This window comes from Xiphophorus couchianus, chromosome 10 (genome assembly GCF_001444195.1).
Source record: "Xiphophorus couchianus chromosome 10, X_couchianus-1.0, whole genome shotgun sequence".
Taxonomy (NCBI): domain Eukaryota; kingdom Metazoa; phylum Chordata; class Actinopteri; order Cyprinodontiformes; family Poeciliidae; genus Xiphophorus; species Xiphophorus couchianus.
Genome location: NC_040237.1, coordinates 2609457 through 2666238, shown reverse-complemented (window position 1 = coordinate 2666238; position 56782 = coordinate 2609457). Strand labels below are relative to the sequence as shown.

General features: G+C 38.1%; 1 protein-coding gene and 1 long non-coding RNA gene across 2 annotated transcripts; one reads left to right on the top strand and one right to left on the bottom strand.

The window, feature by feature from the left end:
* The first annotated feature begins 1655 nt into the window (after window positions 1-1655).
* Window positions 1656-56402, top strand: LOC114152198 (potassium voltage-gated channel subfamily H member 4-like). The gene is made up of 16 exons (XM_028030006.1): window positions 1656-2234; window positions 14823-15056; window positions 18135-18266; window positions 18488-18615; window positions 29723-29963; window positions 33303-33460; window positions 33578-33779; window positions 34426-34620; window positions 36518-36717; window positions 36886-37135; window positions 37223-37437; window positions 44068-44106; window positions 46067-46461; window positions 48272-48363; window positions 50426-50502; window positions 52805-56402. Exons 1-16 carry the CDS (start codon window positions 2159-2161, stop codon window positions 53732-53734), a joined length of 3564 nt encoding a protein of 1187 aa, XP_027885807.1. The 5' UTR covers window positions 1656-2158; the 3' UTR covers window positions 53735-56402.
* LOC114152200 (uncharacterized) lies at window positions 28762-40717 on the bottom strand. Its single transcript, XR_003597077.1, has 3 exons — window positions 40616-40717; window positions 31368-31372; window positions 28762-28772 (listed from the first exon to the last, which is right to left on the bottom strand). It is a non-coding gene; the product is annotated as an uncharacterized LOC114152200 (long non-coding RNA).
* Window positions 56403-56782: the final 380 nt, after the last annotated feature.

Here is a 56782-nt window from a genome sequence, read left to right as displayed (position 1 = left end):
TTCTAGTTGGATGAGTTTTTTTGGGGAGTTTTTCTTTATTAAAATTTTAAGATCGTTTGTAAAGCAACACTTTTTCATTCTGTGAAGATATGTGACTGTAAGTAACTTGATAGTCTAGCATTTCCTGCCACGACACTTGATACTGCAGCATATGTTGTGAATTCTCCAGCAAAATAAGACAAAATAAAAAGCTTCACAACTTTGAGAAACCATTTATTTGCACCACAGCGATGAACTGGTGATAATAATACTTACTCAGATGCTACTGTATGCAGACACTCATAAAGATTCACTCACTTCGGCATGCTGAAAGCGTAAAGTGACTCCAAAAGGAAATAATCAGCTTTTTTTTCTGTTTAGTTCAACTGGCCATCATTTGACCACTCATACCGGTGTTTTTTAATCCTCAGGACTCTATATCTCAAGCCGTTAGAGCTGCCAGTCAGCAATTTTTATATACATACCTTCTCCAACACACCTGAATCCAATGAATGGCTCAGTATGACGACAGCTGAAAACTGAAAACTTTGTGGTTTTTCCACAAAATATTGATGTTTGAGTTAAAACATTGGCATTGTTGTTTCTAAATGAATATGAACTTGTTTTCTTTGCATTATTTGAGGTCTGAAAGCACTGCATCTTTTTTATTATTTTTACCATTTCTTATTTTCTGCAAATAAATGCAAAATCTTTGCTTAGAATAAAAGGACAATGTTAATTTCATTTAAACATGTATAAATTTAAACATCTATAAAGAGTAAAATTAGAGAAACTGATCATTTTAAGTGATCTCTTATTTTTTTCCAGAGCTGTATTTTTTTAAATCAAATCTCCATTTATATCGCTTTATGAGTTTTTGAGACATGGCCGTCTCATTTTCTACCACATACAAACTTTTTGGTGAAATAAAAATATTTTTAAAGGTGAATAATTTTTAGCTGAACCGTTCTGTTTGCACTTTTGCAGCCATCTTGTTTTTTCCTTACGTAACATTTTCCTTCCAAAGCATTTTTCACTTTTTCCCCCTCCTTCTGTTGTTGCATTTTTGCACAGTTGCTACATTTTGCCGCTCAGTGTCATTGTAAACGACCCTCATTCATCGGGTTTCCTGATGCCACTCACAAAATTTAATATTTAATGACAATTACATTAATTGACCTAATCCTTAGGGGTCATCTTTCTCTGCTGAGCGCCACTTTAATGAGCACCAAACTCTCTGAAAGTGAAGTCTATTCTTAGAACAATCCTCTTCAGGGGTGTTTATTTTGCTGTTTAGATGTGTGAAGAAAGTAATGCACTGCTTTATGAGTTGAGTCCTCTTAAAAACATTTCAAGGCTTATCTTTTAAATCCACTCTTAGCACAGTTTATCCCATGCTTTAATTCTCCCGTAGGAACGCTGATAGAGCATTTGTCATCTTCACCAACACGTAGGAAAATAAATCTAAAGTAACGTTCCCACACATAACTAAAACGACCAAAGCAGCACACGGTCCAGCTTGGTACAATAGCCTCCACTGACAGACACGCAGGTAATCCATCTTTCCCAACACACAAAAGCCATGTGCTGATAGTAGCACTGTGGGGTGTAATGGTGCTGTCAGATGCTCCCAAAAAAAGGATCCTCCCTCCCTCCCTGCCTGGTTTCCCTCCCTCGTCTCGCTCCCTGATCCGATGAGAACAGGTCCCCACAGACGGAGGGCTGCGTCTCATTGGCTGCTGCTGCACAGGAGTGGATGGGGGGAAGAGACGGAGTGGCAAGAGCTCAAGAAGATGCAACTACTCTGCCACAGCACCCCTACAGATCCTCGAGCTGAAGGATGGCAGAGGTGTAGAGGCACATTTATGGGGCTCGAATGAATGGAAAATGGTTACAGGGTAACTTCAGCCACAAAGTACTTTAGGTCTGGACTTTTTGTGACTGAACAGATCTCTGCATTGTCAGACTGAGCTATCGCAGTCTATTTCAGGATGTACTGCTGTCTCCCGGGGAGGAAAGTCGTCGCATTTACAGTAAAAATGGATCCCTGCGTCCGCCGTTGGATTGTCCTCTTCAGTACCTCTTGCACCTGCTGAGACGTCGCTGATAGCCGCCCTGCCGCACTTCTGGGATGGTGTGACGTCCAGCCACCTGCTGGCTGCCCCACATCTGGGTCGAGATGCCTGTGATGAAGGGGCTCCTGGCCCCACAGAACACCTTTCTGGACGCCATCGCCACACGCTTCGATGGCACCCGTAAGTACAATTGAAGGTGGTTTAAGTTGGAAATGAAAGTCCACCTGCAGCCTTGAAAATGCAGTTTTAAGTCAACAAGACATTTATTTTGGTTTTAACTCAGAAATGTTAATTTAACAAGTGACGGGTTGTCTAAACATTGGGTTTTTTTTTTACAATGTTTGCTGCGATTTAAACCAAATGAAAATTTCACAATATGAAAGAAAAAAACGCACATTTCTCTATTGTTTTTTGTATTATTTTTCACATTATCAACTTATTTTACTTTAAGGTTTAAAGTAATTAAAATTCTTGTATCAAATTGCATGAACAAAATTTCGGATCTGATAATGAATTTTATTAAACATCACAATGAATTCTGCTGAAAAACATTTAGTGTGAACAGGACATTATGCTCACGCTTTGCAAACTTAAAATAAACATTTGCCTTAAATGTAACACACTTCCATCTCAAGATGCAAAACATGCCGCTAAGCATTCTGGGAAATAGTTCCCACTCCTATCTTTTTCTTCTCAGTGTTGACCTAAAAACTGTTTGACAAAATTAATCAAAAATAGTTAACACAACTTATTATTGTAAGTTTATCTTTCACAAACTCACACATTTAGGTACAAAATCTAAAACTCGCTAAATTTCTTTGACTTAAAGAGAAAATGACAGTAGACACAACTAAATGCGGCTCAAATGTTTTACAGTGCAGCTTCTTCACAAACAGTAAATACAAACTTGATTAAATAATACTGATAATAATATAATTATTAACCATTTTCCATCAAAATGCCATCAAACCACTTCTTACATCCACAACCACAAACTTGAATGTACTTTATTGTAATTTTATCTAAACCCCCCAGAGAAATAATTTCAAATATTTTCAGATATCAGGTTTTCAGAGCAAGAGACTGAAATTTATTTTAAATTTAGTTTTATCTGAGCTTTATTTAAAGTTTTTCTGACTGAGATCCAGGGTCTTATTTAAAAGAGAAACCTGTTTGGATAAAACAAAACAAAAAAAAAAGACAAACACAGCAACAAAACAAGTAATTAAGAACTTAATTACTTGTTTTTAATTAAGTAATTAATTAAAAACATGAGCTAAAAACAAAAGCAAGTTTCATAAGATTATTTTTTCTTAAAAGAAGTGGTTAGTGGATTTTTTCCCAAATCACAGACTGATTATTCTTTTTTTTAAAAAATAGTTCAAGCTCAGTCTGATTGGATGTGAATTTCAATTCGTTCAAAAGATTCTCAATTAGATTTAAGGCTGGACTTTGAATAGGCCATTTGAACACAAGAAATATGGTCTGACTGTATATTTAGTTTACTGGTGAAACATTTCCCCAGCCTTGAGTAGGCCTGTCACAATAATCAATAAATCAATTAAACGCATAATAAATTAAAACAAACTCAATCATTTCCATTGGCGTGATTTATCGTTTATGTCTTTCTAAAAAAAACAACAAAAAGAACTGGATGATAAAAGTCTTCAGTTTGGTGCTTTGGTCTCAACTAGCCCTTTTTTAAAGAATAATTTTGTTTACAAAGACTTCAAAATTAATTTTATTTGTTGTTTTATTTGTTTATTTTGGGATAATTCAAATGTCTTTCAGTTCCAGTCTTAAAAGTTTACTTAACTTTGAGATTGTGTTCTTCCATTATTATGCCGTTATTATCATTATCTTACTTAAAAATTGTTTCAAAACAACAATATTATCATTTATCGCAGTAACTCCTGGAACCATTTATCGTCCAGCAGAATTCGTGATCGTGACCGGCCTAGCTTTGAGTCTTCTGGAGCTTGTAACAGGTTTCCCCCTGAGGATTACTTTGTATTTAATGACGTTCACTTTTAAATCAGCTCACTTCAGATTTTCTGTAATTGCTCAAGAAAAGCAGCTGCCACCACCATGTTCGACAGTAGGGATTTGATCTGCTTACTACCGTATTTTCCAGACTATAGAGCGCACCTCACTATAAGCCGCACCCACAAAGTTGTTTTTTTTTTAGAAACGTACATACAGTGATAGGTATTTTCCTTTCGAACCTAAATAAAAGAAAGAACCACAGACAACGTATATGAGTTTTACGTGGAGCTTTTGCAAAAGGGAAGGCTCTACCAAACCTCTCCTCCGAGCAATTTGCAGAGCGTTCTGATCTGCTTCTACATGAGCTCCTGTTTTTATTGTCAAAGAAGGACAGGCAAGGGGGCAGTCAGGAAAAACAACAGAGGTCGTAAAGCTTCTAAGCCAAACATCTAACAACCCAGTTCCAGATGTGATATCTGATCAAAGGTCTGAGCCTGGTTCAAATCTCGGTCAGTACTGTCAATAAAACAAAATACGACTGCTCACAAATAGTTACTAAATTAGGAGGTGTTCTTGCAAAAGGATTTAAGGTCTGAGAAACTCAGTGTTAACTATTTCTCGTAAAGTTGAACAGACAGTAGTGACCTCCATAAGAGAACACTTTAAACAGAAAATCACAATGATCTATAGGCTGAATGTGAACTAAAGTAAGAATAAAATGATAATACCAAAAAATCTCTAACATACAGTATATAAGCCGCACCGGGCTATAAGCCGCTGGTATCTCCGCCGCTCTCGGTTTTTCCACCAGAAAATAAATCTATTAAGGACGCAGCCCTGCGTCTCCAACACAGAACCATGGATTTGTTACGTGCAACAGCTAATTATCTGTACTGCCAGATCGATCGCCTTTAACTTAAAAGCTGCATCCTATGAACTTCTTCGTGTGGTTTCCATAATGAGGGGGTATGAGTTTGAAGAAATTTCTCCATCTGCCTGCTGCTAGCATGTGCTTATTAAATGAAAATCAGCACGTTCTTCTTTGATTTCCAATTTTGACTTCCAATGATTCACTTCCTGCTAAAGAGCCCCCTGGTGGTTGAAGAAAAATCCACAGAAAAGCCGCACCGGGCTACAAGCCGCATGGTTCAAAACTTGGGAAAGAAATAGCGGCTTATAGTCCGAAAAATACGGTAATTAAGACACTTCTGAGGGTAGCTGACTGACTTTTATGCACATTTGTTAAAAAAAAACAAAAAAAAACTTACAACCGTCCACTTCGTTTGTTTTCACAAATGTTTATCACTTTGTTTTGTTCTATTACAATTAATAACGTTGAAATTTGTGGTTGTAAGGAGACAAAATACAAAAAAGTTTGAAATGCAAAAACATACTTTGAAAAAGCAAATTGCAACTGAATTAGATTGGCTTTTCTTTAAGCTGTTGTTAATTTGGGTGAGTTTCTTTAACAGTTTGGGTGAGTGCAAAGAGTTCCTGAACTTAAGAGCCCTTTGCACTTTACCCCATTGAAAACCTGTTTATTCCACCAAATATTAATTTCTGAACTCTTCCTGAGTTAAAACATTAGTATTATTGTTTCTAAATGAGTATGAACTTGTTTGAGCTCTGAAAGCGCTGCATCTCTTTTGTTTTTTGGACCATTTCTCATTTTCAGCAAATTAATACAAGATTTTTGCTTGTGATTTCGGAGACATGTTGTCAGCAGTTCATAGAGCAAAAGATCAATGTTCATTTTACTCAAACATATATCTATAAAAAGTAAAGTCATAGAAACGGATCATTTTAAGACGTCTTCATTTTTTCCAGAGCTGTATCTGCCGATTAAGGCCACAAAAGTTTTTGTTCTGTTGTACTTTTACAGTCAGACCAAAGCATAAAATCGCCCTTTCCGACCTTTTACCCATCAGTTTCACACATTTAGCTCCAGAAAAGTTTCTGCAGCCATTAGGCAGCGTTGTCATTTCTGCTCGGCTTGCGTCTCTTGTTTTGTACCTTTTGCGCGCCCTCGGGGAGGTTGCTGCTCATTGTAAACAGACGCCGTTGGCATGTCTGTGTTTGTTCGTGTGACGTGTCAGCCTGACCTCCCTCAGCTGGTTGCAGCAGCCTGAATGAAAGTGTGACTCGGAGCCAGAGCTGTTTTTTTTTTTTTTGTCTACTTCTACTTAGGGACACAAATCCTTCTGACATACCGGCAATTAAAGCTGAGCTGCACACATGAGGTGTTTCGTGCTGCGTACTGACTAAAATTAAAAGAAGGGGTTCAGTAGTTTGTGTTTAAAAGGCCGCAGAGATTAGTTGGAAGATGAGGGGGTCGTGCCCTCATGTTTCATGTTCTCCGCTAAAGAGTCCTTGAGCTTCACATGGACTCCCTGCCAACTCTAGAGGCTCTTTGTATGAATCTCCTCTCTGACCTCTGAACACAAAACAGTAAAAAGCAAAAAAAAAAACAACACCTTTACCTCTTTGGTTCAGTGTTTTTCCCAATGTGTTGTGTTTCTTCTTATGTATTTCTGGCTAAAACTGTGAGATTAATTTAGCAAAATGTTGCTTGTACTGCCTTTGAAGCGTTGTTGACATTAATGTCTTGAAACATGTTGTGCTGTTTGGGGTACTGACGTGTCAAAGGGCTCGTCCCCATTCACATGTTGTGGCATTTCAATCCCGAGGCTTTTGGATGGCCGAGCCCACGCCGCTAAAAGCTACAGGACACAAACTGCATTTATATTTCAACTTTCTGACCACTTATTATCAGGGAGTTCACTTTTTCTTCCCCCTGCATGTTTGCTGCTAAATAATTTAACACTTTAAATTTCAAGGGGTTGATGGTAAACGTCAGAAATGAGGCTGCTGTCCTCAAACTTGCCCAAAGCTGCAGCTCCTCAAGGGGTGGCATGGAGCCCGCTGCTCAAAATAGCTTCTTCCTTGTTGCCTGGGTTACAAGGTCCTGCCACTTGACATGAAGGATGCTTCAACAATTTGGTGTTTTAGAAAAAACAATGGTCAGCCCAACAAGAAAGCACTTGAACTTGCTTTGTAATCAAGGACTTGCATGCAGCAGCTGGTCTCTTGTCTCAGACCGTTCGAATCGTAAAACAAGCGCCGTTGTGCACAGAGCAGCTGCAGTCCCTCTTCAAATCGCCGCCTGCAGCTTGCAGCAGGTGGAGGTGGCTGGATGCAGTGCGTCCTCACAGAAATATCCACAACACTTGAGCTTTTTTTAATGTAAACTTTTCTGATGTTGCACCTCAAACTTCAATGCATTTTTTTACTGGTATTTTATCAGACATAGTTGCACATCACTAAGTAGTCATATTTAGGAATGATGACCTTTGCACCTACTTTTGGAACCTCTTGCAGCAGGAGTGTAAATCCAAAGTTTTTGCCACATGGATCAAAATTATCAAGTCAAAAGGGGGCAAAAAATGTGACTTTAATCCTTTTCAACTTTAAACTAAGCTGCAGTCCTTAAATTAAACAAATAAAGTAGCCTGATGTTCTGCTGGAAAGCAGGGGTGGAAATTAAAAATGTTTTCCACCAGCACAGTGGCTATTATTAATATATGTATGTTTCAGTTTGTTGTGTCTGGATCTCAAAGGGAGTTCAGTTCAGTTGAGGAGTCAAAGGTCATTTTTAGGATGCCCAGCTGTCGATATATTTTTCACCAGGGTTCATAAGCTGAAATCCTCTTCTGTTTCTCCTGCACAAACTGTGTGATGTGTGCTACATGCCTTTTTTCTGTAAACCCATTCCCACCTCCCCAAACTCCTTTGCACGACCTACCCGGCAGTGTTTTCACGCTGACAGCCGTTCTCATGCTGCGGAGCGGCCTGACCACACTGCAGCTGCAGGCAAAGATAAGAAGCTGGTTTATTTTCTCCTAAATTCTCCTCCTAAAAGGCGACCAAAGAGGGAGACAGAGAAGACTGAACCTTTCTGAGGCTCATTGTTAAACAGCTGATGAACGGGTTCTAATGAGACCAAAGCCCAGCAGGCAGACAGCAGAGAACAGTCCAACCTGTCTGTTGCTGCTGGAAAAAACGAATTCGTTGCAAAGTTTGAAGCATTTAAAGTGGGCATAGAGAGCTAAGACATGAAGGTTGAGTCCCCAGGTGGTCATTGGTGTACGTTTCTTTTGAGCAAGAATCAGAAATAAACTGTTTCTAATGTTCAGGTCTCCACCTGGGACGGCAGCTTCGCCTCCATCGGAGTGTGAATTTAGGTGTGAGTGGGTGTGAAGCAGTTTGCTGCGTTCTTGGGATAAAACTGCCACATAGCTGCAGGTTGTCCAGATTTTAGAGCTCAAATCCAAACGACACCATTATATTTGCGTAAGAACACATGCTCTAGCATTGAATTTGCATATGTACAGCTCCAAATTCTGTGAATTGGCTTCGTAATCAGTAATTATTGGTGACCTTTTCCCCATGCGTCATTGTGTTCTCCCTGATCTGACCCAGTAGCTGATTACATGCTACTGGGTGGTAATTAGCTGCTGGCCAAAGCTTCACAGGCTTTCATCTGGCTTTTATACACAGAGGAACTTGCAACCTCCGTCCGTGCGCTCCAGGCTGCGTGTTAGCATGTAGCATCATCATGTCAGATTAAAGTTGTTGCGAGTCAGCACAGATGTGTAATTAAGGAAGCTGGTGCAGCTGAGCGGACACTCGAAGCAATATCCCTGAGAGGATTACGGATCCAGAAGTGAAGAGTTGTCACAAGGAGACGCACACGCTGAAACAGTTCATCAAGTGGTTCATGTGAGGACTGGATTGGTTGTTCAAGTTGAGCTACAAGAGGAGAAATAAGTATGCTGCTGTAGACAATATACATACATAAACATCTGCTAACAATGGGATTGTTCTGCATATCTTTCTTTCTTTGCTATGATGAACCTTTATCTCAAAACACATGTCTGCAAATTAGCAATTTTATATAACAGGAGGACCTGTCCAGGGTGTACCCGCCTCTCACCCGAAACGTTCTCTGGAGAGAGGCACCAGAAACCCCTCCCGACCCCAATAGAAACAAGGGTGTACAGAAAATGGATGGATGGACATAACAGCAGGTTGTTTTTTTTTTAAAAAAGGAGACATATTATGTGTTTTCCAGGCACAGTGTCACTACAAGTAACTATGTTGCCTACAATTGTTTACTTTATGGAGTTTATAAAAGCATTTATCCATCCATCCATCCATCCATTTTCTGTTCACCCTTTGTCCCTAATGGGGTCGGGAGGGTTGCTGGTGCCTATCTCCAGCTACGTTCCGGGCGAGAGGCGGGGTACACCCTGGACAGGTCGCCAGTCTGTCGCAGGGCAACACAGAGACATACAGGACAAACAACCATGCACACACACACTCACACCTAGGGAGAATTTAGAGAGACCAATTAACCTGACAGTCATGTTTTTGGACTGTGGGAGGAAGCCGGAGTACCCGGAGGGAACCCACGCATGCACAGGGAGAACATGCAAACTCCATGCAGAAAGACCCGGCCGGGAATCGAACCCAGGACCTTCTTGCTGCAACAGTGCTACCAACTGCGCCATTGTGCATCCCCTTAAAAGCATTTAGTAATGACTTTACTGAGTAAAAAACAAAAATATGTTCACTGGACTGAGGAAGTTGGTTTTTAAAGCAACAACGGCTATAATAATAAAACATAATTTAAAGAAAATAGAAAGAGGTATAATAAGTACATTTCAAAACAAGTATTTTCTGTTTATATGATACAAGCATCTAAATTATTTTGCATCCTGACATTATCCAGAAATTTCCAGGAAAGTAAAGAGAAAGTTGTACAAAGTACCTGGTAAGATCTGTAAAGTATCTGGTAAGTTAAAAGAAAAGCACCAGAAACTATAATGTCAGTTTTTTTTAAAAGTTCCAAAGTTAAAACCACCATATATATTTAGTAAAAGTTCTAAGAAAAGACCTGTGGGGTGTGATGATATGTGTTTGTATTTGGATTATTTTTTGTCTATTATTGTCACTTAAGGTCTTCCATATTAGTTAATTTCTTAGCTCCTTTGTGTGTCCTGTCCTGTGTTTTCTCCTCCAGCTGTTTTGTTTTCCCTTTATTAGCCTCACCTGTTTCCATCTCACTTCCCCAGTTTTATTCTGTAGGTTATTTTTGATTATTAAATCCTCTAATCACATTCTTGATTGTTCTTGTGTCAAAACATTTTCTGATCTGATTGATGGCATAGAAATTGCTCTATAAAAATCTGATTGGTTTTATTCAGCATGACGTACGGCTTATATAGCCAGATATTGTACTTCTACTAAATGGCAATGATAAAGTGAAGTTTAGTTGAGTTGGGTTATTTCTTACAATCAAACTGGTTGCTGATTTTATTCAGGGCTCATTCAAAAATGTCTGAATGAAAGTTTCTTGAATCAAAGTCAAAGCTACAGCGACTAATCCTGTCTGGAAAGCGTTGAACTCCACATTACTCCAAGCTCAGCACAAAAGTTTTTAAAACTCTTGTGGTTTTGATACCAGATGATTTATAGCTACGTAGGTTTTTGACCTGTTTAAAAGACCAATTTAACTTGCTGAGTAGCGATGTAGCTATTCTTAGGAAAGCATTGCATAAAGCTGGGATGAATGCAGCTGCTCTCCAGCACATGCTGGTTCAGTAAGCTGCGGTGTGAGGAATTTATAGAACATGAAAACAGGGCACGCTTCTTTCTGGGGTCATATCTCATTCAGTCATTGTTTCTGGGGCAATCCTTATTCTGAACTTGCAGTATTGGAAGTAAAAATACAAATTAAGAGAGTTGCTACTGTCTCTTGCAAAATGAAGCTTTATTACAGCTCTATTCTTGGGATTTCTTGAGACCAAATCCCAAGAAAAAAACAATTATAGCAAAATCTAGACTAATTTCATTTGACCGAGGTCAAACTGTTGTGTTCACAGCCAAACAGACTTTAAAAAGAAGAGTTTAAAGGATATAAATAATACTAAAAAAAAAAAAAAAACTATGACAGAAGTGGCAACAATTTATCCAGAAGTTAATATAAATGAACCTAGTTTTTGATGTGGGCAGCATAGATAATTGCCCAGAGTGATGTTGGCAGGAAGTGGGTATAGACAAAATAAATAGAGCCTTTCTGTGTGATTTTACACCTACGGAAGAGGATTAGGGAAACTGAAAGAAAAGAAAAAAGTCAGAATTAAGAGAAGAAAGTTAGAATTTTGAGAAAAATGTCAGAATCCTGACTTTTTTCTCAGAAATCTGAGATCATTATTTTTTTCAGTGGCCCTAATCCTCTTCCGTACACATCGGACTGTCCGGTGAATTGCAAAGTTGCAATATTGGTCACATTTTCAGCTGCTGCCTTTTGCTTGCACACTGCACTGTGTAAAATTACCCAAACCGTTTGAAAAAGCTTTGTCCCTCCTCACTTCTGGCGGCGCTGCGCCAAGAACCATTTTAGGAAACGACTCAAAAACCTCCGAAGAAGACACGAGCGCAATTTAGCCTTTCGCAAAACGTAAACAAAAATGGACTAGCCTTAGATTTTAGCTGTTGTAGCATTTCTCTTTTGTAGCTTGTAAAAGACCAAGAGCAATTTCTCGCCAGCGCTGGAGTCTCACGTTTGTTTTGGCTGTATTTACCCAGAATTCCCTGCGCTATAATCCGCTTCATGCTAGGTTTTTAGGCAGAGCAGAGTTCACTTGTTTTTTTTGGTTCACATTAAAGAACCGGACTTTATAGAGTGAAAGCGGAGTAAACAGGGCACGCTTTATCGCTCTACTGTGAGTTTTGAATTCATTATTTGCATGTTTAATCTGTACTTTTGAGGTCAGATGAACATGCTTTCAGTGTAACATTCATACAATAACCGCCTTTGAAACTGAAACCCACGTTTACAGTCATCTCCAGCAAACAAAACAGTACTTTAATGTACATTTTATTCATGTTTAAGTGTGGAGAAGAGAAAAGCAAGCAATGGCTGAGGCATGAACCCTCCTCTGCCTGTTCATGGATCTAGCTAATGCCTGTCTTTTTCTGTAATTTCACAGTGACAGTTTAGTTGCTGCTCACTGCACACTTAAAGGTTGTCACTTCTCAGAAAAAATAAATAAAAACATCCCCATGGACAGTTTACAGCTCTGGATCATGGAAAACACAAGAGAAGCTGTTTAATACGCTTTCTTCTTTGGTTTTCTCTCATAATATTAATGGTTATTCTCTCTCTTTGCTTGGTATTCAGAAAATCTGCACTTATTTTTTAAAAAAAAGAGTAATTTAATGTATTTGCTAGTCTAATTTGTAACATTATATTACTAGATTAATAGGAATAAAAACTTTAAAGGTAACATTCCAGATTATTTTTCATGACAAAACAAATGAAACTTAAAAGAAAATCATAAAAAGTAAATTTTGGTGAGTTTGCTTAGTAATTTATTTATTGATATTACATGAATATTAGTAAACAAATGGTATAATGAAGACAGAGGAACCTCATCTTCCAGTAGGACAGAGATCTGAAACATACGGCCAATGCTACGAATGAAATGCTTCAGATTATGTTTATGTGATAAAATTGCCTAGTCAAAGTCTGGACTAGGATTTAATTGAGAATCTGTAATATGTAGCGACTTTGGATAAATGGAAAAAGTAGTCAACTTACAACTGGAAAGTTGTGCGTTAGAGTCCAATTTCGACCCTTGCCATGCATTATTTTGGTTTTTGGAAAGGCATCCATCTTCGTATCAGCGTATAAATATGAGTGTGACTCTTTGAATTTGGTTTATTATTGTATAAATTTGCTTTAGAAGGTTTGTCTCACTAAACTCCTGTAAAAAAAACCAACTTCATCCATCTAATCTAAATGAGCTGACACTAGTTTCAAAAGAAAAATAGCTCAAATACTTGCACAAGGTTTCCCCCTGAAAACTCGCTAAGCCCAGTGGTCGGGGCGCTCGGCAGTCGTTCATCCAGCATTCTGCCATCTTTTTGAGTTAAAAAATGTTTAAAGTTGACAAATGTCACTTGAGAATTATGTGTTATTGGAAGACTGAAAGATTAATATCTAAACACCAACTATAAAGTCTTAAAAAATGCAAACATAAAAAAAAAACCTTAAATAAATAAGCAATGTTAAACCTGGTGGGGGCACAAGTAAAGCCTGGTGGCCCGCCAGACTTATAATATACTGAGGAAAACCCTGCTTGCAGCTTTAACTGCATAAAATGTGGATCTACAAGGTGGACTAGATACAAATAAATTCAAATATGTGCCACATTTTTTATGTATATATAAATACATTTCATTTCACATGTCATGTAACTTCCCAGTAAAATAAATAGATTAATAATTAGTGAAAATGCTGTAATAGGAAATGATTTCTAAGCTTCTCCATTGCTGTGCATTCCTTCCTGTAGTTGTAAATGAAAATAACCATGCCATTGTTTACATTTAAAACAATGGCATTATGCAAAAATATGCAAAAATAATTACCTGTCACCATATGAAAATAAGCTGGTTGCTATTCATTTACCCTTTTGAAAGATTCACATGCTTTTAAATAAATTTAAGGGCTAAACTGTAATTATGAGCCACTCTGACAACTACCAGCAGGCTTCGACACGTCACAAGTAGTTGCTGACATTTTTCCAGTAGGTTGACATTCAAACAATGAACAGCCTGAATGTGTTTTTCAGTCAAAAAAGAAACGTACCGGTTTATTTGTTTATTTATGGTATAGAGATTTGAAAATGGTCAACTTTTAGAAAATGCTCTAAGAATCAAGACTTTAAAAATAAATACTTCTTTTAATTCTTGATATCAGCATTCAATCAAAATTGTAACATTGATCAACTTTCTACACTTAAAGTCAAATGGCCAAAATATCTCAGCAACACTGTTCTGTAGTTTATTACGATCACATTCTTCAACCAAGCAGTGGGAGAGCACAATATCAAATTCCAGCCATAGAATGGATGAATTAATTATGATATTCAGAACAAAAATATCAAATTTGAGGGCAGCAGCCTGGAGTGACTGGGAGGAGATCCCAGAACAAAGGACTGGTGCTGTGCAGCAGACACGGCTCAGTAATATGAAAGCAAACAGAAAAAAATCACCAGATTTTCACTTTGAAATGTCTGCAGTTACAGAGAATAAAAATATACAGTGATATTTAATTTTATAGATTAATTACTCAAAGTAATTAATCCTTTGCATCCTGATGCCTTTATTTTTGTTAATTATGATTTTCCACTCATCGATAGTACTGTCGATAGTAGCCACACAAGTACACCCACTAGAAGGAAACAAACTTTCATTCTATTGGCTGAGAGGTTGCCAGGCGACTGCCAAAACGCAGTTTTATGTTTTATAAGTGAGCAGAGAGTCCGAGCAGAGACCAGGTCTGAGTGTGAGGAGAAGTTTTGAGTACAAGCATTACAAGTTTTGAGAAGGAAGACATGAAGTCCTGCTTTCAAAGTGAAAATGTAAGCAAAAGTATTAAAAGTTTTGAGAACAAAAGGTATAAAATCCTGCCTTCAAACAGAAAATGTGTGCTTTTGGATTATGGCAGAAAAATTCCCCCATGTTAATTGATTGATAAGCCCAAAATTATCCGACATTTATGTCCGTGATTGGTGGATGTATGCGTTTAATTTCCAGTTTAGTTAAATATGTAGAGGTTCTCAGAGGTTAAAAAAAGACAAACCGACACCAGTCGAATATAAAGAAATGTTTTCTCTTCTTACTCCTCCTTATTTTCTTATGTTCCCTTCACAGACAGTAATTTCTTGTTGGGTAATGCCCAGGGCCATTGCGGCTACCCCATCGTTTACTGCTCTGATGGCTTCTGTGAGCTGACTGGCTTCACTCGCACCGAGGTGATGCAGAAGAACTGCACCTGTCGCTTCCTTCACGGAGCTGACACCTGCGAACACGTGGCCCAGCAGATAGAGAAGGCTCTGGAGGGACGGGAAGAGTACCAGACTGAAGTCCACTTTTACAAAAAGAATGGTGAGTGCATGGAAACAGGATAAAGAGATGCAGATTTTTCAATTATGCATGGAGACGGACTTCATTGGGATCTACACTCACTTGCCACAAACCGCGCATGAGAATGGGGAAAAAAGGTGATTTAAGTGACTTTCAACGTGGCGTGGTTGTTGGTCTGACTATTTCAGAAACTGCTGATATACTGGGATTTTCACACACAACCATCTCAAGGGTTTACAGGGAATGGTACGAAAAAGAGAACATATCCAGTGAGCAGCAGTTCTGTGGGCACAAATGGCTTCGAGCTGATGGAACGGCAACAGTAACTCAAATAACCACTCGTTACAACCGAGTGCAGAAGAGCATCTCTGAACCCACAACACGTCAAACCTTGAAGTGGATGAGCTACAGCAGCAGAAGACCACACCGGGTGCCACTCCTGTCAGCTAAGACAGGAAACTGAGGCTACAGTTCACACAGGTCTCACCAAAATTGAACAATAGAAAATTGGAAAAATGTTGCCTGGTCTGCTGAGTCTCGATTTCTGCTGCGACATTCAGATGGTAGGGTCAGAATTTGGCGTCAACAAGAAGAAAGCTTGGATCCATCCTGCCTTGTATCAACAGTTCAGGCTGGTGGTAGTGCAATGGTGTGGGGGAGATTTTCCCGGCATACTTTGGGCCCATCAGTACCAACGCCACAGCCTACCTGAGTATTGTTGCTGACCATGTCCATCCCTTTATGCCAAAGTGTACCCATCTTCTGATGGCTACTTCCAGCAGGATAACGCGCCATGTCATAAAGTAAAAATCATCTCAGAGTTCACTGGACTCGAATGGCCTCCACAGTCACCAGATCTCAGTCCAATAGAAAACCTTTAGGATGTGGTGAAACGAAAAATTTGCCTCATGGATGTGCAGCCGACAAATCTGCAGCAACTACGTGATGCTATCATGTTAACATGGACCAGACTCTCTGAGGAATGTGTCCAGTACCTTGTTGAATCTCTGCCACGAAGGATTAAGGCAGTTCTGAAGGCAAAAGGAGGTCCAACCCGGTTCTCGCAAGGTGGCCGTTGAGTGTACTAAGGTTGTTTATCAGCTTAGTTTTGATCAATATGATTGAAAAGATTTTATAAAAGTATAGCAACTTGGAAACAAAATATAAAGAAATGAATTCAATGTTTTTAAGCTAAATTTTAAACAGGCATCGTCTCCATCATTGTTCCTTTAACTACCCTGTTCAGGCATGATTCATTTTTGCTCTCTGCATCATGAAGAGAAGATTTATTTTTAGACAAGACCGTTTTAACGGTTTGTTTGAATTATGAATGCAGGATTTCTTAACAGTAATTCTTTGGAGAAAATATTCATAATTATCAGCACAAAACAATCAGATGATGGAGAAAATGAGAATCAGATTCTTATTAGCAACTAGAAGAAGTGCCGAAGGGAATTAAAGATGTCTTATAAATAAGAGTTTCCGCTTGTTTTCTGCCTGCTGATCAAGCTTTTTGACTACAGAACAATGGCTTTCCGTTCTGTCTTGATCTGAACTCCATTCCTGTTGACATTTTGCTAATCCCTTGGGAAGTCTTGAGCTGAAAACATGGTGTCATGCATGAGCAGAGAGCACATACCGTAGTGGTGTTAAGCCTCAATGAGTGGCACACAGGATTATACGTGTTCAACAGAAACCTGCTGCCTCAAATTGTGAGGCGCGCTAATGGGTTGCAAAATATCCACTGTAGCTAAGTTCCTTCTCTTCTAATCTTCTAAAAGTCCTTAAAATAATTTAAACCAACCATTAAAGAATTATTGTTGGAGAATGGAGAAGCAGAGCAGATCAAAGTCAGCAGAGCAGATGTTCGTGACGCACGCTGTGTGCTGCAGCCGTCAGACTAACAGAACTTCATTTTCTGCACAAACACAGCAATCTAGTGTTTTCTTACACATAAACAAACACACCAGAAGCACTACAGGAGACATAAAACGTCTGTGTTGCAGCAGAGCATAATTTCTCCACATTAATGACCAAACTGGATTCTGGTGACGCTTTGGATCTTTAGGTACTCCTTCCCTCTGTGAACCTGTTAATTCGGCCACTTTGTGTGTGATTCTTTAAAACAGGGGAGTCAAACTCAGTTTCATTTTGGGCCATATCAAAAATCTGAATCCTCTTAAAGGACCGGTTGTGCCAGAATGTATTGATAAAACCCCTTTAACTGTTAAAATATTAAGAAATAGTTGATCCCACCAGGATTTTGTGATTGTTTTGTGGCTTTTTATAATCAAAATCGCATATTTTGTGATGGTAAGTTAGAAATATTTATAAGGAATTTTTATGATATTTGCACTAATGAAGCCTTGGCGTAAATTCAAGCTGGAAGACTCTTCAGCCTCACCTACATCATCCAATCGCCGCATCATCTGCCGTCAGTCTATCAGCATCTGTCCATGCCCCGTCTTCGCCAATCACCAATCAAGCTCCCGCTTAAAAGGACCTTCATCCATGGCGGCATCTGCTCTCCAGCCATGCTCTACTCATCTCCACCCCTTCTCCATCTCCATGCTCTTGGCTCTCCCGGCTTCCATCCTTCTCCGACCTCCACCACCCTATCCCTAATCAGCATCGGAAATGCTCATTCAAGCTCATTGCATTTCACAACACAATGTCTTCCGCTGGGATCAGAGCGCCAAAGAACTTTAATTTATTCATGTCAATAAACCCTTTTAATTGCTTTTTTTCTCTGTCCAGGTTGAAATGTATGATGTTAAATGTGACTTTTTATCATTTGCTGTAACTTGACATCAAGTAATGCTAGGGCAGCAGTCAATTAAATCCAATGTTTGTGACCAATTTTGAGAAACTTATTCAAGTAAAAAAGCTCAGGTGTACTGCTATGAGTTAGCTTGCTCAATCAATCATTTACTTATTGTAAGTATAAAGAGACCTTTCTGAGATGTCCTAATTTTAGAAATAGAAACAAAAATTCATTATATACTACATTTAAGAGCTGCTTATCCTTAACTAATGAAGACTTCGCTAACTTGGGAAAACAAATACTTGCACTAAATGAATCTTTCTGATTTGCTTTAGGTGTGGCCTTCTGGTGTCTGCTGGACATTGTGCCCATAAAAAACGAAAAGGGCGAAATGGTTCTCTTCCTCTTCTCATTCAAGGACATCACTGACAGCTATGGGAAGGGGCATCACAGCAGCAAGAGGGGTGGTAAGTTAAAGAAATAAAATAAAAATAATTCAGTTTACCATCTGCCTTTATTTTCACACCCGTTTTACTTTGGTTCAGTCTGGAAATCCTTCAACTGTTTCCAAACAGGGTTTTGACTGAAAGTCAGACAAATCCCAAAGCTTTTATTTGTGAGCAATGGCAAGAAAAAAGGAAAATGTAATTCTCTTCATAGATGTAATTTTTATTTCCAACTCTTTCAGAAGACAACAGGTACAGGAGGAAGAGCAGCTCTCACTTCCGCGAGGCCAGAAAACACGGACGCACCATGTTGTACCAGCTGACCAGCCGATTCTCCAGAGGAGGCAAAAGAGACGTCAACCTGAGCGGAGTGAGTTCACTTACTCAAGTTTACAGATTTATTACTCTGTTGATCTGCGCAGACCTTTTAAAATAATAATTTTTAAAAATTGTTTTACAAAGGAGTTGTGGCAGTAAATAAAATTTAACCTCACAAACACATAAACTGTCATCTGCAAACAACTTTTTACATAAAAAACTGCAATTTTGATTCCAACTGTGAATATTTTCCCATTGAAAAAGTGAAATCAAGTTAAAATTTTAGTTACATTTCTCAGTACTTGCTGCACAAGGAGGATTATGTCCAAGGTACAAATCCTTTTCATTCACTTTAGACCCATCTGAGAATTAAAAAATGTTTGTGTTAAAATGACCTTAGACTTAGACTTAGACTGACTTTATTGTCATTTTGCATGCACAGGGTGTGTACAGAACGAAATTTCGTTGCATACAGCTCAGGACAATGTTTTGAGGTTCCAATGTTGTGAGGTTACTCCAGAATAAAATAAAATACAGTATAAAATATGAATATAAATATGAATATAAAATATAAAGTGCAGGACTGACAGTAAAAAGGAAGTTACTTAGCTCTGTACATGTGCAAGGTATAAAGTGGAGACCAGATTTTAAGTGCAGTCCAGTTAAGAGTTCAGCAGTCTGATGGCAAGTGGGAAAAAGCTGTTTTGGAACCTGGTGGACCTGCACCGGATGCTGCGGAACCTCTTTCCAGAGGGCAGCAGGGAGAACAGTCCATGGTGGGGGTGTGAGGGGTCACTGATGATGTTTCGGCCTCGGGACACGCAGCGCTGGGATGAAATGTCCTGGATGGAGGGAAGGGGGCCCCGATGATCCTCTCTGCTGTCCGCACCACTCTCCTCCCGTTCTTCCAGTCGGAGGCGCTGCAGCCTCCACACCACACAGAGAGGCAGCTGGTCAGAATGCTCTCTATGGTGCTTCTGTAGAACGTCTTGAGGATGGGCGGGGGCAGGTGTGCTCTTCTCATCCTCCGCAGGAAATACAAACGTTTCTGTGCCCTCTTGGCCAGAGACGTGGTGTTCACAGTCCAGGTGAGGTCATTAGTGATGTGCACCCCCAGGAATTTGGTGCTGCTGACCACCTCCACAGCCGAGCTGTTGATGAGCAGTGGAGCGTGGCTGGGCCGGTTCTTCCTGAAGTCGACGATCATCTCCTTCGTCTTGTCAACGTTCAGGATCAGGCTGTTGTCTCTGCACCAGTCCACCAGCTGCTCCACCTCCTCTCTGTAGTCCAGGTCGTTGTCGTCTCTGATGAGGCCCACCACCGTTGTGTCGTCCGCGAACTTCACGATGTGGTTGGTGGCGAACCTGGGGACGCAGTCGTGTGTCATCAGAGTGAACAGCAGAGGGCTCAGGACGCAGCCCTGAGGGGAGCCTGTGCTGAGGGTGATGACATCGGAGGTGTGTTGTCCGATCCAGACTGACTGAGGTCTGTCGGTGAGGAAGTCTAGCAGCCAGTTGCGCAGGGGGGTGCTGAAGCCCAGGTGTCCCAGTTTTCCTGCCAGATGCTGTGGGATGATTGTGTTGAACGCTGAGCTGAAGTCCAGGAACAACATCCGCACATGAGTGTTCTTCTCCTCCAGGTGAGCCAGGCTCAGGTGTAGGGTGGAGGAGATAGCGTCCTCAGTGGAGCGGTTTCGGCGGTAGGCAAACTGGAACGGGTCGAATGTGGAGGGGAGTCTGGAGACGATGTGTTCTTTTACCAGCCTTTCAAAGCACTTCATCATGATGGGAGTCAGTGCCACAGGCCGGTAATCGTTGAAAGAGGTGACTTGAGGTTTCTTTGGCACCGGAATGATATGCCTGCAAAGCAGAATTATCCTTTAAATGCCTCTGGTACAGAAAATGAAACACAGTTTGAAGTTTTGTGTGAAGCTGTTTGACAAAACAGGCGGCAGCTGAAGTCTACAAAGAGACCTTGTGAGATATAGATGTGGTCCCCTTTAAGCAGTTTTCATGACAAAAGACAGAGTTTTTCTCTTTGAGCACCGTTTTCAGGTAATCCAATATACTCTGTTCTTCACAAAAGAGCGTAAAGCAATTAAAGGTTTTTTGGGCAAAACAAAAACAGGAAGCAGATTTGTGAAACATTTATGTAACTAATTTTGGCAGTCGATATTTGAATATTGAATAAAAAGGGAACAAAGTGTCTTAGGGAGATTATTTTATTTGTCAAGTAAAAGAAGAACATTTTATCATTTTAGCAGAAACCAAGGTTTGTTCATCTCCGGTCGATTTCCAGATGAAATATTCACCTCGATGATGCATATGAATAATCAAGATAATTTTTATTTGTGCTAGTGTAATTTCTAAAGCCAGAAATGTACTAAACAACATAAAGTAGGCATTTATTTATGAATCAGTTTCTTCTGGGTTAATCCACTGGTAATTTAAAAAATCAAATTAATTTCAAACATAGATTATTTTGTGTTGTTGATGCTCAATCAAATTTTTTTATTTCTTTTAATGTCATTGTGCACAAAGATAGCACAACAAAATTTAAAGAAACAGCAACTCTCAAAGAAACAGAGACAAGAATAAATAAATAATATATAAACAAACAGAATTTTTCTGAGCGCACATTTTCAGTCTGAAAGCAGGATTTCACGTCTTTTGTTCTCAAAATTTTTAAGAATTGTGCTAATATTTTCAGTTTGAACGCAAGCTTCATGTCTTTCTTCTCAAAACTTGTAATGCTTGCACTCAAAACTTCTGCTCTCTTTCAAATATTCACTCCTTTCTCAAACCTTTCTCCTCTCCTTCAAAACTTGTCTCTGTTCGTTAGGAACAAAAAAGTACCGTCGCCTGGCAACCTCTCAGCCAATAGAATGAAAGTGTTACAGGGTGCGTTTGTTTCCTTCTAGTGGGCGTGCCTGTGTGGCTACTATCGATAGTTATTTCCCCATAGTTTGTTAACTCTGTATATTATCTGGTTTCCTTCTTCCTAACCAGTTCAACATAAACCTCTACCTGTATATTTTTTGTTCCTCTAGCTTGGTTTCTCTCTGCTCCATGTTTGAATATAATTGGATGTTTCTCTGGATTGATTTAGGCTCCTAACCCTGCTGCGTCTTTATTTTTAAGATTCATTAAGGTTCCCTTTATTTCACCCCCTGCCTGCATGCTCTGTGTGTTTAGGTTTAAATCGCGCTCCTCCTGGCAGGATATTGAGTTGTGTGTATCTGCTACTGAAGGCGATCTTGTTGGTAAAGGAAATCTTCGTTTGATTTTTCCTCTTATCCGTCATGCTTATTTTCTCCCTGCTAGTAGATGTTTCTTCCTCTGCTGAGCTAAACTTTCCACCTGTCAAACTAACCTAATAACTTTCTTGCCTCATCCTTCTGGATCTTTTCTTCCTCTGAATATTTACTGCAACTCATCTACCTATTATTTTTTTTTTAACCTTTTTCTCTTTTATCACAGTCAAAACTCTTTGTGTTAAATATTTTTGCTCATCTGCTAGGACCTTCAGCTGCCATTTTGTTTCCTTTCAGCTGAGTATTTACAACAGTCCAAGAAAATGTGGTTCGCAATTTCTATACTCTGACAAAAATCACAACGTCCAGTGTCATTTTTCCCTATAATATTCTTAATTTTGCTAATATGGATTCATTCCTCTTATTCTCTTCACAATGCAAATTGTGTTTTTGTAATGCAAAAAGAAAGAAAATTAGATTATTTTAGTGCAGAATAGCCGTGCAGAACATGTGTTAGTCTTGCTAGCAACAAGAAGAGCATGCCAACACACATTGGGATACCAAATAACTAGACCCGTCACAATAATCAATAAATCAATTAATCGCATGATAAATTCAAACAAACTCAATCATTTCCATTGGCCTGATTTATCGTTTATTTGCTTTTTTCTCTTTCTACCAAAAACTGTAGGATAAAGTTTTCAGCTTGGTCTCAACTAGCCCTTTTTTGGAAGGACAATTTTGTTTACAAAGACTTCAGAATTCATTTTATTTGTTTAATTTATTTATTTTGGATATTTAAAATGTCGTCCAGTTCGAGTGTTAAACGTTCACTAGAATTTAAAGTTTACTTATCTTTGAGAATGTGTTCTTGCATTATTATTTTGCCGTTACTGTTATATTACTTAAAAATGGTTTCAAAACAACAATATTATTGTTTATCGCAATAAGTTCTGGAACAATTTATCGACCAGCAAAATTTGTTACCAAGACAGGCCTACAAAAACTATTAAATGCACATCTATAAAACCAGTTGAAAACTTCCTCAGGGCAAAACTGACAGATGAGGCAATTTTTTTCTTGGGGTGATTAGTTGACCCTCTTTCTATTAACGCCCTGGGCAACTCCCCATAGTACATACCTTTACCGTTACCATAAAGTTGCACAAACGAATTAATTACAAAATAAATTTGCCAATTTCGAAAAAACTCATGTTTCTGGAAGAAAAGGTTTTGCGCTAGGATGAGGTGGTTAGTGTTTCTAGCAAAACTGCAATGGGAACTCTTTTTTTGCATCACACGATTCGTGACGTTACAACTGGAGGAAAAGACGAAGAAGACGACTCATTCACATGTGATTCTAACTGTGTTTTTTAGTTAATGGAAACACTGTAATTGCAAAACTGTTTTTTTTTCCCTTCTTCACATTAGTGAAATATTGACAACGTTTGTAATGGAAACTCAGTTGAAGTCCAGTTCTCTAAGCCCAGTCTTCTACAACTTTTTAAATATATCTCTGCTTTGGCACACCTGAATCACATAATTAGGTCATTAGCATCAATCTGCCACACCTGACTGCACACGGAGAAGGTAATTCAGTGAATTTGATTCAGGTGTGCTGGACCGGGAACTCATCTAAGAGATGGAGAGTTTGACACCCCTGGTCTGTGTTGGACCAGAGAGTATTTTTATATCCTGGCAATGCTGAATCATTCCAATCCTTCCAAGACTATCTTATAAATAATATATATTTTTGCTGCCTGAGTCTCAAAAGGCGAGGGAAAAAGCCACTTAGGAATACTCATAGTCACGCTCACACGTTCTTTAACGGTGCTAAAGCCGTTAACAGATCAACAGAAAGAGAAGCTGAGGTGTAAAGCTAATTTACAAATATAAATCTGTCCTGTTCTGTCACATAACCTTTACAAAAAAATGTTCAGCACTTTTTCTTTCGATGAAACCTGCTTACCAAGGTGCTGACATGTGCTTTATTTTGTTTCTGTTTGAATGCTGTCAGCCTGTGAGTTATCAGCAGCTGTAACCGAGCCATTTCTCACTGACAAGGAACTCTGTGGGATTTCATGCTTTTCTGTTAACCAGGAGAAAAGAACTGACTTGTAGAAATGTTCCCCTTGGAGTTGTCCTCATCAAAGATCGCATTTTTGTCCTCAGTAAATACCTTAGCATGCATGAAATGGAGCTGAATCGCAAAGCTTTAGGCAGCAGGTCGGATTTATAACTGTGACACAGATTATCGCGTGTCCCTGCAGTGAAAGACAGTGCAGCGTTTCACCTCTTCACTGCATTTCTTATTTTAGAAGAAAAGGAGAATGATGTGGAGGTTACTGAAATAGAATCAGTCAATTTTCTCCAAACCACCTCAGCAGCTTCTAGGTTAAGATTTCATCTCCCAGCTTCGCTGTTACTCAACGCGAGTGTCCAGAAGTGGCCAGATTGAACGTTGCTTGTCCAGATAGCTTTTTATTTTTCTGTCTCTCTCTCCACACTTTCAAGGCTGTCACTTTTTCTTCCTCCCATCTAAACTTGGTCATCTCTGTTCTCTGAAAAGCTCCCAGGCCTGCAGCATAAATTTAAAATGCTTGAGTCTTTTTTGTTACTTTCTCCTGACCTTTTAAATGTGTATATTGCAGAGGTGGGTAGACTATCCAAAAATTTTACTCAAGTAAAAGTAAAAAGTAGCAGTTTAAGAAATTACTCAAGTAGGAGTAAAACTGTATTTGGTAAAAAGTCTACTCAAGTATTGAATAACTGATCAAATTATAAATTATTTGATATATAAAAATTACATAATCAAATGGACCAAAATATAAAGTTAAGTGTAAATTTTGATATTTTAAGGATGTAAATGACAATAATTCTTATAAGTAACAAAAAAAATTAAATCAGACAAAAGCTTATTTTTTTCCAAATTGGTTTCTTTCAATAAAAAAACTTATAAAACTTTAACAAAAACTGCAGGTGAATTTTTGGTTGGAACGTGTTTATTATTTACTGGGTAGAAAATCCAGAAATTTTACTCAAGAGTAGAAAAACTTCATAATAAAATTACACAAGTAATAGTAAAAAAGTATTTGGTAAAAAGTCCATTCAAGTATTGAGTAACGGATCAAATTATAAATAATTTAATAATTAAAAATTGCATAATCAGACAGACAAAAATGTAAAGTTAAAATGAAATTTTGGTTGAAATGCAACTTCTCTGCAAGTTTTGGATTTAATAGGGATGTAAACGAGAAGATCCTACAAGAACACAGATTTAAGAAATTTACTATAATTTATGGCGGGGTGGTATTGTTTTCTATAAGTACACAAGATATTTGTCCATATGTCATTTTAAAGTTTGAAAATATTTATTCTGATGTCATATTTTCCATCACAAAAACCTTCCATTTTAACATGGATACATTTGAGATTGTTCTCTCCTTTCCCCAAAAATGATTCCCTTCCTCCGAACTAATCTGACACTTGGCAGGATAAAGCTCAGCCGTGTATGAAATGATCAAGCCCTTTAATTGTAATAAGTTTCCTCTTGACTGACCACAGTTCTTTTTTTGTCATTTTATAGCGTTTCAGCGCAGACTTTTAAGGGGCTTATCACCGTCTGTATGGATGGCTGTCTCTCAGAGATTACTCCTGACATCACTGTTCGTTTTCACTTCAGTTGCTGCTTTACTCAACAATCGGTCAGCGCACAGGAGAGGGTGTTGACATTTAAACTGTCGGTTTCTGCAAAATGTTGGCACTGCAGTGTCCATCTGATTATCATTAATAGTTGCAGCCCTCCCCCTTGTGACCATCTGGATGTTAAGTTATTCATTTATGCAGGTTGTCAAGGGTTCTGTCTGCATTTTGTGTAATTAACAAATTAAGCTTAAAATTCAAGTGGCTAATAGTATTAGATATTTACCTTCACCAAACAAACCTCGTTGTTATCCACTTCAACAGAAACAGCTTTAGTTATGTGGTTCTACACTTCACTTGAAGGATTGTACTTTAGTTAGACCATATTAAATCTGAAGGAAGTCTTCAGAGAGAGCACTGCTACAAGAACTTACAAACTACAGTTAGCTAACATGTTCTGTTTTTCTTTATAAGCTGAAGTCAGCTTTTGTTTATTGACCCTTTGCAAGTACGTCACTTAATCATTCGAGGCACCATGACGGACGTCGGACGAAAGTGTTGGAATTGTTTTCCCAAGTTGTTTTTGACAGTTTGACGTGGCTTCTGCTTGTTCGAGTCACACTAACTTGTCTGTGAGCGTAACACACCTGGTTGGTGTGTTACACCTGGTGTTACACCTGGTGTTACACCAACCAGGTGTAACACACCTGGTTGGTGCTCAGACAGCGGTAGCTAGCTTAGAAACCGACCCAGTGCTGATTAAATTACCGCCGCATGATTTATGCACGTATGTCATAAACAATGTTTCCCCTTAAACCAGAGCAGCATTAAAAACATACAAAAGACGAGAAGCTAACCAGTTTCTCCATACACGCTAGGCCAGCGTTTCCCAATTCCGGTCCTCAGGCCCCCCTGCTCTGCATGTTTTAGATGTGCCTCTATTCCAGAGCAGCTGATTCAAATGATTGCATGACCATCAAGTGCTGCAGAAACCTGTTGATCACCCATATATTCAATCCAGGTGTGTAGCAGAAGGGAAACACCTAAAACATGCAGGGCAGGGAGGCCTGAGGACCGGAATTGGGAAACGCTGCGCTAGGCTACATCACGGCGCAGCGTTGTTTCCATGGTTACTGACCGTCAGACTCGGATGAACATTAGTTTTCTTAGATTTTAAAAAGTTGTTCTCTGCTAATCCGCGGTTACACCAAGACCTGACAGTCATTATGAATGCCGGCTGCTACCCATTGCTGCCCTGTCTCTGCTTGTTAAAAGTTATACAATAAAATGACAAGTTTAGTTGGCTTCCTTGTCTGTTTGTACAGCCGACCGCGCAGCACCCTGTGACCATTCTTAAAGTGAAATTAACTAAATAGAAATAATATTATGTTACAGTTGTCTGTTTTTAGATTAGCTTAATTAAAGGAGCCCACTGGTGACGTCCGTCATGGCGGAGTGGGCGGAGTTCTCAGAGCGTGACGTCGAGCAAAAGCTCTTTAATTTATTTAATTGTGGATTTCGAGGTTTTGAACCAAAGAATAGCTTCCTTGTCCTGTTTCCACCCAAACAGTGATGAGCTGATGTTTAAACAAGCACATTAGTTTAGCAGTTAAATATTGTTTGGACACTATTTTCTCTCTGAATGCCAGGTCTAAAATTGATTAAAAATACTTTTTAAAAAGTTGATATAAAGTTGGACTCATTCTTATTTTTAGTGTTTATCTGCTCCATGCCCAAAGTGCAAAAATGCTGTTTTTTAAACTTTTATTTCTTAACTCTTGTTAAAGTGTGAACCCTGTTGTATAGAAATAAGCCATAAAAAAAACACTGAATCCCAGTTTTGAATAACTGAAAAATATAATATTTAAGATGATTTCTTTTCATCTTCTCACTTATCTTGAAAATATTTCACAAACTACGGTAATCTCGTTGTTATTCTCTTAGTATTACTAGGACAATAGCCATTTAAATGAAATGGCAAATAACATTATTTTCAACATTTAAATAGATGCTAAACAAATTTTTGGACAATGTATCTATTTCTGGTCAGGAAAAGAGCAGCTTTGAAAGTTGTTTAGTGGAAGCATCTCCTTTTTTGTCAAGTTATTTAGCAGCAGCACTGCTTTTGTTATATGAGGAAAGTCTAATTTTCTAAGGCTAGCTAAGACAGAATAAGCCACAGTTGCCTAATAATGCTACTGTAGCTACTGTGAAGCTATATAAGGGTAGTGCAACTTGATTTATTTTAGAAATCTCTAAGTTAATCAATGCTGAACCCATCAGTGCTCCAAAATGTCTAGATGCAGCTACATCTTCATTAAATGCCAGAGCTCCCAGTAACCAATCTACTGCCTCTTCACTCCTCAGATAGCTGACAAGCAGAGAGAGAGGCATGCTCCAGTCTGAGAAAGCAATACTGTAAATGAGTCAAGTAATATCAACAGTGTTTACACTGAAATGAGAACGCTTGACAGGAAAAATATGGGTTTTATCCAGACTAGATGGATTCTTTGGGGTTATTTGTCCCAGAGGAAATTTAAATCCAGTTCACTTCGTAAAGGAAGAAGCAGCGGTGATTATTAAAAGCTGCTTCACTGGAAAGCAGAGGATGAGTCGAACTTATACCTAAGGAGAACTTTAGGCAAGATGGCAATCTGTAAACACTGGCAAAAAAATTAAACATAATTAAGCTGCTTTGCTTAGTATATGGCAAAAACATATACTAAGCAAAACATATTTGTAATTTTTTATTGAATAATAAAATAAGGAATAATAATCAATTGATTATTATTTAGGAATAGTCTAAATTTGATGTTTTTACTGATGGCAGGCCATTTATATATATATATATATATATATATACAATTAAAATCTTAAAATGGAAAATGTAAGGTGCAACACAAAAACAAAGTATTCATTCAAGTGTTTGCTTACAGTTTAATATAATTTATTAAAAATAGCTACCAAAAACATCCAGTGGTTTTCACTAAAATTCAGGCTTAGGTTAACAAACCCAGAAAAAGTAAATCAAAATTGAACAAAATCCTGTTCTTATTGCTGGAAATATTACGAGTTGTGTTTGTCATTTATTTAGCAGGTGAAAATAAAAAATAAAATCGTTTTTGCAATTAAAATAATAAAGAAAAATACGTAAAATTTTGTGGCCCCTGGAGTAGTTCCAACTTGACTTTTATGGCCTAATTTGCAAAAAGTTTGGACACCCCTGGTATGGCTTAAAACAGGAATTAATAATCTGGTTGTTATTATTTTCACGTATGGAATTCCCACTATTGGATAAAAGGACTTAAATGAACACTAAATTAATTTATGCTTTGGCAAAAACAGAAAAATATATGCTTAACATCAGCTAATGCAATAGCATTTAATATTACTCAAAAAAGAAAAGTACAATGTATGGACTTCCTTCCTGCCCTTTTCTGATTTTAATATCTGCTACATATTTGTTTCCTATTCTGACCTTGTTTTTATATTCTTACCTTTTGTGAATCTGCATGCTTTGATTTGCCTGTCACTTTGCTGCTGGTACACTTTAATTTTCCCAAATAAAACTATTTTGTTTTCTATTATATTATATTCAAAATGCTTTTTACTCGACTATACTCACATCCTACATGAAATCCGAAGGTCTAATTTGTTCTTACAGTTTTCTAAGGGGATCCTAACACAGAAAAAACATTTTTAAAAATTCATTTTGGTGTTTAGAATTTTTGTTAATTGAAAATGTTTTATAGCTAAATTTTTGATTTGATTTATTTATTCCACATGTTTTTTAAAACAAGAAAAAATAGCAATCAGTAGGACAGAGAAAACATGAGCTTACAAACTCAAGAACAAAATAATTAGTTTACCACTACTTTTCTGTTTGACAAGGAGTAGAAATGGTGAACACTTATTTAATCTTACCCCTTATCTCAATTTATTGAAACATGTTACTCACTGACTTAATTATCAAAAACATTGTAATTAAAACCATGTAATATTCATGTGCCTGTTCAATATGTTGAGCTAAAGAGCCAACAAATAAATTATATAACATAGATGAAATCTTTTGTTGGATTTTATCTAACAGGAGAAGATGAAATATAGTCCAGATTCCTTAAAAACAGAGAACTACCTTTTAGTTTTGCATGTACAGTCAGACACTGTTTTCCTCTCATCCTTCCAATCTTTAATTTTTCAACCCCGTACCTTTACGTACTGCAGTACAAACTGTTTAAAAGTGGTGTATTCCTGCTGCCATACAGACGATGGTGGACAAGCCTTCAGTACCAGAGTACAAGGTGGCGGCGGTGCAGAAGTCGCGCTTCATCCTGCTCCACTACAGCGTATCCAAGGCGCTGTGGGACTGGCTCATCCTGCTGGCTACCTTCTACGTGGCCGTCACCGTACCCTACAACGTTAGCTTCTCCCCACACGACGACTCCATCCCTGCTTCCCGCTCCACCATCGTCAGTGACATCTTAGTGGAAATGCTGTTCATTATTGGTAAGAGCTTGGAAAAACAAAGATTAGAAAGTTGGAGAATTTAGGGATTTGTTTTGAGCTTCTAAATTCATAATTTTGTTGTATAATTTCTAAAAAGAAGAGGCTCTGAAAACTGTAAAATTTCATATTTTTATCATGAAAAATGATTTTCCAACTCTCTAATTGTACAGTTAGTCTGTACAATTTGATATGAATGTGATTTTTAGTTTTTGAGTATCACACAGAGTCAAGCATTAAATCTTGAAAGAACTGCTTCACCTAAAGAAAATTTAAGTTTTATAATTATTTAGCAAGAGTCCAGACAAAACATTTGCAGGATTAGCTGAAGATTTCAATTTGATATATTTGTAGAACAGTGGGCAAATATTGTCAAAATATGAAATGTGAATAGACTCATACACTGCTTAAGCACTAAATACAAAAAAGTATTTTTGGTCTAGTTCCAGGGGTAAGTAGAACATTGGTTACATGGGTTAAGTCAATACTTCCCTAATATTTAGGAATGGTAGTATTTATAAGTGAAATAGGCAACGTTCACACTGCAGCCTGAAGCGACCCAATTCAGATTTTTTTGTCAAATCAAAATTTTTTTGCCGTGATCGTTCACACTTCCAAATATATACGACTTGTGTGTGATATCCAGTGTGAACTGCAAACAACCTGAAAGTGTCCCGTATGCGCAGTAGAGGGCGCAATAACGTCACACATAGAGTGCTCAGTAATTTGCCAACCGCCAAAAAAATGACGAAGCAGTGCTCCGTGCTTGCGGAAGTAAACATGGATGCTAACGGTGGAACATAGCTTACAACTTTAAAGTTGTTTTCCGACCGGAGCCAGGATATTAACAACTTAATCCTCATTGTAGTCCGCGAGGGTTGCGCGTATCATGACGCAGAATAGTGACGTTTGTCGAATATCAATGACGTTCAGGTTGGATGAATGCGACCTGACGGTTCAAGATTCAGGTCAGATTAGAAAGGATCTGATAAGTATCGGATATCCAAGTGGTCTGGGTCGCATAAAAGAAAAATCCGACTTGTGTTGTTCAGACTGTCATGAAAGGATCAGATACATTTCGCATAACGGAAAAATAATAATAATAATAATAATCAGAATTGGGTCACTTCAGGCTGCAGTGTGATCACAGCCATGATTTGCCAGTGGAACCGGTACTTTTTCTATCAATATTAAGAAATTATTGACTTAAAACAAGCTCATATTTCTTGTTGAAAAGTTACTTGTAAATTAATTTTGTCTCTTTTTTTTTAAATGTACTCAGGCATAGGATAAGAAAACTAGTATCTTATCTTACATTTGCTCTAGAAACTCGACCAAAAATACCTAGTAAGATTTTGTGTTTTTGCAGAGTAGAAGACTTAATGCTTATTTTAAGGAAGTGCACACTTTTCCTTAAAAAAGTGTGGCATATAAAAGGGGTGGGGGGAGTGTTTGTAAATTGTTTATCATAACACATTGGTAGATATTTCAAGATTTGTAACAATGAATTTAGGTAAGATTTGGAGCCCTTGTGTCCAGGGCCGGATTTAGGAGGATGGGGGCCCCTGGGCTAGAGTCAGGATGGGGGCCCCTGGGCTAGAGTCAAAAAAAATATATATATATATATATATATATATATATATATTTTTGTATGTGTTTGTTTTGTTTTAGAGGATGAGCAGAAAATGACCGAACAGTAAGTTTTGACAACTTACAACTTTAATAAGCCAGTTGTCACAAACTACAAACAACTCTGAACTCTTTTCTAGAAAGACTAAACCACATGTTGGGGTTGAAACTAGAATATGATGCTTGCATCACAAAATAAAATCACTGAATAGTTATTGTTGCCTGGACTTCAACACAAACTATAAAACAGATTGAGTGCAAGAAAGTGCAATGCTCAAATATACTTTTACAAAGTAAAGCGAGTAAAACAATATTTATACAAATATCCCCAGCATTTACAAGTCCATATAAGTACAAGTGGAATATATCAAAACTCAAACTTTTTCTTTGGTTTTAAAGTTCTTGGTAAATAGTGGAGGAAATAAATGTCAAAAAAGTGCTTCTCTGCCAGTCAGACAGAACATGGATATAAACAATATCTTCTGGAAAAAAGAGATCAGGCATACTGTAGTTTTCAGAGAATATCCTGACCCAGGTAAGTCCAAAGTGCTGCCCTCTGAATGCGATGAGAAATCTAAATCTAAATCATGAAATCTAAATCTAAATCTAATCATGCGTTCAGTTGCGTGCTTCCAGTCACTGAAACCAGTTTCAAAGTTTGACTGAGTATTAGCATTGCTGAAAATGCGGCATGCAAAACCAAATGCAGCTCCGGTGGATGGAGAGTAGAGCAGCCACGGTCTTTCGATGTACTCACCATTTAACATCTTGCGTTTAAAGTGAGATTTGGAGAAGTGACGCTTTTGATGCTTGTACACCCGTTCTGATGCTTGAAAGCCAACATTCATATTTTGACAGCTCTCCGGTCCTCGCTCAGCCCAGTAAGCTCGCATGGACTCGTCAATTTCCCCCCAATGCGCCGGATCGGTACTGTACGGATCCACAGTCGTCTTTCCATCTGCGGAAGAAGATCCCGCTTCCACCGACTCTGACTCCACAGACGCCAGTCCAGCCACCGACTCAGTCATGGTTAAAGGTTCTGGCTGGATCTTAGTGCCGGTGTTAGCATAGCTAAGGGTTTGAGGAGCGGGGAATAATTATGTTTCTGCTCCATCTCCGCTAACAGGTTTAAAAAAGCCTGTCAGTTTAGGCATTTTGTTTGTCGCCTCTTTGGCGCGATGCTCTTTTTCTTTTCTCTTCCTTCTTTTCTGCGCTCCGCTGTCATATTTTCTGTTGTCCGCCATTGTAAAATAATATTCCCTTGACGCTCCTCCTCCCCAATGCGTAAGATGCGTCAAAAGTGGACCAATAACAAGCAAGCATTCAAGATAGACGTTTGCCAGAACAAATTGGAACATTTTTCATCGGTGCTGTCAAAATCATCGTAGTCATTGATTAAATTCTGACACTATCCATTCACAAAAATATAAAACATCCTTCGGGGCCCCCGAAATGCCGGGACCCCGGGCTGCAGCCCCGGTAAGCCCCTGCTAAAATCCGGCCCAGCTTGTGTCAGAAACGGACAAATCTGTCCAACACATCTCCTGATTCACATTATATCCCAGCTGTTGCTCTTTCTTTGAATGGGCCAAACCCCATCCACAACTGCATCTTTTTCTGGTTATACTTTTGTGTTTGCAGTGATAAGCTCCGGTTTGATTTTCTATTAATGTTTTAAGAATCACCATGACATGGGTGGTTTTATAATTTCAGACATTATCCTGAACTTTCGTACCACCTATGTGAGCCAGTCAGGTCAGGTGGTGTACGAGTCTCGCTGCATTTGCATTCACTATGCCACCACTTGGTTTTTTGTGGACCTGGTGGCCGCCTTGCCCTTTGACCTACTGTATGCCTTCAACATCACAGTGGTGAGTACAGCCACATTTCCTGTTTTGCACTCCTTTACTTGATCCTTGCTAATTCTGCTTAATCAAGTGGTATAATCAAGAGGAACTGACATTTTCAAATTCCCGTTCTCTGTTTAGACCTCTTTAGTCCACCTCCTGAAGACGGTCCGTCTTCTGCGTCTCCTTCGGCTTCTTCAGAAGCTTGACCGTTACTCTCAGTACAGCGCCATGGTGCTGACCTTACTGATGTCTGTTTTTGCCCTGCTGGCGCACTGGATGGCCTGCATCTGGTACATGATCGGTCGCAAGGAAATAGAAACCAATGAAACCTGGGAGATAGGTGAGTCTAAAGTATTTTTTTTATCCCTGAAAAACATTTCCAGGATTAGAGGACTAATATCTCAGCAAGAGAAACTCATCCATGTGTTCATCTTTAGTCACATTGACTAAAAGAGGCTCACACCAAAGTTTTCTGGAGCAAAATGGGAAGATATCAGGCTTACCCTTAAGAATAAAGTAGGCCATGCAAGTAATGAAACTGGAGGCAGAGGCCGGGGCAAAGTTCCTCTGCCGTAATGTGAGAAAATAATAAACTCAAACAAAAATGATTTATTGTTCATGTAGGTGGTTTTAAAAGCTGGTAAAGTTCAGTTATGGGCTTCCTCTGCCTTTGTCTTTCTTCAATAAATGTGGAATCTTTTGTGTTTTTGATTAGATTTGATTAATACCAGATTATTTTTATTATGTTCGAATCTATATAAAATCTAATGTCTGTATTTATCCCAAAACTGGGTTATTGTAGTCATCCAGTTTTAAAATGCCAGCTTGCTATTACTGTCCATATCCTCATCTTGGCAAATAGCCACATACAACAGAAACTGCCAATGATTTTAGCTTTTCTCTCCATCCTTTCACTGACATCAGACGTTTTACTGACCGACACAAAGAGAGGGAGTTTTTGGAAACGGTTTTGCTTTGCTCCCCAGGATGGCTCCATGAGCTGGGCAAACGTCTGGAGACTCCGTACATCAACAGCACAGTGGGCGGCCCGACGGTCCGCAGCTCCTACATCGCTGCTCTCTACTTCACCCTCAGCAGCCTGACCAGTGTGGGCTTCGGGAACGTCTGCGCCAACACCGACGCCGAGAAGATCTTCTCCATCTGCACCATGCTCATCGGTGGTACGTTTGACACCAGGTTGTCTCTCTCTCTGTGTCTCTGTTTTGTACGACAGTCCAAGAAATCCAGCAGGTGTCGGGTAGAACTGCTTGGCTGGGTTTGGAGACGCAGCTTGATGCAATCATCATCTTTCAGAAACAGATTATTTCTGCTGAGGTGGCAATAATAAGTGCGACAGCCCAGCAGATTATCATGGGTTTATTTTACTGCCTGTAAGAATGATGGTGATGATGTAAACACAGCAGTGATTTAGTGTCAAATCCCTATGGATGAAAGAGCAAATAAAGCTTTAAAAGTTTGAACGGCTGAACTTATTTGAGCTCCAAAAGAGAGTTTTGGGATCAAAGTTTTATATTTATCTTTAGTTTAATCTTTAAAGAGATTTTGTTTGTGCTGGTGAAGCTGCTGGGCTCTCCGTTTATCAGCTGTTCTGCTGTGACTTTGGATGAAAATATGTTGATTTTTTGAATTTCCACTTTTTCCTCTTTATTAATATATGCACATTTTAGAATGTAGCACAGCTAGACTCTGCAGGAACTTTAAAAATTACCATTTGGAATCAAAAAAAGACTTGGGAAATTGTCTAGAATTGGTTTATTGTGTTTTACTATCTCAAACATGTAGTAAATACTGTTTATGAATTTATTAGTAGTTTAAAGTTAGTTCCAGTGGAGGATATTGTTTAATAATCTCCATGAATCAATAGAAAATGTTTCCTGAATGCTAAGTTTTTGTGACGCAAAAATGTTTTTGCAAACCTTCAATCGGGCATTTATCCAGTAAAATTCAGCTGAAAATCAATTTGAGAGGAGAATATTAAAAATTAAAAAGCTGTAACCACCTTGTAGCACACTGTAAAACATTTGAGCTGCATTTAGTTGTGTCAACTGTCTTCTTCTCTTTTAAGTCGAATAAATTTAGTGAGTTTTAGGTTTTGAACCTAAATGCGAGTTTGTGAAAGATAAACTTACAGCGGTAAGTTGTGTTAACTTTTTATTAATTTTGTCAAACCTCCAAGAGTGGAATAAACTAGAGTTTAAAAAAACTGAAAGAAGAAAAACACAGCAGTGGGAACTATTTCCCAGAATGCTTAGCGGCATGTTTTCGTATCCTGAGGTGGAAGTGCGTTACATTGATGTGACTCTTGTGTTATTAGGGAAAATCTTTATTTTTATGTCCTGTTCACACTAAATGTTTCTGAGCTGAATTCATTGAGATGTTTAATAAAATTAATTCAGATCAGAAATTTTGGTCATGCAATTTGAAACAATAATTTAAAATATTTTAAAGTAAAATAATTAGTTATTTTAACTTGATAATGTGAGTAAAAATAATAGAGAAATGTGGCTGTGTTACGAGGTGAGGACAGTTTTTTGCTGCATATTGTGAAATAATTATTTGGTTTGAATTGCAGCATTAAGTTAAAACTCACAATTCAAGATTAATATTCACTTAATGTTTATACAACTTCTGAGATAAAACCAAAACATTTTTATTGTTGACTTTAATTGCATTTGACTCAGCATTTAATCTTCTTTTGTACGTATCTGATATTAGATATAAATTCAGATTTAATTCTTTTATTTTAACAAGAGCGTATATAATTTGTAAACTCCATTGTTATGCATAGGAACTTTTTTTCTGCCGTTATTGAATTTGCGGTTTGTCTGAATATTCAAGCAGCCCCAGCAAGAATCTGTGTTTTAAAATAAAAAAGAAGCTAAAGATAATACCAAAAAAAGGGATTCTGTAAGGATTTTTCCCGTTTTGTGTTTGGCCTTCTGTTTTCCCGCTTTCTTTTGAGTTAGCTCAACTTTTTGTCCGACAAAGAAAAACTTTGCTGACTTGTTCATGTATCTCAGTCGCAGCCCCATTCATTACTGTCTCCATCTGCCCCAGCTCTGATGCACGCTGTCGTCTTCGGTAATGTGACGGCCATCATCCAGCGCATGTACTCACGCCGCTCCCTCTACCACACGCGTATGAACGACCTGAAGGACTTCATCCGTGTTCACCGTCTGCCCCAGCAGCTTAAGCAGCGGATGCTGGAGTACTTCCAGACCACATGGTCTGTCAACAACGGCATCGATGCCAACGAGGTGGGAGTCTCCTTTGTTATCACAAGATGCTGTCCCTCAATGACTTAAAGATTAAGAAATGATGATTTTGTTTGTGTGTGTGTAAAATCCCCTCCCAATCCTTTCACACCATCAACTGATTTAAAATATTCCAACAACTCTGCGCCTTATTACATCAAATATCCCCAGCTCCTGCACGACTTCCCAGATGAGCTGCGGGCCGACATCGCCATGCATTTGAATAAGGACATCCTTCAGCTGCCGGTTTTTAAAGGGGCCAGCCGAGGCTGCCTGCGCTCACTCTCCCTTCACATTAAGACCTCTTTCTGTGTACCTGGGGAGTACCTGATACGTCAGGGCGACGCTCTGCATGCCAATTACTTCGTCTGCTCCGGTTCCCTGGAGGTACTGAAGGACAGCATGGTGTTGGCGATATTAGGTCTGTTTTATGGCAAACCTGCACAGAAACATGTTCATAAGAGAAAAACAAGAACAGGAAAGTGATTGTTGATGTTTGGGATTTTAGGCAAAGGGGATCTGATCGGGTCTGACTTGCCTGGAACTGATCAGGTGATAAAGACGAATGCGGATGTGAAGGCGCTCACCTACTGTGACCTTCAGTACATCAGTGTGCGCGGCCTGACAGCGGTGCTGGAGCTGTACCCAGAGTATGCCAGTGTGTTCACCACCGACATCCACAACAACATCACCTACAACCTGCGAGAAGGCAGCCAAGACGAGGTACCGACGACACACACGCATCAAACTCCTGCAGAGAATTGTTTTGTATTTAATCAAAATTGCAAATGTACTACCTGGATTAATTTTTTTTTTGTTAAATTTGTTGCCTCTGCAGTTGGGTAACATTTGGTCAACAGGAGATTCAGTTGTTTGAGAACAGGGCATTTCTTAACCATTTTAGACCTAAGTTAGAAATCTTTGCCTGGATATTTTTGCGTATTTTAATTGTACGCAGTTCTTTAAAGGTCATGTGATTGTTGAGCTTTAAACCATATATTTGGCTATTTATCCATAACTACTGGAACTTTCAATATCTAGCAGTTATGTTCAAAATTTACCGTCTATTAAAATGTGAAGGCGCTCACCTACTGTGACCTTCAGTACATCAGTGTGCGCGGCCTGACAGAGGTGCTGGAGCTGTACCCAGAGTATGCCAGTGTTTCCCCAGATTAATTTCAGTTCCTTCTACGGCGGGAGTGAAATTAACGTAATAACCTGATATTGGCTGGAAAGTGCAACATCTCCCCTTTCAGAAACCGTTGGAATTTTTAAGATAGCGCAAAGTGTGGCGGGATTACGGTACTGCAAATTTGGCTGCATCGCTGCTGCTACGTTCGGTCTGGAAGGGTTAAAAGTTACTTTAAAGGCCTCCTGTCACTTTAAATCCAAACAAGCTGCTTCTGGTCACGCCCCCCAACTCAAAGTTTACATCCACTCATGAAAATGTCTGCAAACAGATGCGCAATTTTATAACCATGCATCTTTGAAAAGCAGTAGAGCCTCCTGCACAACCAACAAGAATGCAGCAAGTAGTTTCTGGATGGCAATTTAGCAACAAAACACTTGTCTTTTCCAGCAGCCATTTTACAGCACATACAGCAGTAAAACCAGTTGAATAAAAGTGCTGGAGCTCTGCTTGGGGGTGGTAGGTAACGGCACAATGTCCGTTGAATGTGACTTAACAATCGGGAGGTTTTTGAAGAAAAGCTCAATTGAGTTTCTGCAGCCAATACAGTCTTTTTTATCCTAATGAATGAAAAACATCACCCAAAAATTAACCAAGATCCATGTTGCAGTTCTGCCAGGTGTGTACATAAAAAACTTATTAACATAAAAACTGGCAGAGAACTGGAACCCTGCTATTGTTTGTAAAAAGTAAACAAACATTGCAAATAAACCTATAGATCAAAATCATAAAAACATTTACCATCATCACACAAACGTGGCCAAACAGTGTGGAACAGGACACACTAAGCAATATAATTTTGCCCCCTAAGGTGCCTTTGTCACTCTACACGAGTCTTGTTCTGCCACAGCAACCAAAGGCCAATTACTATGAGTGGGTGCCAATGTCAGGCAGGCACATCATTTCATTTCCCCAAAGCCCAGCAGGATGCTGCTCCCAGTGCTGTCTGACAACCAGCAGTAATTTCAGAAAACCTTACATAACTACTATAATATAGACACAAAATAGGAACCTGCATCCAATTACATTATAAAACCGGACATCTTAAACCACAGTCACATAAAAAAGTTTTATGTCACCCTAAACCACATGTGTCAAACTCAAGGTCCGGGGGCCAAATCTGGCCCTCTGCAGCTTTTTATGTGGCCCTCTAGATTCCAAATTACAACAATAGTTTTTCACAAATCCTCCAAATTCACACAAAATCAACAGATCCCCACATTTTTTCTGATTTTACTGCAATTTTTTCTCAAAATTGGTTGGTCAAAAAGGTTGGGTTTAACTGAATGCTGCCTCAGACTTACTTACTTGGTGTCCAGTTGATCGATACAGCGATTAATAAAAAGTCACATTTAACATCACAGATTAGCACAAATATAAAAATTCCTTACAAATATTTCTAACTTCAAAATATGTGATTTTGATTACAAAAATCTACAAAAACAATCACAAAATCCTAGTGGGACAGATATTTATTAATATTTTAACAGCTAAATGGGTTTTATCAATACATTCTGCCATAACACACAATCTGCCATAATTCAGGTTTTTGATATGGCCCCAAATGAAGCTGAGTTTAACACCCCTGCCCTAAACCATAAAGTCTGAGCCAACACCACTCAGCAATTTGCTTTTTATAATATCTGTATTTTTCAGCCACAGTACAAACTGCGTAAAGAAGCTCTCATTGTTATGTTAATTTATCTTAGAAAATGCCTTTATGAATTAAAATATGATTAATGTATCCTACAATCTCATATGGCTACAACAGTTGCTGAATAAATTCAATTTAGTTTACTTTTACTTCACAAATTCACAACACATACAAGCCCTGGAGTGTAAATAGATGCGAACATGTATTCTCCTTTTGGTTTTTTCTTCACTTTTCTGCTTTTCCAATCATTGTAATGGGGTAAATTAAACGTTATGCTAATAGGACAAACACAGCTAATGAACTGTGTAATAAGAATACATTAGTTCAAGTACCTTACTTCTTGTTGAAGGTTTTTTTAAGTCTAATCAACACGGCAAACCCACAACCATCACAGTATGTGCTCCTGTGCTTACGTAGGTTTGCTAAATGAATGTTACAGTAAACCATAAGTGTTATTATTAAATCATGAGATTAAATAACAGAAAAAAAGGGTTTGTAGTTAGCAAAAGCAATTAAAGAAAATAAAAATTTAAGTGTGCCTAAAGCCATTGAGTTTTAGCAGTGTTGGGTAGTAATTAGTTACTTTTACGCATTTGCATTTACTTCAGTAGTTTTTTTGAAACGTACTTTTACTACGCTGTACTTTTAACTTTTACTTAAGTAATTTTATTATGAAGTATCGCTACTCTTGAGTAAAATTTCTGGATTCTTCAACTTCAAACATGTTTTAACCAAAAATTTGCCAGACACACACCTGACGTTTCTGTTCAGGTTGTAGTTTTTTGTTGAAAGGAACGGATTTGGAAACAATTTATTTTGTTATTTTTTGTTACATGAATTTGGTTATTACCGTCATTTCTGTCCTTAAAATACCAGAAATTCCACTTGACTTTATATTGTGGTCTGTCTGATGATGCCATTTTTAATATCAAACAATTGATAATTTGATCAATTAATCAGTACTTGAGTAGACTTTTTACCAAATACATTTTTACTCTTACTTGAGTAATTTTTGGATGGCTAAGTTTTGCTTTTCCTTGAGTAAAAATATGTTGAACAAGGTATCCCCCAGAAAACTTGCAAAGCCCCGGTGGTTGGGCGCCAGGGCAGTCATTCATCCAGCAGCCATTGTGTTTTTGAGTTAAAAAATGTTTAAGGTTGACAGAACATTTGGAAATATTACTTGATAATTATGTGTTACTGGAAGATTATACCTGAACACCAACTATGAAGTCTTAAAAAGTGCGAACATTTTTTAAAAACTTAAATAAATAATGCTTAGCCTGGTGGGGGTACAAGTAAAGCCTGGTGGCCCGCCAGGCTTATAATACACAGGGGAAACCCTGTTGAAGTAGTACAATGAGTTTTAGAAGCCAGACTGTTACTTCAGTTACTGCAACACTTGCATCTAGTATTTCATTAACAGGATTTTAACCCATGGTTTTATAACCGTAACATTTTAAAGCCATGGCTGATATGGACTGAAATGGAGAACAAGACAACAAAAACATTGGGTAGCTATTTTGTATGGCATTTTTCTGAACTGAAAACAAATTAACAGTGGGATGTCTGTGGTGTGTGACTGACAAAAGCGACAACTCTCCCTCTACTCTTTCTAAAAACTGATTGTTGTTAACAGTCTGTTAGTTCCTCTTGATCCCCTCTAGTCGTCTCCATTGTTTGAAAGTTTTGTTGCTCATTAGTTTAATCTTTATTTTTGTTTGTTTGTTTTTTTATCCTCGCCTTGTTTTGATTTTTATAGTTTGGAACAGGAAGGACGAGACATCTGTGATGGGTTTGCTAATTAGAGGACGTCTTTTTGTCAGTCGGGCTGAGGGACGCAGCTTTCACTGTATTAATTAGGCCTTCAAAAGCTGAATGATGCTTAACATTTTGATACCCCAATGCAAAGTTAAACTGGCAAATTACCAAATCTCTGCATGTAAACTTAATAGAGGTTAATTTTCTTCATTTCAGTGTTTTTCTGCTATTGTATTTAATTTAGCAATGTTTCCCTGGTTGAAGAACAAAGAATGGTCAAATTTATAGCTGCCAGACATTGAAAACAGATGACACACATTGTTATCTACACACTCGCAGTGAAAATATATATAAAACACAAAGCTTGTTGCCATATTGGCTTTTTGTCATGTCTTAAAATGCAAGTAGAATTGATTAACTGGTGCTTTCAAATGACACTGGTAATGATTCAATCTTACTAATCTGAACAGCTATCCAGATCTACTGTTTGGGATTTTGTCAAGTGTAACAACAAACTGTAAAACATTTGAAGGTGGTTTAACTTGAAAATGCAATTTAAGTCGACAAGAAAATTGTTTTGGTTCTAACTCAGAAATTAAAGTTCATCAAGTTGATTTAACGACAAGAAACAAGTATATAAAAGTTGTTTTTTTAAGTTCTGATAGTTTATTAATCTTGAATTGAGTTTTAACTTAATGCTGCAATTTAAACCAAACAGTTATTTGGTTTAGGAGTTTGTTTCTACCAGCTTTTGCTCTGAAATCATTGTCCACTGTTCTTTGAAAAACAGCTCAATATTGAATAGATTGGATAGGAGAGCATATATGAACACAGATTTTAAATCTAGATATAAATTTAGATGTGGACTTATTAATTGTTAATAGCTCTCATCTCAGGTCATTTAGCGCAAAATTTCCATTAGTTTGATTCCATTAGAATCTTATTTATCCTCATTTTCAATGAATAAGAGATACTTTATGTGGGCTACCACAATCTAAACTGATTCAAACTTTAATTTCCTTTTCATCGTTTATTTTTAAACTCAACCGTTTGCTTTGAGGATTAAATTTAATGCCTTCTTCAAAGAGCTTGTCAGCCACTAACTGTGTGTCTGTGTCAGTTCCTGCAGAAAATTTTTCATCGATTAGAGAAGGCTGTACCACTGCTAAATAATTAGCCTCCCCATTGCTTAATAGCCAAAGCTAATTTTGCCACGCACCAGGAGAAAAACAAACTTACAAGTAATTAGGTTTGGGGGGAAAATGTCTGGGGATTCATTCAAATATATGCAGAAACAAAAAAGTGGACCAATGACCCATCCTGAAACATTACACAAGCTAACCTTAAAGTTTAACAGCTCATCTGTTATGTTCATTTTCCATTTTCAAAGTTCTGCGATGAAGATAATTGGCAATTTTCCTCCACCGGTTTCATTTGTTTTATGAGTTGTGCATTAAATTAGTTGAGATTATTAAAAAATGTGATTACCAATGTTATAAAAACAACCATCTGGGGCGGCGAATGCACCGACTGCCATCAGTTCATAATTGCAGCTGCGACTCATTGCCTGTAAAACTCCAGGTTTCATTATTTTGGGGGATAATCTTGAGAACTCTTGCTCATTTGAGTTTCCATTATTGAGCTGAAGTGGCAGTAAATGACAAATAGGAAATTGTAGCATCTCATAAGGAACAGATGTAAAAAAAAAATAACAGTAATAAGTCAAATTCCAGAGGAGGGAGATAAAAAATAAATAAAGCAAGGGGAGAGAATTATTATTTTTTAACTTTTTGATTGAAATTAACAAATAGTTTCTGTAAGTAGCAGATAATTTTCAAAAATCTGAGTGTTCTTAAAGGGCCGGTTGTGCCAGAATGTATTGATAAAACTAATTTAACCGTTAAATATTAATAAATAGCTGTTTGTTTCAGCATTTAATTAATGTTTCTTAAAATAAAATAATATTGAACATCTTTTCACCAGCATTGGATGGACTGATCCAATCTTGGTGTTTTGTTTTTCTTTTGTGGGTTTTTTTAACAACCAAAATCACAGATTTTAGAAATATTTGAATTTTTATGATATTTCCACTAATGTATGATGTTAAATGTGGCTTTTTATTAATCGCCATACAACACATCAAGTAAAGCTGATGTTAAACTCAATGTTTTTGGCCATTTTGAGAAAAATTTACAGTAAAAATCAGAAAAAATTTGGGGATTTGTTGATTTTGTGTGAATCTTGAAAATTTGTTGAAAAACTGGAGGGACTTATTTATGTAATTTGTAGTCTAGAGGGCCAAATAAAAAGCTTCGGCAGGCCACATTTGGCCCACGGGCCTTCAGTTTGACACATGTGGTGTAAAGGATTTCTAATTTAATATTTAAGCAGCATGGTTTTAAGGGGAAATTGATGAGGTTGGAAAATACATTTGAAAAGGTTAATTATTTACACATTTACTTGCGCAAATCTGGACGTCTTATTAAATGATTAATTCCTGTGATGATGCTCTCTCTTCCTGCCAAGTTTAACACGCACCACTTTATCCTTTTAACCTCTTTTGTGTTGAGGTTTACATGCTAAGTTCATTTCGTTTCCGCTGGTCCTTCAAAAACTGCTTATTTTTTATATTTTGACTCAGTTGTGCTTTTAAGAAGCTTACCATATTTTCAAAAGTCTTCAAACACACTAAAAGTGCCGTTTTTCCCCAACTTGTCGTCTTTTGTCTCCTTCCTTTTTGTCCCTGCAGGGCTTCAGCAGATTCTGCAAGTCGCCCAGACTTCCCCATGTGAGCTCTGCGTTCATTTAATACCCATCCAGGTTTTCAAAGTGTTTTTATTCCCTTTTATGATGTGCTTTCTGAACTTGTTAGTACGTTGTTACAGAAACGGGAGCACTGCACTGCATGCACGGTCATAGAAAGGGCATATTATTGAGGATTCATTTTCATACAAAACAACTACAGCGCTCTCAGTGAATCCAACATTTTAATAAGCCTCAAATTTTAATATTTAAGAAAGTAAAGAAAGTAAAGATGAGGTTTTGTCTTTCTTAAAAGAATTTCAGTCCCGATTTATCCATTTGGTCTACTTTCTAGTGAAAATATCTTAGCCAAAACTAACTAACACGTAACTTTTCAGCTACATGTAAAGGCTTGTTTTAAGTAAATAATTCCTTAATGTTCATGAAAAAGTTCTTGTTCTATTGGCAGATTATTTAACTTATAACAAGATATTTTTCCCATGTTATAAGTCAATTTATCTGCCAATAGAACAAGAAAGTTTTCATGAATATTAAGGAATTATTTACTTTAAACAAGCCTCTATATGTAGCTGAAAAGTTACTTTTAAGTTAGTTTGTCTTATTTTAAGTGGAATAAGAAACTAGTCCAAAATTACTTTGTAAGATTTTGTGTTTTTGATGTGCATAGAAATTATTTGAAAATCTATCTTCAGGTATTTCTTAGCCCACTTTTGATATTTTAAATAATTTATCTCAGGTGTACAAAATCCAAAACCCACACATGCAAACTGAGTAAGTTAAATCTTTTTTTGTTTTGTTTTATTTTACCCAGAGACAATTAATCACACCTTGAAGAAGAGTGTCAGTCTCCTAAAACTACACAAAATACAAATACACATCAAATGGTAAAGTTAAATCCACTAAGTTTATGCAGCTTAGAGTTGGAAAGTATGCATTAAATGATGAGATTATATTACCTCGTTGCCTAATAATTACACACAGTGTAATTAAAGGCAGAAGAAGCTATTTCCCCTGGTTTCCAGCAGCTTGTAGATTTTTTAGGCAAACCCTCCTGTTTTTCTGGGACATACGGTGCTGCAGCTGGTTCTGTGGGACGGTCTGGGCGAGGTTTTCCTCTCCAGGTTGAAACTCGTTTAGAAGAGACAGGGCAGTCCAGTCCCGGGAGTTAGCTCACTAACTGGGTCAATAACTCTCTGAAATCTTCTGAGCTACTTTTTTTATCTTGTACCGTACGCTCACCCGTCTCTTTCTGCTATTTTTAGAGCTGAGGCCACATTGCTCACTTTATTGGTTGTTGAAATGTACTTGCAGCTTCAGGAGTGATTGGGGTAATTAACCTTTAGCTGGAATCGACACAGGCTCTTTCTAAATCAATAATATATTTTAAAAAATCAATAGTTGCTCATCATTGTATTGATCTGCTGGGGTGATAAGATCTGTTTTTGCAACATGTATTTCATTTCCTGGTTTCATATTTTAAAGAGCAAACCAGGATTGTTTTAGTACATACTGTCTCAAAAAATCTTTTTAAAAATAAAATACAAAAAAAAATTCAGTTTATTATATTTTGCAAGAATTGCTAAGTGGTACTAACATCACTTACAAAACTTCTTTATATTTGTTGTAAAGGACTCTTGGTTTATAGTGGAAATCTTTTAAAAAAATGAACACTTGGGAGTGGCGCAGTCAAAGTTTGGACTTAAACGTGATGGAGATGTTGTACCATTACCTTAAATAGGTCCTCCAAGCCCAAAACTGTCAAATGAGGCTGAATTAAGACAGAACTGCAAAGAAAACTGGGTCCCACAGCAAAGTAAAAGTAAAATCAAAGCTTAAAACCCACCTGTGTAGAGTTGCCTCTGATTAGCAGTAAATGAAACATTGATCAACATATTTGATGTGTATTTGCTTGATGATTTTGATAATAAATGGCAAAATTTAATGTTTTTAAGACTACTGTGTCTATTTATTGTGCTCCTTTCCAGCAGTCACCAAAGCTCCCTCCTATTGTTGAGACGACGTCGGACGACCCTGATGACGCCTTCCACCTCTCTCCAGCCACGCGCTCTCGGCGCAACCTCTTGCTGCCCAATTTCACCAGCCCGGTTCGCCGCACCTCCCTGGGGAACCTGCTAGGAGACGAGCTGCGTCAGTTCAACGCCCTGCGACGTTGCCGTTCACCAAACCTCAGCCGAGGATTCCCTGGACAAAGCTTATCCCCTCAGCCACCTTCAAAAAAAGAGCACAGCACTTCCTTTTCCACCTCAACAACTCAGGCTTCAACAACTTCAGCCAAGGACGAGCTGGGAGACGAGCAAAAACCTGCAAAGGTGCTCATCCCGACAGTGATGTGTTTTCCACCACCGGACCTCAGTCCCAGGTATCAAGACATATTTACCTAGCTTTTCTACTTAGGTAAAAATGGCAAGATGAAGCTGAATGACTTGAATAATGCAGTTTATTTTGATAGTATTATTAGTTAACTACCTGTTGAAACTGATGAAGTTTGTACAATTCCATGTCCACATCATTAGAACTAATACGGATCTTTGGTATCTGAAAAAAATAATGGTGATAAATCAATTATTAAAATAATTGCCAACTGATTGAGTTGATTGTGGTGGCGCAGGGGGTTAGCACGCCCCACATTTGGAGGCCTTAGTCCTCCACGCGGACGTCGCGGGTTCGACTCCCGGTCCCGACGACCGTTGCCGCATGTCCTCCTCACCCTCCTTCCGGGTTTTCAAAATGGCGCCGGCTTAGCTGGCTGCCTGCAGACGCAGCTCCCGTCGTGTATGTGTTAATCTGTGTATAAAAATTCTTGCTGTAACTGCGAAATAATTTCCCTGCTGGGATGAATAAAGTAATTCTATCTATCTATCTATTCTATTCACTAAATGGAGAACACAGACTCAAAAAAGACCATTTGCTAAAAAAAAAAAAAAAAAACCTAACCCTAAAAGCATATTCGGCGAAATGCTTTAACCTGTTCAAAATATATACACATTTTGCATTTAAGATACAAAACACCTTTGTCCATAAATTTGTTCTATACAAATCTCCTCAAAGGGAATAGATTTAGCTTTCCTAGACTCAAATTTACTATAGGAATGCTACATTGCTGCATTTTACACATTAAAATGTTTGTTTTCTTATTTTAAAAAGCAATTGAATTACTTATTTGCATCTTAGTGTATTTCTGATATTGCATAAAAAAGGCTTAAGTGGTTAAATGAAAATTCAAACCATTTTTTTTTTATCTGATTAATCAGTTAATCGTCAGAATGATTGATAGAATAATCAATCCTTAGTTGCGGCCTTGATGTATTTGTGGTTTTTTTATCTCTTCACTGCTGTCTGCACAACTAATTACCCACTGGGGATAAGAAGACAGGAGAGGTACAAGAGATATGAAAAAGAACAGGATGATGTTTTAATAAATTATTAGGCATATGATATAAGGTGTCAAAGTGAGGTATACAAAACTTTGCAGGCAGTGGCACATTCCACAAAGTATGTGGAAAAATGATGGACAACCTCAAATAAACAGCAAAACATTTCAAATTTGGACTCAATATAGACCTACATTTAGCTATAATAAAAACAATTGGCTTAAAACCAGCTCCCTGTTCAAAAATCAACCAATCCAAAGTGGTCACATATCCAGTCAGGTTTATGCTAGGAGCTAATGAATGGTTATAAAAAGAGTTTGAATTCTCTGCAAAGTGCTAAAGAAGATTTTACCAAACATCAGGGGGGCTGTCTGCATAAATAACAGCGTTGATTAGAGTAAATCCCAAATAAATTCAAATTGTGCACACAGGTATAATTTTAAAGAAGCGTTGGAGTTCACTCCAATAGAAAAACACAGAAGAAGAATGATGCTCAGTCTGATGGTGTCCCACAACTCCTGTAAATGCATATTACAGCAGATGTCACAGTATTTCATTACTAGAGGACCTTATCTTGCTGCCCTACCGTCTGTATTTATAATGTATCACCCAGTAAGCTCCACATGTGGGTAAGGGCTGGTTCATACAGCTCAAATATCTCATCCCATCACATCGAAACCCACATGGGCGTCTGCCAGCTGCAGCTCTCATGGCACATTCTTGGATCATCTTGTGTCTCTGATGATAATTGAAAAAGCTCTACTGTAACATTAACCCACATTCTCCATCTCCTATCAGGGTTGTAGATGGCATCGAAGACAACGGCCACACGTTCCATTTCACCGTGGAGCACAGCAAGCCCAGCTCCAGAACAGGTGGCATCACCCCAGGTAAGGCACACCGCCCCCCCAGCCGCAGTGGTAAGCTGGAGGCCAGATGGCGTGGAGGTAAACCGGAGAGTTCAAACAGTGGGTGCATGTGAGGCGGGCCTGCCTCCTTCTGGGGAAATCTGAGAGCGCAGCAGAAAGCAAAGACAGCCAGGTGTCCACTGTGTCAGAGAACATGTGAAAGGACAAGTGAGGTCAGAACGGGGTTCTCACTGTCTGAGTTTCTGCTGATGTCTGTTGGCTTCAGGTCACACAAGGTCCGGTTGATTTACTTTACTGGAGTCAATATGCAGTTTTTGCAGTGCATTTGTAGTACGAAATATATGATGGAAATTTTCTGCCATAATTCGAGAGCACACATTTTCAGTCTGAAAGCAGGATTTCATCTTTCTTCTCAAAACTTTTAGTACTTTTGTTAACATTTTCAGTTTGAAAGCAGGACTTAATGTCTTTCTTCTTGAAACTTACTCCTTGTACTCAAAACTTCTGCTGTCTTTCAAATATTCACTCTGCTTTCTTAACTCTTTCTCCTCATGCTCAAAACTTCTCTCTGCTTGGCTCAAAACTCCGTGTGCGAACCTCTCTGCTCGCGCCCAAAATAAAAAAGTACTGTCGCCTGGCAACCTCTCAGCCGATACGTGTGCTACAATCGATAGTAGCCACACAGGCACACCCACTAGAAGAAAACAAATGCACCCAGTATAACACTTTCATTCTATTGGCTGAGAGGTTGCCAGGCGACAGTACTTTTTGGTTTTGAACAAGAGCAGAAGTGAATTCGCAAGCGAGCAGAGAGGTTTGCAAGCGGAGATTTGATCCACTTAAAGTTGCAAATCTTATGTTTGTGAATAAATGCATTTTTTTGATTGTAGCAGAAAGTAAATTGTGTCAACTATAATCGCTGCTGAGGAACATTAGTAATTTAGAGAGAAAAGGAAAAGCAAATTCACAGTGACTAATGCTTTAGCCTTGATCAGAGCTAACGTATGGAGGAATATTTTTATTTTACTATGCGCTGGTTCTCTGAAAATCCTCAAAAACTCACTCTGACTTATTTTAAAACAAAGGTTCATAACCAACAAGGCTGCCATCCATTCATCCATTATCTTCTTGTTATTTTTTGTGTTATTTTTAAAAGCTGGAAGTGGATCTGATTCCATTATATAGACTTTTAAAATAATCTCTACCTTCTGCAAAAGCATAAATACAAACTATTGTCTGTTTTCATGGTTCACTGTGCTTCCTAATTACTCTCTCTGGGATAATGTCGCAAAGCTTTTTGTATCCGCTAAATATGTCCAAAGAGTAATTTGTGTTTCACATACTTCTCACACAAGGTCTGCATTTTAGCAAAGAGCTGATCTGTTGCCATTTTGCCACATTTAATTTGGTTTAGTTAAAAATCTTCACTTTTTAATTTATATTTGTGTAAACTGCAACCAAAGCAAAAAGCATTGGATTCTCAAAGACCAGCTCTGTTCATAGATTATGAGGAGTGTCTCAGTCTTTCTGGATCTGGAGTTTCCAGTGAAGAAACATTTTTCTCCCCCCATCTCCAATTCCTACAGCCACTGAGGCACAAATAGCTGTATATTGCTTGTATCTTTGGTGTGTTTATCTCTGTGTTACAAGTGCAGTTTGTGTCATTGATCCAGGGGAAAAAAGCAGATGGTTTGCATAAAAAATTTGAATAAAAACGTAGCAAGATGCATATTTTTGTAAATTTGCCCATCTAGTTTCTTGCTGCAGAACAATTCGTGCCGTTTCTAAACTATTTATTCTTGTCTTTTTTCACTTTTCTGTGTTAACGCATTGTGTTATCATGTCACAAAACTCATAAAATAGAGGCCTTGAATTTCAAATGTTTTTCACAAATGGAAAAAGTTAATGAAAAATGAAAATATGCACATTCTTAATAACCAGAACGGATTATAAGTGAGCAATAATTTTATCATTCTGAATCTATAGATCCACAATGTTTTATTAAAACTCATATAAAGTTAAGATTTCTGTGATGTGATTTTTTTTTTCTTATGTGTTTTATCTTTTTCTCGTAATTCTCCAGAAACCACACAAACAAATGCCACTCTGCTGCAGGAGACGGAGGAGGTGAAGGAGAGCATAGCTCAGCTAAATCTTAAGGTAAAGTAAGTTAAAACAGGATTAAGAGTAAATATGATTTACAGCCATGAAATTCTCTTTGCAAATATATATTATGATATAAAACCAGTTTTAACACAAGCACAAATTGGGATTTTGTTTACTTATTGGCACCTCTGGTGACAATGTGTGAACAGCCTTGAAGCAAATTTATCTTATATGAAAACAGCACTTATTTTTGTTTTTTAATTTTATTTTTATTATTTCAACCTTTATTTTGAGGACATTTTGTCAGTGGAGGAATAAATATTACAACCTAGAGGAGCAAGCCACGTATATTTTCTCTGTCTTTCCTTTCTTTCTCTCTGCCTTTCTTCTTGAAAAGCTACAAAAAAATAAAGGTCACTATTTCCACAATTATTCTTTCTTGTTCATTTTAGTGATCAAAGAACAGAAAATGTGGTCTTTTTTTTTGTTTGTTTAGTTTCCAAACTACTGTTGGCATGTTGGTAACTTGCTTGTTTTTTTGTATTTCCTGTTTTGAGAAGTGACTAAAAGAAAAGAGCCTTATATCTTAAGTGATGAATTTGTTACATATTAGATAAAAGGAGTCTTAATGGGTATTTTTATTATTTTGTTTTGCTACCTACCTCATAGGTGACTGTATTTACAAGGATGTTGGTTGCTTGTTGGGTGTTTGTTTTGTTTATTCCTTTTTCTTCCTTGTTGGAATTGTGATTTTTTTATTTACTTATGTGAAACGCCTAATAAATATATTAAACACTAAATATAAGGAGTATCAGCAAGTCAATCAGTGATATTATGCTGCAATAACATAATTTGATATATTTAAAAAACAAACATATTTTCCAGGTGCCAGTAATAGTGCTTTGTATTTTGTTGCATCATTTCTGACACTATATGTACTTGACGGATGCTTTGCACCTAATCTGACTGTACATGGAGTTACATTTGGTGCGTCCAGATGGACCCAGTAAGGTGCGGTCAGAAGTTAATATTAATTAATCAGCAGGGCACTTCTGCAATGCAGAAGAACATCAGGAGTGCTGACTCAGAAAAACTCAGGACAGTGCAGCTCTAAGGTGGCATTTCTAACCCCCTCCCCCAAACATCTTTTCTTCTTCTCTCATTAGGACATCTTTGTTATTATATTCACACATAATAAACTTCAATCACACAAGCTGATTAATTTTCCCTCCTTTTAGGACTTAGGCTTAGAATATGTTTTTTCCTTCTACTGACTGTTTTAGTATTGAATTGTACTGTAAAGTCCTTACTGTCAAACGTCTGAATGGGGCGTCTTTTTTTTAAAAAAACAACCTTTTCGTTTTATTAAGCGTAATATTGTGTGTGACCTTAGAAAGTTAAATACTATTCGCATTCCTTTAAAGGCAGCTTTAGTTTATTCTAGGATGCTTAAACCACCAACATTTGACCTTTAAAACAACTAACTAGTAACACAAACCCCCTTTTCCAGTAACAACGTGGCAAACGTTTCATTTGTACACATCATAAACATCTGTGTGTTTTAATGTAACAGCATGAGTGAGGTATGAGTCGTCCCAGTACCGCGGTAAGTGGCTGCACAAATGTAACGGCGCCTTCCAGTGTCTCTCTCCCACCCAATGGGAAGACTTGAAGGATTTAAACTGTTTTGGAGTAGTTTGGGAATTTTTTATTGTCACTGGAATATGATGGTGGCCTCCTTCCATACAATCGGAGTTCAATTCAATTACCAAACCTAAAAACATTTTTGTTTTGATCCATTTTTGTTAATAGCAATTTTCAATGTAGGTGAAACCTGGAGAGTTTTCTTTCTTCGTTCTATTTTCCAACCACTCATTCATTTTTAGCCTGCAGAAAAAGCGCTAAGCCGATAAAAAAAAAAAGTAAATTGACCAATAAAATGTAGCATTTGGCATTCCTGTCCCCACATACTCACAGATGTGAACTTCGTACAAGATGTTTTGGCACAAATTATTTTTTTTCTCCACAATTTTGTTAATAGTAGAGAAGGGTTAGATCATAAAATCAAACTATTTTTTTTTACTTAAAGAAAAATTTCAAGGTGCGCACAGCCTTGCAGCTGCAGGCACTACTGACCTCATTGATGTATTTGAGATTGGAGTTGGTTTAATTACTGCAGAAATCCACTTTATCTTGGTCCCCTATTGGCGAACCTGTTAGCTTTAGCCTCCAACTGGATTTAACTGAATTCAAACCTTGCTTCAACAATTCTGAACTATTCTTTTAAGTTTACTTTGCTTGACGTTGTTGTAAAAAGCTTTTTAGTTGTAATAACATACTTCTGTGCTCTACACAGGTGGGCGTATTAAACCAAGAAGTATCCGAACTCACCAAGAGCCTTCACAACATGATGCATCTCCTCCAGGCTCATATATCTGTAAACCACCACCACAAAACCCCCTGCCTTTCAAGTCCTCACTCTGTTCATACGGTGTCCAGCTCTCCCATGGCCCCCAGCACCTCCACAGCTTACTGCCTTTATACCAGTCCGCAGAGTCTCAAAGCCTGGGGCCACCAAAGTGCACCAGTCGCTACCCAGCGGAGCTACAGCGAAACTGTTCAGTCCCATAGAAACCAGTCTGCCACACCAATCTCTGATGCTTGTCTGCGACTTTCACTAAACTCTTCATCTAAGTTAGGTTTATGCCATAGCACTGAAAGCATGGCTTTACCTGTATGGACCAGCCCATCTCCGTTTCATGTCGGTGGAAGTCCTGACTTGGTGCGTCATTCAAGTCGGGATGAGTCCCGACCTCTTGGTGCTGGTCCAACCTCCATCAGCCAGTCCCATCCCACGCTGTGTCTGCAGCCTTCCAGTGACAGTGATGAATTCGCCTGCCTTCTATCCAGCGCTCCTGCAGGTACATCCACACGCAACCTGCTGAACCCAACGCCTCAACCCTCCAGTGATGTTCTGGGTCACAATCCGACCTTCCAGATCCACGACTCGCACTCCTCCCTCCCTGCCGCCTCTTCACTGCCTGCATTATCCGGCCAACCGTCCGACTCCTCTCTGGATTCGGGATCAGCACAGATGGATGTTTCGGCGCCCCGTCTCACACTGGGCGACCCCTCTGCTTCAGAGCACACCAGTTTGGAGTGTCTGCTGGGCAACAGGGACTCTGTGGAAAGTAAGGACAGCGAGAGCATGTCATCACGAAGGTCCAGCATTGGTGGTCAAACTCAGAGCACCGAGCAGTCATGGTGCCTGGATCTCACAGACTGAAGCGTCCACTTTTGAGTTAGACTTGGCAACAGTAGCTGCGTTTCCACTGACCATAAAATTGCGAAAATTGGAATTACGTAAATAAATTCACATGCCAATTTCAAAATTTCTGTTTCCCGCATACACTTTTTCCCAATGGTTTCCTGAGATGGCAGGTTGCCTGTTTTCTTCAGATACCTAGTTAATTTTTCAATGGTTTTCTCGAGATAATGAATTAATCCTGATTATTAGTGTGTGTGTTAAACCTCATTCCATCCTTCAATGCATGCCGTTATGCACAATTGCAAGTGGCATGCATTTAAAGGCTGGAATGAGATTTAAAACTCCTGATCTCAAAAACCATCAGGAAATTAATTCTTTATCTCTAGAAAAGCATCGGGGAAAAGTGTATTTGGAAAACAGGAAGTTATCTCAGAAAAAAATTACTCCTTGTTTTGAGAAAATCATTGGGGAAAAGTATTTATCAAATCGTCCTCTCTCGGCTTCCGTAGATTTGTGAGCCTATCAAAATTGGTGCTTTCTGCAAAACTGAAATGGAAAAACTTTTCCCCATCCAACCAGTTTGTATACAGCAGCAGCACGCTTATTTGTGGGAACTGATCTCCTTGGACAACATACAGCTGGCTCCACCAGAGCTCTCTGCGTCGGGCAATTCATCAAAACGTGAGTTTATTGAATCGGTAGCTCTTCTGTAAACTCGCCGACTTCAATTTCCCCAAAACACTACATATATATGTAGTCGCCCGTAATATAAGGAGCTTGTTGCCCCAACGTCTAAATAAGGCTGCGATCACTGCAGCCTGAAGTGACCCAATTCCGATTTTTTTTTAAAATTTATTTATTTTTTGCCGTAATGCGACCTGTATTTGATCCTTTCATGACAGTCTGAACAACACAGGTTGGATTTTTCCGAATGCGACCCAGACCACTTGGATATCCGATACGTATCCGATCTTTTCAAATGTGACCCGAGTCTCAACGGCCAGGTCCTGAACGTCATTGATACTCGACAAACGTCACTATTCTGCGTCCTGATACGCCCAAGCGGGAAGAAAAACAACAACCATGGCGGACTATAGTGAGGATTAAGTTGTTCAAGTGCTGGCTTCGGTTGGACAACTTCAAAATCATAAGCTATGCTCCACCGTTAGCCTCCATGTTTACTTCCGCAAACACTTCTTCTTCTGTTGTGTTTTATGGCAATTTACAGATTTTGTGCATTACCGCCATCAACTGGACGGAGATGTAACTTCAGAAATTAATTTTTTTACTATCCATCTTCAAATAAAAAAAATACTAAATTATATTCATACTTATACACTCACACACACTAAATCCTCTCAGCTATACCGCAAACACTGAGCACTGCTTCTTTTTTACGGCCGTTGGGAAAACACTGAACACGCTCTCTGTGACGTCATTGCGCCCCCTAGTGCGCATGCGGGACACTTTCAGGTCGTTTGCAGTTCACACAGGGAATCACATACAAGTCGAATATATTTGGAAGCATGAACGACCATGGCAAAAACAAAATCCGTTTTGACAAAAAATTGGAATTGAGTCACTTCAGGTTGCGGTGTGAACGTAGCCTAAGACGCTGATGTCTGATAATGGGCACTACTGCAGTTGCTGAAATATGAATAAAACTCGTAAGTGTTTAGATCCATCACCACCATTAGTTTTAATGACTGAGCACATAAACAAGCTTGTATACGTGTGATTTAAATTCAATTACTTATTTTATGTTAACGCCTCAATTGCGAAATTGTGTTTTTTCGACATTAGCAGATTATCGGAAAACTTTTGTGCACATTTGTAATGGAAACGCATCTATTGTCGCTTCATCGACATGCATCTCCATACAGTTTAAAACGTCTCTAGCAGATTGTTAATCTGTACTTTTTGTTACCATCCTAACTCGTGGGCTCCTGCATTTGTCACTTTCTATGCAACAGCATGTTTTTGTGCATTATATCGGCTTTACTGAAGTGTGTCTTCAGCTCCGCCACAGGAGCCGCAGTATATATGTTGTATATTTTTCCAGCGTCCTCAATCATTTTGCCATCTATGAAACCTGTTACCTCTCTTGCATGGTAAAAGTTGTTTATTCTTTTTCCTAAGGAAAAGTGTGTAAGCATTCTACATTTCTACATCTACTATTGATTGTGTACACAAATACTGTATTTATACAGAAAGTGAGTCTGAGCTATTGGATATTTTCATATAGAGAAAAACTACCATGGCATGCCTCACTTTGCATGTATGAATATGTGCACAGCATAGATTGTCTGTTTTTTAAATTATTTTATTGAATGTCAATCCAAAATTCAGCATTTTCTTTTCAGACTGTTGTATATCCACTGAACTTGTACTTTCTGTGCCCTTCAAATTATCTGGAAATTTAAAGACATTTCCTATTTTCCACACTTGTCAAATTAAGTATAACATTTAAAATTTAATTTTTGTCATATTTTCTGTAGTAAGTATTAAAAATACACCTCTGCTGAAGAATACAAACTAAATGTCCATATTAAACTGAAACATTTAAATCGTGTTCATCCACACAAATTCCTCAGAGGGAAGCACAAATTTTCCTGATTAATTAAGAGTACTTTATTCTTTCTGAAAAGTTTCTCCTTGGTTGTCAAAATAAAAAACTGAGACCGCATCCTAAGTATCTTTACTGTGTTGAGTTGGCTGCATAATAATGTTCATTATCCTGCTGATTGAGCCAATCAGCAGACCCACAACACCACAGATTCTGCATTATACTTAAGATTTCTGGGGACTAATTCAGTCTTTGGTTCATGTTTGACTCAAATGAAGTGATTTTTGTAAAAAAAAAAAAAAAAAGATAAAATAATAATATTCTCCCAAATAAAGTTTAACAAACTCCACATGGTTATATTTGGGAGACCTGTCAGTCGTTTTTTTAATGCTGCAATTACATTTATTTTGAAGAGATTTTTAGATGTACTAACACCTGTGGAAACGTTTTTTTTTTGTGAATAACATACATAAATTGAAAGTTGAAAATGATTCCTGTGC

Bases quoted from the DNA above. Each gene is read 5' to 3' on its own strand.
- LOC114152198 (XM_028030006.1), top strand. From the start codon at position 2,159: ATGCCTGTGATGAAGGGGCTCCTGGCCCCACAGAACACCTTTCTGGAC. The intron at 2,235-14,822 runs GTAAGTACAATT...TTCCCTTCACAG, and splicing joins CACACGCTTCGATGGCACCC to ACAGTAATTTCTTGTTGGGT. The intron at 29,964-33,302 runs GTAAGAGCTTGG...TTATAATTTCAG, and splicing joins GGAAATGCTGTTCATTATTG to ACATTATCCTGAACTTTCGT.